Genomic DNA, 72,089 nt, shown 5'->3' on the forward strand with positions numbered 1-72,089 from the left:
TCATGGGGAGGAAAGAGGCCCCCTGGTGCATCAAAGCCCCAAAGCCCCAAAATGTATGACGACAAGCAGCATGACCACTGTAATAACTTAAATTCTTGAACACCTACCCTGAACCGAGCACATTCATCATTTCTAATCTTTACAACAGTTCTACAAAGTGGGTACAATAGAGAACCCATGCCGCAGAGTTGGTGGGGGGATGACAACTGGCCCGCTGATACCAAGGGTGCGTTAAAATGAAAATATTCTAGATGATGATCCAAATATATCTTTGAACATTTTATTTTAACTGAAAACATATAAACTTACATTTATTCATTAGTCTTTTCATAAGGAGCTAAGAATTTGCTTTGCCCATTGTTCATTGATTCCTTTTGTACAGCTCACTTATAACATGTGACCCAGTCTCCCAATTTCCAATTTGGCTTTCTTCCAAGAGAAGGGAGAATTTCCAAACACTTGTGAAATTATTAGAGCTCAGATTCCTGCTAGATTGTTACATTCCACCAACCCAGCCAATGACATAGAGTTGTCTTATTTCCACCTTACCCAGCAGGAACATTTTTCATTCCCTTTTCATACTGTCTTCCCAACACATTCAATGTCAATTTCACGGAGACAACAATTTTCTTTTGAGATTTTTTAAATCATTATTTTGTTTATTAATTTTTCTCTTTTCTAAAATTTTTTAAAAGATTTTATTTATTTATTTGAGAGAGAGAGACAGAGTGAGCAACAGAGATAATGAGAGAGACCACAAGCAGGGGGGAAAGGGAGAGGCAGACTCCCCACTGAGCAGGGAGCCCAATGTGGGACTCGATCCCATAACCCCAACAGAAGGCAGATGCTTAACCAACTGAGCCGCCCAGGCGTCTCTCTTCTCTCTCATTTTAAAAATCAGCTTTGAAGTTATAATGACAATAAAAAGAAAAGCAAGCATAAATAAGCGTGGGAGGGGCGCCTGGGTGGCTCAGTGGGTTAAGCCTCTGCCTTTGGCTCAGGTCATGATCCCAGGGTCCTGGGATTGAGCCCTGCATCAGGCTCTCTGCTCAGCAGGGAGCCTGCTTCCCCTCCTCTCTCTCTCTCTGCCTGCCTCTCTGCCTACTTGTGATCTCTCTCTCTGTCAAATAAATAAATAAAATCTTTAAAAAAAAATAAGCGTGGGAATTAAAACAACTTAATAGGTATACAAGTCAGGGGTAGCAGCAGAAGTGTTGAGTATACCCCAGAGCGATCTAAAGTCAGACTTCTCAAACTTGAACATGCACAGGAACTACCTAGAGAGGGAAATCTTATGGAAATGCAGGTTCTGATTTAGGAATTCTGCAATGGGGCTCGGGATTGTGCCTTTCTTCTTTCTTTCTTTTCCTTCCTTCCTTCCGTCCTTCCTTCCTTCTAAGATTTTATTTATTTATTTGAGGAGGGAAATCACAGAGGGAGAGGGAGAAGAAGCAGGCTCACTGCTGATCAGAGAGCCCAACTCAGGACTCCATCCTGGACCCTGAGATCATGACCTAAGCCGAAGGCAGACACTTATCCGACTGAGCCATCCATGTGCCCCTGGGACTGTGCAATTCTAATAAACTCCCAAGTGACACAGTGCCACTAGTTCACGGTCCATACTCTGAGAAGCAATGCGGTGAGGCTCTCCGTGGCATTAGCCAGGATATTTTCTGGAGGGAATGGGAGAGTCCATGTCACTGTGAAGTCGCAGTCACTGTGAAGTGCAAGTCTGCTCTAAAAGCTTCAATTTCACTAGGTTCTGAATCTCGTTCTATAAATGCGGAAGCTGAACACAGAGAAGCTGAAGGACTTACCAGTGCAGGCAAGTGGACAGTGGGTGAGCAGAGACTCAGACAGGGCTCTGTTTGGCTCCAAAGCCCGTGCTCTTACGACTGGATGTCCGGCACAAAAACCCAGGGAAGGGCTGCAGGAAATGAAGACCGCTTTTCATCACTTGCTCAGAGGAAACAGCAAAAAGGAGAAAACAGTTTCCAGGGAAAGATCAGTGACTTTCTGGATCTTATACAGATCATTAGAAGGGTCAGCTAAAGGTAAGAGACCTCACATTCTCTTCCTTAAATGTACGTATTGTCACAAACATTTGGGGCTTGCAGGGTTCTCATGAGTTCTTAATTATTTTTATCACCACCATTTTCTCCAACACCCCGGTGCTCTTCAAGTGAATTGCAACCAGAAAGTGAACATATTGGCTCTCTGTTGTCTGGAAAAATGATCAGAAACTAGGCACAAGTGAACAATTGGGCATAATACAGTGATGTTAGTGCCTACATCATTCCTTAGAAGAAAGGTTCCTCCAGAAATAGAAAGTATTTTTTTTTTCCATCAGGCTGCTCATTTGAATTCATATTCACTGCCTTATTATGCTGAAAATTGCACATGACTTCTTTGGATCTTTGGCTCAATAATCACTTTGATGTTTTATTTATTGATGCAAAAAGGGGACTTGCCTTTCAAGTTCGTTATCTCTCATTTCAATGGAATTTTTCAAAGTATTAAGAAACTAGCTGCAGAGTACTGTCTACCCAGTTTGGAATTGGCACAAGATTCTGAAGTGTTATTGGTGCCCCTGGGTGTTTCCTGCCATTTAGTTTCAAGCTAATAAGGAAATGCAGAGGTTGGCTAGAGTTTTCTATGAATATTGTAGGTAGACATTGGTGCTGGAACACACTCAAAGGAGTTCTTCAGAGAATGCATTTTATCGTACCAGGAACTTTGTTTTTTTGACTATTGAACTCATTTGAATTTAGAAATCAGAGCTATTTCTCATCTTTGACCAGCTCTTTTGTGAAGTCTGAACTTCCATGTTTATGGAATCTGTGACATCATTCAGTTATTTCCAAGGCAAAAAAAAAAAAAAGTAATTAAAAAGTTTAGAAAAAGCCAAGGAAGAAACAATATAAAATATAATATTGTTTTTGGAGGTAAGTCCTTTGCCCATTTTTGAAAATTGAGTTATTTCCTTTGTGTTTGGCTATTGAGTTGTATTTTATAAAGAATACGTACTTTATGTTTCTTAGATATTAACCCCTTATCAGATATATGATTTGTAATATTTTTTCCCATTTCATAGCTTACCTTTTCATTCTATTGATTTTGCTGTGCAGAAGTTTTTGGTTTGATATAGGCTCACTTGTTTATTTTTCCTTCTGTTTTGGAGTCAAGAAATCATTGCCAAAACCAATGTCATGAGGATCTTCTGTTTTTTCTTAGGAAATTTACAGTTTCAGGACTTTAAGCTTTTAATCCATTTTGGTTTGAATTTTGTGTATGGTAAAGGATCCAATTTCACTCTTTGGGTGTGGATATCCAATTTTCCCATCACCATTTTCTTAAGAGACTGTTCCCATGTAGTCTTAGTACCCTTTTCAAAGATCAGTTGACTGTATAAATCTGAGTTTATTTCTGGGCTCTCTATTCTGTTCTATTGGTCTGTGTCTTTACGCCCATGCCACACTGTTTTAATTACTGTAACTTTGTAATATATTTGGAAATCAAGGCGTATGATGCCTCCAGTTTTGTTCTTCTTTCTCAAGACAGCTTCAGCTCTTCAGAGTCCTTCGTGGTTCCATATAAATTTTAAGATTATTTTTTCTATTTCTACAAGAATGCCACTGAGATTTTGAAGGAATTACATTGACTCTATATATCTCTCTGGGGAGTATGGACATTTTAACAATATTAATTTGTCCAATCCATGAACAGGGATGCCTTTCCATTTTGTAAGTCTTCTTTAATTTCTTTCATCAGTGTTTTGTAGTTTTCAGTGTACAAGTCTTTCACTTTCTTAAGTTCATTCTAATGTGAAAAGCAAGTTTTGGAATTGGAGAAAATATTTGCAAACTATATATCTGACAAAGGGTTAATATTTGAAAAATTATAAGGAACTCTTATAACCCAAGAACAAAAAATAAATATCTTGATTATACAATAAATAATGAAAAGAATTATGCACAATGACTAAGTGAAAATTATTTCAGGTATGCAGTTCTGGTTCAGTATTGAAAATCAAAAATCTAATCCATCACATCAATAGGGTAAAAAAGAAAAACCACATGATGACATCAATAGATGCAGTAAAAGTATTTGACAAAATCCAGCATACATTCATGATAAATACTCTCACTAAACTAAGAATAGAGGACTTGATTAAGTCCCCAACTTGATAAAGACTATTTACAAAAACCTGCAGCTAACATTATACCTAGGGTAAGAAACTCGAAGCTTCCACACAAAAATCAAGTACAATGCAAGCATACCCCCTCTCACCATCACTTTTCAATATCATACTAGATGTTCTAGCTAATGCAAGAGGCAAGAAAAGGAAATAAAGTGTATACGGATTGGGAAGGAAGAAATAAAACTGTTCATAGTTGACATGATCATCTACATAGAAAATCTAAAAGAATCAACAACAAAAAAAACCTTTCAGGACTAATAGGTGATTAAAGCAAGGTTGCAGGACACAAGGTTAATACACAAAAGTCAATCATTTTCCTATATACTAGCAACAAATAAGTGGAATTTAAAATTAGAAACACAATACCATTTACATTAGCATCCTAAAAAAACTAATATGTAGCTATAAACCAAAGAGAATATATTGTACAAGATCTCTATGAGGAAAACTACAAACCTTTGATAAAAGACAAAAGGTAACTAAATAAATGAAGAAACATTCCCATTTTCATCGATAGGAAGATGCAGTATTTTCAAAATGTCGGTTCTTCCCAAACTGATCTTAGATTCAATGCATTCCCAATCAAAATCTCAGCAAGTTCTATTGTGGATATTGACAAATGGGTTCTACCATATATAGAGAGAGGGATAAGACCCAGAATAACCAACACAATTTTGAAGAGGAACAAAGTTGGAGGGCTGACACTACTGAATTTCAAGACTCACATTATTGTAACTCAACTGATCTTCGACAAAGAACAAAGGCAAAGCAATGGATCCAGAAATGGTACTGGAACAAGTGGACATCCACGTGCAAAAGAAATGAATTTAGGGGCACCTGGGTGGCTCAGTGGGTTAAAGCCTCTGCTTTTGGCTCAAGTCATGATCCCAGGATCCTGGGATCGAGCCCCGCATCAGGCTGTCTGCTCAGCCGGGAGTCTGCTTCCTCCTCTCTCTCTCTCTGCCTGCCTCTCTGCCTACTTGTGATATCTGTCAAATAAATAAAATCTTTTAAAAAATGAATTTAGACACAGACCTTTCACCCATTACAAAAATTAACTCAAAATAAACTGTAGACCTAAATGGAAAACATAAAACTTGTAGAAGATATAACATAGGCAAAGACCTAGATGACCTTGGGTATGGCAATGACTTTTTAGATAGGACATCAAAGGCATGATCCATGAGAAAAATAATTGATAAGCTGGACTTCATTAAAATTAAAAACTTTGGCTTTGTGAAATACAACATCAAGAGAATGAGAAGACAAGCTGCCGACTGGAAGAAAATACTTACAAAATAAATATCTGATAAAGAATGTTAGCCAAAATATACAAAGAACTTTTAAAATCCAACAATAAGAAAACAAACCACTCAGTTTTTAAAAACGGGCTTAAAGCCCTTAACAGAAACCTCACCAAAGAAGATATATGGATGGGGAAGGAAAATAAGCACATGAAAAGATGCTGCATATCATATATCATTAGGGGAATGCAGATTAAAATGAGATACCGCTACACACCTATTAGAATGGACCACACCAAATGTTGGTGAGACAGAAGAGCAGCAGGAACTCTCATTCACTGCTGATGGGAATGCAAACTGGTACAGCCACTTGCAAGAGAGTTTAGTGGTTTCTTATAAAATTAAATATACCCTTACTGTATGCTCCAGCAAGAACACTCTTTGGTATAGCCAAAGGAGTTGAAAACTCATGTCTACACAGAAACCTGCACATGGATGTTCATAATAATTTTATTCATAATTGCCCAAACTTAGAAGGAACAAAATGTCTTTCAGTGTGTGAATTGATAAACTGTGCTACATTCAGAAAATTAAATATTATTCAGTGCTAAAAATAAATGACTGATCAAGCCATGAGAAGAACACAGAGGAAGCTTACATGCCTATCACTAAGTGAAAGAAGCAAATCTGAAAACACTACATACTGTATGATTCCAACTACATGGTATTCTGGAAAATGTAAAACTATGGAGACAGTAAAATGATCAGTAGTTGCTAGGGGCTTGGGGGGGATAGAATGGGGGAGGGATGAATAGGCAGAACACAGAGGATTTTTAGGGCAATGAAAATACTCTGTGTGACACCATAATGATGTGTACATCATTATGTATGTTTGGCCAAACCCATAGAATGTACAACACCAAGAGTGAACTGTAAGGTAAACTCTGGACTTTGGGTGATAACGACATGTCAATGTAGGTTCATCAGTCCTAACAAATGTACCACTCTGGTGTCCGGATGTGGATAATGGGGGATGGGAGGGAGGGCTGTGCATGTGTGGGGGCAGGAGGTATATGGGAAATCTCTGTACCTACCCCGAAATTCTGCTGTGAACTTTAAACTGCTCCAAAAACTTCATAGTCTGAATTTTAAAAATGGGAAAAGGACTTAAATAAGCATTTCTCCAAAGAGATATACAAATGGCCAATAAGCATACTAAAATTGTCAGGGAAATGCAAACAAAACCACAATGAAATATCACATTCTACATGCTTAGATGGTCACCCATCTATGAAACCACCCCCCCTGCCCACCACCACCACCGCAAACCACTAACAAGTGTTGGAGAAGAGGTGCAGAAATTGGAACCCTTGTATACTGTGGATGAGAAGGTAAAATGGTGTGACCCCTGTGGGAAATAAAATGGTGGTTCCTCAGTTAATTAATAATAGAATTACCATCTGCTCCAGAAATTCCACTTCTGGGTATTTATTCAAAGGAAACAAAATCATTATCTTAAAAAGCTACCTGTACCATGTTCACTGTGGCATTATTTCTAATAACCAAGAAGTAGAAACAACCTAAATGTCCATCGACAGACAAATGGGTAAACAAAAGATAGTATACACACACCATGAAATATTACTTGGCATTCAAAAAGAAGGAAATCCTACAAATGTGATAGCGTGAATGAGCTAGAAGTACCTTCTGCTAAGGGCAATCAGCCACTCAGAAAGACAAATGCTATAGGATTGCATTTACAAGAGGCATCTTCCGAAAAAAACGAGGCAAACTCATATTTCTGTATTCCCTCTAAAATGATCCGATGAGCCACAGAGATAGAAAAACAGAGCTGGTCACCAGAAAGGGGAAAGGACTATTATTTATGAAGGAATGTACCAAAAATTAAGGACAAACAACAAGGGTGAGTGCGGTACTCCAAGGGTAGACCTGGTGGGGAGCCATGAAAGGTATGGGCGGAAGGGCTTCCAGAGAGAGCAGAGAGGGCAGCTCTTTGGAGAGGACCATCAGATAGGAACTGTGGCTCTGGCAGCTGACCCTACAGGGACCCAGCAGGTAGACAGCTGGAGGATAACTCCCCCACCCCTCTCCTTCTGTTTTGGCTTGGACTGCACGTCTATGCCCCTATTGACTGATTTCAGTCAGATGGCGGAGGCAAGGGGAGCCCATGGCTGCTATCTGTATGGGGACCCAGGTCCAGAAGGGTGGAGCCTGGATTTGGACCTGGAGAGCCCAGTGGACAATCCTGCCCAGCTTACCATACGTGCTTCTCCTGGATTTTCCTTGGGGCCTCTTTTGCTGAACGTGACTTTTGAGTCCTTCATCCTCAAGATGTGGACAAGCCTGTCTGTCTGAAATGACCAGCTTATGGCCTGGAGGAGACCACCACCCCACCATGGATGGGAGCCATGGCCGAATATTTGACTTGAGTACAAAGACTGAAGGAAAGTATGGGGAGCTCAAGTGAGTGATTGCCTGGGCAGTGTTTATTTAATAAACACAGGCAGACGTGGCTTGACCAGGACGGTGTGCTAAGCCAAGGCCAAGATGAAAGCTGGCCTGCTCCAAGAATTTGCTAGAACCTACTTTGGCCCCAGAGAGCACAGACACTGGTACACGTACTTCCACCCAGAGGATCCCTTATACTGCACACCAGGTTTCTTCTCAGGAGTTTCAGAGAGTGCATTAAATCTCTCTCCGGCTTGACCTGAGCTGCTCAAATACCTGTCCCTTGAGCTTGAAATATCAAGTGTGTGCTTGTGGATGCAGAAGCCCATCCCAAAGTCACCTTCACTCACTGGTCTGGAGACCTTGGACCAGGAAAGATCTGGCTGAGGAACTGAGGGTCACTGAAGCCTGATGATGTTTGGAAGTTGAAAATGCCCACTTGTTGCAAAGAGGGCATGCGTCGTTCCGTCCAGATGGTTCCCGAAGGCTTCTGGGAGGAAGGAGCCTCCCTCGGCTTCCCTAAGCCTGATCAGGAAGTAATGATCATATAAGAAGCTCGCAAAGTTAAAAGCAGAGGCTGACACTACCCTAGTTTCTACTCTCTCTCCTCTGAAATCAGGGAATGACATATGCTTCACCAGCTTTGCTGTGTCTCCTGGGTTCTGGAAGGGTGGGTGATAAAGTGCCTAAAGAAAAATTGGCTTGTTTGTGGGGAGTTAGGACAAGCATTCTGCAAACCCTAACCGGATTTCCCCGCAAGAATTCAAAAAGGTAAAGTACTAGGGTGTAGTGAAGATGAAACACGATAATGGATGTAAAGAACAGGTTACAACGCCTCAGACACTGCGCATTCGAGAAACGGTTGCTGTGCTTGAGAAGGTCAGGCTGAAATTCTGGGGCGTGAAAAGAACGGCTCCCACAACTCTTTGATTCCCTAATCCCTGACCTCAGGGATCGTCACCTTTATCATCTAGAACCAGAAATTAGTGATGCCTTTTTGATCTTCTCTAGAGTCGGCTGAGGTTTCCAAGGAATCCAATGCTCTATTCGCTAGCCTTACTTTAACAAACACTTCAACAATGGGTCAGATTTAATCTGGAACATGTAGTTAGTGGGAAAGGAGAATTGATTTGTAGATTGGCGAAACATACATACAATTAAAAAACAGAAAGATCTTCACATTGACAAAGGGTGGAAGAAGCATTGAAAATGGACACAAGTGTTCACTGGAACTGGATACCAATTGCTTCTCTTCCTATGTAAGTGGCAACAAACCCTGTAACAAATGCTATGTCTTTCTAACGGGCCATAGTACTCGTACTGCTGTGCTCTCCATCTGATACTGGGAAGACAATTCATTTCAAAAGCTTAATGGATGCAAAGGGCTTTGAAGGCAAAGCGGTCTTATATGTCACTAAGGTGTCTTTTGTTTTCAGGGATAGCAAGGCTGCCACAGTGGAAGGGAGCTCTCTTCTCGCCTATGTGAGTTTCCCCTGCCAAGCTACCGGCTTCTAATACAACGCACAATACTCACTTCTGCTTCGAGATGACACACTCTTTGCAGGAACTTTTTTCTTTTAATGCTCTACTTAGGTGCTATGAGGCTGATTCACTCATCTCTTCCATGTAAGGGATGCTGAGACTCCGATATACTATAGCTCCACTTACCAAATAAGTTGGAGGATAAAACTGCAACATGCAACATGTATTTCGATTTTTCAATCTATGGGAGATCTCAGTTTCAATGAGATAGCTCAGCGTTTCCAGCTGATTCCGGGGCAGACATGTTACCCTGGACCCAGCATGTGAGAACATGGACTGCGTTATTTAGGGAATGGGAAGACATTCTGCAAATGAGTTTCTTAACACACAGTATTCCTCCCTTGCTTATTATAACCTGATTTTCTGAAGGTCATGTCCTCTCGATTGTCCTACATATGCTTCCTCATCTGCTGCAGAAAAAGCTCAGACCTCAAAAGCTTAAAGTCTTCAGGAAGTACAATCCTGAACCTGCCGAGGATCTCTCTCAGCCTTTCCCATCACTTGAGAGGGAGAGACTTCATGAGGATTAAAGAGGCTGGAACAGTCCCCGAGCAGCGGACAAAGCTGCCAGGTGGCCCTCCAGCTCAGGAGGACAAAGATGCAGCTGGTGGTTGAAGAAGCTTGGAGGCCTGGGTTTGCAATGTGTTGCTATCTGTACTCACAAAGCCTCTGGCTTCCAGATTCTAACATAACGGCTCTACGAGATGGATTAAGTGACAGGGGCATGGAATCACTTGGGTGGTGTTCCAGAGGGCAGAGGGGTCGCAGAGGTGGTTGTACAGCGATGTCAGAAACCAAGAGACCCAATGGACACCACGGGTGGCCACCAGTCAGATACTGCAACCTGCTGTCCAGTGTGAGGTGTGGGTTTGGCCAGTGTGTTAGGTCTCCCCTGGAGCAGTATGATTGTGTCAAGTGTCTGTGTCATCAGGTCTCAGTCAATGGAGAAGTGGGAGGGCATCACCTCCCCAGTATTTTCTCGTGATAGTGTTAATTCTACCTACTGAAACCCCAGGAAATGGGGTCGTGCTAAAATAGGAGCCCCACAGACATGCGCAGATCATTTACCCTGCAAGCCAAAGGCTCTTGGGTCATCAAAGGGAATTAAAGGATTCAATTGGTGTCTTAGGACATAGGATTCTCTTACTTATAAGAGAAGAATGCTTATGCAATTCTCAAGAGTCTAGAAATCAGTGAGAAACATTTATCTAAGCTACCTTTATTTCCTCTTGCTGCAGGTGTATCCTTATGAAAGATGTTTGGATTCATGAAAGCTTTAAATGTCTCAGGCCCGAAAAAAATCTGTGTCAGATAGATAAATTCTCTGTGTCAGAGTGAGTCCATTTCCTGTGTGTTTCCACCCACATCGCTGCTCCCCTAACGCCACCTCGGAATGGTCTGCATTTTCCTTTGAGAACAGTGTCCAGAAATGCCCACTTAGATGCTATCTGTTGGTTGCTGCCCTCCATTGTCATGCACCTGGTAAGTCATAGGGACAGAAAGGGGGGGGGGCTACCGTTCTAAACGAAATATTGCAATGTGTGTGGATCGCTTTGAACATCGACTCTGTTTTCAAGATCTATTTAAGGAGGGGGTGGGTTGGAGAATCTCTTCTATTTTTTTGAGAGCTTTCCCTTCAACCCAGAACTGCAGGTCTTACAGTCCAGTTGTTTTTACAAGTGTGTGTGAAACCATGTCGAGGACGCCCTGACCCCCCAGCCTCTCGCGCAGGGAACCTCGGTGCTGGGCGCTGCTAGGAGTTACCCTAGTGGGCAGCACAGGGATGCCACGACCACTGTTCAGGATGACAGGATGGACACCACCTGGAAGTCACAGACGCTGGGCATCTATGCAGATGACCAGATTTGTCATGTCTGCACAAATTACCTTTGTTCCGTACGGGGTGACTGGAGGCTATAGGAAGCTCTTGAGCCCAGGTCCACCTGGAGTTGACCAGGGTTGCCCGAGGAACGACTTTCTGACCCTGACCATCATCAGCCTGCTACCCAGGAAGAGAGGAAGTCTAGTTCCCGGCCAGGGCGGTCAAGGACAGCCATCCTTTAGTTACTTCTTCCACCAAGCCCAGGATTTAGAGTGGAGCTACCTGCCACTAACGTACTGACCCTTATTTGTGTCAATATGACATAACCAAGATGTGATACTTGTGGGTGATACAGCGAGTGACAGGCGTACATCTAATTGTGTTGATAATCTGTGATTAAAATACATACTGTGATTAAAATTCTCTGTAATGATTTCTGGTGTATCAGAAAGTGATACGATCTCATGAATGTCATGTTGTCTCTAAGACATATATACATATGCATACATTATACACATGTAAATACCTATATATTTGGATATACGTGTGTGTGTGTGTGTGTGTGTGTGTGTGTGTGTGTGTGTGTATTGTTTAAAAGTTTGAGTAGCTAAGTCTGGGTGAGTGCCTGTGAATTAAATGGCTATAAATCTATCACTTCTATGACAAATCACTGAGGTATTCTTTAGCAGTGAACATAGTTTTTCACGTAATTTTATTATATCCTTTAAAGATAGCGTTAGCATTAGCATTAATTAAATAGATCCACAGGTAAAACGTATTCTATGGGAGTATTTTTGACATCTTTGTTTATTAAACTTGGCAGACATTAAGTTAGTATTTTCATTTGAATAAACCCCCTCAGTATGCCCCACAACTTAAAATATATTCTAAAGATAAAGCGCTTTGGGACTCCATGCTATCCTGATAACTCATCACCACACTGAATGCTACAGCATTTCATAAAGTTATTTTTTAAATACAAGTACGACTCTCGACCTTGACTGTGGTTTCCACGCTCACTTCCGGTTCCGTCCAGGCTTCCGCAGACTTGGTACTCCCCTCCGTCAGTCTCTACCGGCAATAGCACTTGGTGTTCAGAGAGCACCATCTGGAACAGTCCAAAGTAGACGTGGGCAGACATGATTCACGGCCCCTCCCAACGTCTGCGAGGAAGAAGCTCACAGACTCTCTGGAAGGTGACCCTGAGACCCTGTGCAGCCACAGACCAAAGGCAACAGCAGGACAGAAAAAGAGTCAAGATGTCACATCCGGCGATAAAAGGGCTTTACCGGAAGGCTGGGTTTCAGGCACACTGAGGGTCTAGTACAGCCCCGGTGAGGATATCCCCGCTACACTGTCTTTGAACATTAAAGTGTGGTCTCTGCATAGTCATCTTTGAAGGTAGCTGGGATGGCCATGCGAGGCTCCGTCTGCCCACCCTTGACCAGATATAGCATGAGCCGGGACGAGGGCCCCACGAAGAGGAAACTGTGGAATGAACAGGCACTTTTTTTTTTTTTAATCATCCTGTTGGCATTTAATGCACTGTCACCATCCCGTACATTGCTGGTCCTGTGGGTACTGCTTCTAGTATTTTCTCGACCACCCTCGTCAGCCGGGCAGCCATCAAGCAGCGTGCATTCCACGACCACCCAGAAACCAGCATCTCGCCGAGTCTCCTTTCCCCACAAGTTCAAACAACGGATAGTTTAAATTACGTTGAACCTTTAATTACAGATACTTTTCCCCTCCACATTGGAAAGCTGGGGTTTCCTCTTTTTTTTCTTTTTTCTTTGCATTAAGGCTGTCAGGATGGTGAGGTGAAACCGTGTGACTTTCCCTATATACATATCTACACTCAAGTCTCTTCTTTATTAATAGAAGGTGTTTTGCTGGTGGTCCTAACCCAAATCTGCACTGGATTCTGGGTCGTAACACAGTTTCGGGGGAGGACAGTGGCAGGAAAAGCTGGAGCTTGATATCCGTCTACGTGTAACTCAGAAATAGATTAATAATCATGAGGGAGAGAAGAAGAGGACTTCGCTGTCACCCTGCTCCATCTACCAAACACATGAGCTCCACGCTCTCTGCGGTCTTAAAGTGCAATTACTCTTGAGAAGGCGTCCCGGAGGCCTGGGATCCCACTGGCCAGAGTTCAAAGCAGAAACTTCAAAAAGGGTTGCTCAGGACTCAGGCTGGGAGGGAGGGGGGCCTGGCAGCAGAAAGGGAGCCACAGTTCTGGAGCACTCAAGTGCATCATGAGAAGGAGCGCCCTTTCTTTTCTTCTTCTCTCTTTTTTTTTTTTTGGTAAAGAAATTTGTCCATTGTAAGGAATCCTGGCTTGGAAAAAGACTGCTTTTTAAGAAACATCTATCTGAGGACATTCCAGTGCAGGAGAGTCAAAAGGCCAGCGAGCCCAGCGAGAAGCAGGGAACAAGTGCTCCTCTCGGGCGCCCAGCTCCCGTACTGGTGACCCCGGGGGTCCTCGGAGAAGTCGTCAGCTCTGGGTGCAGAGGACGCACACTGGACTAAGGGCATCTGGTAGGAGGTGGCTCTCTTCTCGGGCCTATCCGGACTGGACCCATCGCTGGGCCTCTGGCCATTGAACAGCAGATAGTGGCCGCGGGCATCCTGCTCCATTTTGAAGATCTCATATTCGGTGTGAGGTAGTTTGATCCCCAGTGCCACGCAGCCGTTGGTGTGTGTCACGTCCTGCTGGACGCCCACCTGCCAGGAGCCCTCGGCCCCGCACTCATTCCCGTTGAAAACGTTGAGGAGCGAGGCAGTGGCCGCGTCCATGGGGGTGACCTTCATGTGGTTCACTGCGAAGGAGAGAGGACAGGTCGGTGACACCACGCCGGGTGCGGCATGTGGTTCAGAAAGCACTCTAGCTCTAAACCCAGTCCCTCGCGGCCACCCACTGGTTGCAGCCTTGAAGAGCAGCTCCCACCCCAGTCGGGAGAGTTCCACATATGAACGTGACCGCCGCTGTTAATGTGAATTCAAACTGTCATGCAGAGTGTCTCCCAGGACTTGCCTTTGGTGTCACTGCGTCTCTGGGACTGACACAATATTCAACGCAAACTGGAATTCTGTTTTCATGAAAAGGGCTTTGAGGTTTTTAAATACTTTTGGTGTTGAATGCCTATCCTAGCTGGGAGCCTTGCAAATTCATACTGGCCCACAGATCAGGCATCTAAAATGAATGAGGCTGCAAGGAAGAAAAATACGCGTGAATGTATGAAACAGAAATCCCAGCACTCAGAGAGGGCTGTTTCTGAAGGACCCTAGGGGAATGTATCTTATGTGCACCACGGCAGCTTCGGGGTGGAACCTGGCCAAGGTGGCTGTTTTCCTGGCTGCATTTAGCAAAGGTCCACCCTTCCTGGAGAAAACCTTCCTTCCTAGGTGGGGGATTAAGAAGGCCTAAGTCTTATCAGGTTGGCAGAAATACTTCCTATTAAATAGACGGAACCATGCTACCCTAGGAGGGGTCACACGCAGTACATGGGCCACGTCTCTGTTACTTGTCTGTGATATGACTGACACCAGCTTGAAAAGATGTATAAGTGCAGAAAGAAATTCTAGAAAGAGAGGCTGCGAGACCTCCCTTGCTGATAACAGCCGATGAATTTCACCCCTTATGTTCCTCGCTTAAGTAATCATTACAAACCCCAAACCTCCCACCTCCAGGCACAGGACAACTTTCAGGTGCATGACAGACACAGCGATAAGTATGATGCTATCACAGGGGCAGCTCAAAAGCAGCCTGAGCGGTGTACAAAAAAGGAAATGGGTAGGGGCGCCTGGGCGGCTCAGTCAGTTAAGCATCTACCTTTGGCTCAGGTCCTGATCCCAGGACCTGACAGGGGGGGATCGAGCCCCGAGTTGGGCTCCCTGCTCAGCGGGAAGCCTGCTTCTCCCTCTCCCCAACCCCCAACTTGTGTTCTCTCTTAAAAAAAAAAAAAAAAAAAAAGGCAATGTGCAGACATGAGGCTTCATTCCTAGTCACGTCCTCCCTGGCCACCTCTGACACTGTGCAGAGCCGTGTGGGGCCTTCTGAACTGTGGCCCACGGGCTGAGCCGCCCCTGCCGGCCCCATTATGAAGAGGGGAACCTCGGAAGCTGATGTGAATGATGACCTTGAAGCAGAAAGGACTCCCTAATTTCTCCCCCAACATCTGTCCCAGAAAAAAAAGAAAGGCCCTTTCTCTCAAGCTCTGCCTGAACACAAAGTCCCCAAACCGCTCAGTTCCTCACCGGCTGGGCTGTGACTTTGCGAGTCGCGGCAGGAGCCCTACCTTTGAACACGAACTCCGTTCCTCCCATGACCCTGGAGGAGTGCACCCCCCGGCTGTAGCGGCCCTTGGCGTAGATGGTGAAGGTGGGGTGCTTGCAGACGGGGTCGGAGTAGTGGTAGTAATGCCCTTCCCAGGTGTTGTTGTTGTCGTGAAAGATGAAATGGCGCGTGAGGAACAGGACCTCGGGCCGCACCTCGCAGCGCTGGCTCACCCACTCGCCATGCAGGCCGACGGTCAGGTCGGCCTTGGGGGGCAGGAGGGGCGGGCGGTGTTCATCCGACCTGTGGATGATGCGGCAGGCGATGCAGGCGTGGTCGTGGTTCTGGGGATGAGAAACACACATGTGGAGAGATCTCAGTCATCGTGACTGGGCAGTGCACGCGTGCTGACTTCAAATGAGGCCCACGGTGGGACTGGAGGGGGTCCCGTCATTTGTCACCTGGGGACCCAGGAGGCACCTGGAGCTAGGCCCTCGGGCACGGAGGGGGTGGGGTGGGGTGTGTGTGTGTGTGTCTAAGTGTAGGCTCACAAGTGCACATGTGTGTTTGGCTGACATCAGCCAAACTTACCTAAATATGTCAGCTGTGAAGTGTACTCTCTTTAGAATCCTACCACATGTCCCAGATGCTTGACTTCAGCAAGGCTATAGGGTTACCACTGGGATGGGTACTAGGGACAAAATCTGAAAAGAACAGTGTGGACAAGGATGGTGGGGGGAGCTGGAACCCGCGTGCGCCCTGTTGGGAAGCTAAAATGGGACAGTGGCTGAGGGAAAGAATTCCAATACGATGCAGCAATTCCTCCTCTGGTTTATGTCCAAAGGACACCAGAGTCTTGAAGAGACAGCCATGCATCCATGTTCCTAGCAGTGCAGTCACAGGGCCAAATGATGAAAACCACCCAGTATATGTCAACAGGTGAATGGAGACATAAGATGTGGTCCACACCTACAATGAAAGATTATTCAATCTGGAAGAAGGAAAGAAATTCTGACCCAGGCCGTAACACAGATGAACCTCGATGACAGGATGCGAAGTGATATAAGCCAGATACCAAAGGACAAATACTGTACAATCCCATCCCTCTTCTATGAGCCACCCAGAGTGATCAAATTCAGAGAGAGAGAGAGAGAGAGAGTAGAATCATGGTGGCCAGGGGCTGGGGGAGGGGAGATGGGGAGCTCGTGTTTAATGGGGACACAGCTTCAGGTCAGGAAGATGAAAAAAGGTCTGTGGGTGGATGGGGGAGACAGTCGCACAACGGTGTGAATGTTCTTAATGCTGCGGGACTGGACCCGTCTAATAGCTAAGATGGAAATGTTATGCGTCTTTTACAATCAGATTTTTTTTTCCACTTTTAAAAACAATTAGGAGACACATGAAACTTAAAAAAAAAGGCCAAGATTTTTTTGCTGGGATGACAAAGGGAGATGTGTAGTAAAGCAGGGGTCCTTTTAAAGGAGGGCTGTAAGGAGGCGGCCGGCAAGTGAGCAAGAGCAGAGGCCTCCGTGAAGGCAGCCTGCACACCTCGAGACCGGCCTCGAGGCCTGATGGTTTATGGTCTCTTCACTTGCTCCCTGCTCTATAGCTTTAAGCCGTTTCACTAGATCAAGGTAACTGCACCTCTGCCTTCCAGGGGCTGCCTCCCTGAGTGTCTGCTTCAGAACACTCCCCCAGCCTCCCGACGATGGCTGTCTGTCCACAGCAGTGGCCGAGAAACCATCCCAAGCAGCAGAGGTGGCCGGAGACTGCCAGCCACGTAAACGCTGTTTGCCCAGCAGGCTTGGGGCTCCCCTTCGAATGCCACATCCCAGAGGGTAGGACAGCTGGGTTCTGGGCCCGAACTTCCATGGCCTGTTTGATTGGAGCCACGGGACACCTGTGGGCTGTGGGCTGCCTGCCCCTGGACGTGGGGGGCCACGTCTCTGGTACCCTCCCTCCCACACCAGCTGTGCTAAAGCTGACAGGGCTAACAGAAGCACAAGGCAAATCTGATCTGTGCAGTGGCAGGAGGGTCACCATTGCAGCCAACTGTTGGGGGAAACAGCTCGTGGACACTGGCCTTGGGCTCCCCCAGCCATGGGATCCATAGTATGGGGCAGCTCACTGGTGTGGTCTCAGGCCTAACAACAGGCACTGACAGGAATGCCCAGGAGGGCATACCCATGCCTCCCAGAGTCAAAAATCCAGATTTCAAAGGCCTTTTCTTGTCCAGCAGTGACTCAAGGTGTCGTTGCAGTTGTCTGGTTAGGTGCCTGGAGATCTCAAGTGGGAGAGCAGGACAGTGGGAGAGGGCTCTTGGCCGTCATGCCTCCACAGATCTCTGCGGAGATCTCAATGCTCACTAACAATGCTCTTTCGTGTCATTCCCCACAAATGGGTTTGCTATCTGTAGTTCGGGGATTGCCTGATTATTTCTTTCAAGCATTTTATTTATTTGACAGAGACAGAGATAGCAAGAAAGGGAACACAAGCAGGGGGAGTGGAAGAGGGGTGAGTGCTGAGCCGGGAGCTTGATGCGGGGCTCGATCCCAGGACCCTGGGATCGTGACCTGAGAGAAGGCAGACGCTTAATGACTGCCACACTGAGGCGCCCCAGTAGTTTAGGGATTTAAAAACATTACTTGTGACCACCTCATTTATGGCCATTCTGAGATAGGAGTCTCATTTCCTGACAGAATTTGTTTCCTCAAATACCAGTATCAGTTTGGGAACCTCCCAGAAAGCTTCTTGGATAGGGCAGAGGGGGTGGGGGAATAGGGGTCTTCTCACAAGAGCTTCTGCCCCCAGCATAACACCAGGGATCAAGCGCTCTTCCGTCAGAACCAGAACAGGCTCGGTGACAGGAGGTGGGCACAGCCCTTGGGCCCAGGCGCTCTCAGAAAGGTGCCATGGTAGCATGTGGCGTTCACGTGGTGCTCTTAAGAACAATGGCACAGAGGTCTGACCTTGGAGATGGGGACCCGGCTGAAGCACTTCTGCTCGTCAGCAGAGAAAAGCCACAGGCAAGGGAAGCTTGCCATCCATCAGCTGGGTCTATGAAAATTTAGGGATGGAGTGGTATGGAGTGGGAGGAATCTGGCCCTTAGCTACTAGTCTTGCCAAATTCCTATTTTTTTTATTATGGTAAAACATACATGACGTAAAACTTAACATTTTAACCATTTTAAGGACAATCACACATTATGCAACCATTACCACGGTCCATTTCTAGAACTTTCTCATCTTCCCAAATTGAAACTCTGTACCCAATAGACACCAATTCCCCATTCTTTCAATACCAGTCCTTGGCAACCACCATTCTACTTTGTCTGTATAGATCTGTCTACCCTAGGTACCTCACAAATGTGAAAGCACACAGAATCTGTCCTTTTTGTGACTGGCTTAGTTCACTAAGCATAATGTCCTCAAGGTTTGCCCATGTTGTAGCACATGTTAGAATCTCCTTTCGTTTTAAGGCTGAATAGGAAGAGTTCGATGTATGTATGTACCACGTTTTATTTATCCATTCATCCACTGATGAACATTCCATTTTTTGACTACTGTGAATAACGATGTGATGAGCACAGGTATACAATCTATTTAAAGACCACTTTCAGTTCTGTTGGGCATCCATTCAGAAGTGAAGTTTCTGGATCATACCATAATCCCACGTGTAACTTCTGGAAGAACCACCACCATATTGTTTTTCCAAAGCAGCTGCACCATTTTACATTCCCACCCCCAGGGCACAAGGGTTCCCATATCTCCACATCCTTGCACACAACTATTTTTTTTCTCTTTCTGATAATAGCCAATCAAATGGGTATGGTGTGGTATCACACTGTAGTTTTTATTTGCATTTCCCTAATGATTAGTGATCTTGAGCATCTTTTCATGTGCTTAACGGCCTACCTGTAGATCTTCTTTAGAGACATGTTCATTCAAGTCCTTTGCCCATTTTGTAATAGGGTTGTTTTTCTTGTTACTGTTGAACTGACTAGTAACCTGTCGTAACAACTCTTGAGTAGCCATTAAGAAACCAAGATGTCATAAACATGGGTGGGATTTTTGGCCTCTCTGTGCATACTGTCACCAAGCAGACAGTTTTAGCCATGGTTAGATAAGGGGGAAACCTCTCTGTTGTATGGACAGATTTTCTAAAAAAATCTAATTTGTGCTCTTCATTCCCACCATCCTTGGCTTGAATAAAACTTGAAAGACCTATAGGAACAATTACATGGAAGCTGAAATTAAGGCCTATATTCTGGCTCTAAATTTTCTCTTCTTCCAGATGCTTTTCTTAAAACAGCAGCTTTCTGGGGCACCTGGGTGGCTCAGTTGGTTAAGCTTCTGTCTTTGGCTCAGGTCATGAGCCCGGAGTCCTGGGATCGAGCCCCGCATTGGGCTCCCTGCTCAACAGGGAGTCTGCTTCTCCCTCTGCCTGCCGCTCCCCCTGCTTGTGTTCTCTCTCTCAAATAAAATCTTTTTTTTTTTTTTAAGGTTTTATTTATTTGACAGATCATAAGTAGGCAGAGAGGCAGGCAGAGAGAGGGGGAAGCAGGCTCCCTGCTGAGCAGAGAGCCCAATGCGGGGCTTGATCCCAGGACCCTGGGATCATGACCTGAGTCGAAGGTAGAGGCTTTAACCCACTGAGCCACACAGGTGCCCCTCTCAAATAAAAATCTTAAATAAATAAATAAATAAATAGATAGATAGATAGATAGATAGATAGTAGCTTTTCAAAAAGAATAAATGGGAAGAGTTTCCTGACATGAAGAGTGATGTGTACTTTGAAATATCATTTGCTTTATGAAATTCCACTCTTTTAAGGTCCATGCTCTGATACTGGTTCTCCTCTGAAAAGCTATACTTTTGTAGGCTCTCCCACTGGGCTTCTACCTCCTTCCCTCCTCTGGGATCTTAGAATGGGCTACTTTAAAGTTAGGGTTTCTGGACACAGAAGATCCGAAGGTTAAAGCAGCAGGACCAGAATGTGTTTCTTTGTTGCTACTCTTCACACCAACTATAAAAAGCTTTAATTTTGAAGGAGGAGGGGAGAAAAAAAAGTCCCCATGGAATTAACTTCCTAAAAGAAGATAATCAAACTTATTCAAAAAATGACAATCAACCTTCAACTTCATAAGTGTGCAATGTTCTAGCAAAGAGTAGGGTTTTGCCCACTCTGCATTCCAATTCCTGTCCAACGCCCTACCCACAGCTTGCACGTCCAGCACAATGAGTCTGAGCAAGTTCAAGTACACCATCCCCTTAGCTTTACAACCTCTCGAAGAGACCATGGGTACACTTTACAGATGAGGCCACCAAGGCACAGAGAGATAGAATAACATGGCCCAGATAAGTTTACAAGCCAAAAGTAGAGTCTGGAACTTGGGGCTTGCTGAGTGCTATCCTCTGGCCCCAGGCTGCCTCTCAGGCTGAGAACAGATGTCTATCAAGGACTCTGGTCCCTAGAAAAGGTCTTCTCTGGCCGATGACTGATAGGGATTCTCCAGGCTCTCTCCTGTTCCCTGCCAACATTTATTTCTGGAGAGATGGTTCACCAACAACATTTGCTGACAGTATCCACTTGTTTCCAGCCTCTTCCCAGAACGGAAGAAATTACTTGATATCATCTTGCAGTGAACTGATCAACTAGAGAAGCAGGATGAATAAAACATTTCTTGGGCTAAAAGTTTTGCCCAAGGAGGAGGAGAAATGGGAACAGATGATGGAAACTTCCTTTCACAGAGTTTCCTTCCACGGGATCAAAAACACATTCATGTTTCTCAGGAAGAGACCTGCCAATGACTGAAGCTAAAAGCTTTTTTTTTTTTTTTACAACAGCAGTTCTCTATGCATTTGATTGCATTTCTACTGTAGGTATTTCTACACACATAGCCTTCCTGGAGCCTCTCTATTTCACTGGAGAAGAATTTCTCCAAGCTCTTGGAGGCCAAGACCAGAGTACTCTCCCATGACGTTTGGGGGAGTGTGGCAGACTGATTGCTAGAATGTTGTCACTGACTCTTTAACGGTATGAACAGAGTAGGCAGCAGTCATCGCAAATGACGAAAGCTGATGGCCTTGTGGGAGGGGCCTCCTGGGGTGCATTTCAGATCTGGGGTCGCAGGAATTCATGAACCTGGGCTCATTTTGACCACCTCGATGGGTCACGATGATTCCACTTTCAGGAGGACGTGGAACAGCCATGGTCACGCCTGTTGTGTCTCTCCAACAGCGACTTTAGGAGCTGGAGGGGGCTGTTAGTACCACGAAGGGATGGGGGACGAAAGGAGAACGGAAGGACATAAGAAGTGTGAGCTGCCAATGTCTCAGGCTTCATATTTGTCTCCTCACCGCTCAGTGAGACAAAAGTTAACCCAACACTGTCCTGGAGTTAAGGGGTACTTGGGGGCAGGGGAGGGGGCTCGCTGGGAGCAACCCTTCATTTTCTAAAAAGAGGTTTTCTAAGAAGTTTAGAAGCTAAGAAGTTAGCTCACAAAGGCCTTTCCAGTTTACAGAACATTAGGAAATCATCCAAAGATAAGTTTGCTTCCACCTTGCCTATATACACCCATCATGTACAGACTCAACAGCCAGAAAGGGCCATGAGCAGCCAATTCTTTAAAACAAAGTTCCTCAAGAACTGTTTCGGAAAAAAATTTCTGATTGATGTTTTTACTTGATTGTGTCTTCCACTCCTGTCAATTTAAATTCATCTCAATAGTTAAAGTAGGCTCATTGTAATAATGACATTAAATCTACTGTAAATCCAGATACCCCCTTACCCCCCCCCCCCCGAGGTCAGGCCCTCTTCCCCTCCTCCAAGCTCTCCCCAGTGCCGAGCCGGCCCCCCTGCACGCTAGAGGCCTACTCCAGACTGAACAGCTGACTTCCGGCACGCCCAGGGCTCACTCTCCGTCATCTGGGCTCTCTTGCCTTTTAAGGGATGAACTGTTTACCACTTATCCTGTCCCTGACAACAAGTATTTCCTGGTTGGCCAACTCCTTAAATAAAGCAACCTCGCATGTCTGTTTATCTGCTGAAATGCTCTGGAGTCAAGAAATGTAACGAACTGTTTCTGCGAGGAAAGTAGACGCCAGCAGCTATGGGGAACAGAGATCGAAGGCACGATACTTCACACTTTGGCCCAAATCAAAGGTCCACACAGGCAAGCCTTTCCAAGTCAAGACCCCATCACCCAACCCCCATCGTCAGCTCTGACTTCCCCAACCACGTGCAACATTGGCTGCTCTGTAGTATACACCTAGCCCTGGGGAGCAGGGCCACACTTTTCTTTAGGATTCCTCTTTGATGTGAGACGGGCTTTTGATTAGGTCATGACTCCTTGAATTCACTGGTCCTCTACCACCTCTTCTGTTCCCTGTCATCTTCACGAACCCCTTTCCTCTCCCTCCAGAGGCAGAAACAGAAGGCAGGCAAATTCTTCCACAACCACCTTCCCCGGCTCCTCCTGCCATTAGTCCTGTGATGCCCACTCACCCAGTCCCCCGCCCCAGGAGCCCACCAAGCACTCACCTGAGGAGCCCCTCCCCCACCCCGTCCTGTGGCAGAGCCAGCTCCTGGGCATGGGCAGAAAAGTGCACTGCCCGTGGCCACCTGATCCACGGTGCCTCAGATGTCCCTGATACAGAAAGTCTCGCGGTCCATCTGTATTTCTCACAGACTCTGAAAAGGCTCGGAAAGGCCAGCTCCCTCAAAAACGAACGCTCGTTCTCAGTCTAGAGGTTTCTACAGAATTCAAGAGCGAAAGCACGGGAGTATCACCTTCTTCCATTTTTAGTGCTCAGCAACTCTTGAAAATACTTCAGTGCCTGTCTTCCCCAGAGGGGCTGTGGACGCGCTGGGGCAGAATGTTGGAGATGCATGGCTTGGGGAAGGCTGTCTGGTTTCAGACAACCTCTCTGATGTATGATGCTGTGGCTAAATCAGTGCAGGGTTTTGGAGAGAGACCAACTCCATTTGCTTACAAGTCTGATCCCGAGGCTCTTGGCATCCTCAACAACCCCGGTGATCGTTTGCTTTTAATTACTATTTGATTCTACCATTGAAAGAATTCGGCTCGCTCACCCTTCAACGGCACGAAAAGCAGAGGGCGATGGCTGCCCTGATGGGAAACTCAGTTGAGGGAAACCATCTTCTTGGAGGGTTATTTTATGTGGTCTTGATTTTCCTAGTGAAGAGCGGCCAATTTCATCCTGGAAGAATCCTCCCAGCACACCTGATTCTCTTCAAACATGATGCATTTGCCAAAGGACTCTGAACCTCACAGCAAAGCTGTATAAAGCTTAGAAAAACAAGTTGATTTAAAGTTTCTATTTTTACATGGTGTCCCGTTTCCAGAGGGGCTGAGATGAGTGGTTTCAAACTCAATTTAGCATTTAAACTAATTTTCAGCCAGGTCTCTATGGACCAGCAATTAGAGGAGGCAAAAAGTTCAAAGAGGCGGGTGGCAGGGGGGAGTGTGGTCTCTCCGGATGCATTCCTAGCCCTCCTCCTTCCTGTTCCCAGTTCCCAGCGGGCGAGGCGACCTGCCACTGGCCAGTGGGTGGGGAGCACCTGGGGCTCTGCCTGCGCTGAGTCCGGAAACGCACCAATGGCGAAGTCCGCTTCTTCCTTCTCAGAGCTGTCCTGTGGAGGGATCTAAAAACTTCCTGAGGACTCTGCGGCATGCTGTGGGCCAAGATGTTCAATGCCAGGGACAACAAGAGAAGAAGGGGCCCTTTCAGCTCCCAGAGCCATGCAGACCTCACTGGCCTTCGAAGGACGCCCGTGGCCATGCAGGCTGGCTACGGAAGCAGACAGCAGCATACACTGGCCCTGGACGGCCGCCTGGGTCCTCCTCCCAGCCCTGCCACAAGCTCTGGCGGTGGCCAGAGCTCCCCTCTGAGCCTCAGAGTCCTAGCTTCCAAAATCTATTTCCTTCTTGCAGGATGACTCTGTTTGGACAATACAAGATCATGGCACAAAATGCAAAAGGTACAAAAAAGGCATACAGTGATGAGTTGCAGCCCAACTGTCCCCCAACTGTTCCCTTCCTCAGAGGCAACTGTCATGTTTCTCATGTGTCCTTCCAAAAATACTGCCTCCTTTGTAAGTTTACCTTCTTCTTCTTCCTTATTAGTTTCACATGATGGTATCATACTGTTCATGCTATTCTAGATGATCTTCTTCTTCTTTTGTTTTGTATTTAACAGTATGCCCAAGGTTCTTTCTATCCTTAAAATTTCTTAAATCAGGGCCTCGGGCCTAGAGTTTAGAGGGTCTCCCTCTTAAGTATCCGGGTCAATGTCTTCACAGTTGCCTTAGTAGGGAGGGGAGGAGAAAATGGGAGGAGACGCTTCATGGTGAAGCATCGCCAAACACCTGGGGAGCCCTGGTCAATGTCATTGTCACCCCTCCAGGAGACACCCGCCCAGAAGAGCTACCTACTCCAGGAATGGGCAAGACAGGAACTTCGGTGAAGGGTCTTTTCCAGATGGCAGATAGCATTCAGCACGCTAATCCAGTTGATTCTTCTATTCTTACCATTTTATGGAAAAAAAAAAATCAAGGCTCCCAAAGGTCAGACGACGCCACCAGCACCTCGCAGCTGATGGCCACAGAAGAAGTGGACTCCAGGACTGGCTACCATCTCCAAAGTCCGCATTCTTGCCCGTTTATCCAGACAGTGTTTAAAAAAAAAAAAAAAAAAAAGCATGTCTCCCACTTTTGTGTTTATAAAAATTCTAAGGCCAGCCTTACAACTATCATCCTTAGTCCTTATGCCAATGGTAATAACTCATGGTCAAGACATTTTCCCTCCAGGAACCACAAGTGTGTGCCTTTGCTCTCCCAACAGACAGGCTCTGTTCAGGGAGTCGACTGACAGCAGGAGAAATGCCTTCTATGGGTCTGGGGAGGGAGTGGGAGAGAATCTTCCAGAGCTGCAAGTCTTAGGAATACTGATTTTACTTATCGAGCCTGCTGACCGGGCAGCCACCAGAAGATCAGAGTGAGGGAATGGACGTAAGAAAAGAAAGGTATTACGGTTCGTCCTTTTTTCTTTTCAGTCCTAAAAAAAGAGCCTCCATGGGTGTCTACAGTTGAGGAAAAGGAATGTGAATCTGAGTGTGTGCAAAGGACTAATCCAAGGTCAGGTGTGGACGGGAGAGCAGCCAGACTCCAGCCCAGACAGCTCTGGGATGGTACCTGCCTCCTCCCTCAGACTGCCTCCTCCTTACTCAGTTCCCTGCCTCACTGCTCCTGCCTCTTGGCCCTTCGCTGCCTGTTAGTGTCTCTGCTGGAGGGCGAGCAGGCGCAGAAAGGACCGGGCTGGCGTTCCTGGCTGACAGAAAGTTTCTGGATTATCTGTGGGCCATTTTTATTCATGACAATCTTACCTCCCATTACCAGAGATAATTTAAAAGTTGGCTAGACCGGACTCAGAGGAAGCCAAATGTTCAGACGAAGAGCTCCTTTACCCTGCTGCTCTCTTGCACCAGAGATTTCGATCAAGAGAAGTGTTGTTCAGCTGCAGTGTTCAGCACGGACTCTGGACCATGTTTCCATGTGGAAGCATCTCAGGATGGACGGGGAGCCCATGAGTCCTGTCTGCCCCTCCCCCAACAGACCATGCCCTTGCCTAGGGGCCACCTATGGCCACTGTCCTCTTGATGCCTTTGTGTGACCCATGGAATGGGTGCAGCTTCAGCTACTCTGCTCCCTACCCCTCCTGAGGAGGCCTGAGGCATCCCAGAGTGATACTGGGATGCAGACAGACAACAAAGGCCATGCTCTCACTGCCCTGTTCCCCTCTTCCTCCTCAGTGCATCTGGAATCTCGAGGCAGAATGCAGGAGCCCTGACTCCCGTTTGGCGCCCAGAGTCATGCTGTGAACCCAGGGAGGGCTGGGTCTGGGGCCCAGAGCCCCCGGTCTGGCTTCACCTCACACACGGGGACCGTCCCTGGTGAGGCGCATCCAGAGGAAGGCGTCTTGGCCAAGTGGGCTTCCTCAGCAGATTTCCCACAATTAGAATAAAGGCGACTTTCATTACAGGAGCTCACAATAACACAGATAAACAGAAGATAACACCAAGTGGTCTCTGGCAGGAGAAGTACTCTGGGATATCTCTACCAGTCATAAATAAGCTCAAAGGACTAAGAAAAAAATAAAGATTAAAATAATGAATAAACCATCAAACAAAAGTCAAACGGGGCCCCTCATTTAGAGAGTCCTTGTTGGAGAGAGGATTCCACAGAATCCAATCCGATGGTGGCGGGGGTGGGGGCGGCCACAGGAGAAATCTCCCTTGACCCCCTCCCTGCACGCCCCTCCCTGCCTGGATCTTCTGTGGTGGAAGATGGTGCTACAGGCTGACACGGATCCTGAGCCCATGGAAAGGAAATGTTTTGTGAATTCCAAATATAATTACTGGACTATCATTCACAAAAAGAACATTATAAGGTTTTAATTGTTTCCTGCCCCACTCCGTCCTCCCCCGGGGATCACAGTGACTTTACATTTCACTTAGCTGAATGGAAAGAACATGGGGTCTGGAGAAGGAGGTCTGGGATCAAGTTCCAGTGCAGAACCTCACCGCCTGGGTGACACTGGGCAAAAGAGACAACCCCCTGAATCTCCACTACCTCTCCCTTCTGCCTAAGGGGGCAGCCATATCTGCTTCAGGGGTTGGCTGGGAAGACCAGAAGCAGTAGTGGGGGTAGGAGACCATCAGCTCTGCAGCCTACAAGAGCACTGTCCCTACTCCCCTCAGCTGCCTTGCCCTCTCCCCCAGGGCCGGGATCACTCCTGCCGTGGCATCTCTCCCAAACGAGGTTCTAACATCTCCATGTTGCCTTTGTGCTTTCCTTTCAGAACCAAAGATGTTTGTGGAGTGTTAGAGCTGAGGAGAGCCTTCAGAATATGCTAGAACCACAACACCAGGCCCCTAGCACACCCACAAGCCCACTGCCATTACCCACATCATGCAGAAAAGCACAGCACCCCCACGGCAGAGCAAGCGGGTGGCCCAGCCGGGTGTCCTGACTCTGCTGCGGGTCCCTCCCTGGATGGCCCTCCGCCATCTCCCCCATGACGCTGGTCACCTCGCAGAGGTCCCTACGGACCCCACCGCCATGCCTCCCTGTGGCTCGCTCATCTTGCTTCATAAAGACCTGCCCGCGGGTCCCAAGTGCGGTCAGCTGTGGGGTACCTTGGCGTTCTGCAGGGGGGGCTGGTAGCTGGACGGCCGGTAGAACGTCCTCTGCGAGGCGTCCGTGTGGATGTCCCCAAGGAAGAGCTCCTCCACCAGGCGGTCCAGGTTGTGCTGCAGATACTGCTTCTCCACCCGGATCAGCTGCAGCTCGTGCATGGCAAAGTTCACAGCCTTGGTGCACTCGCAGCCATTCTCTTCCCGCCACAGGTCGTAGGGCACATCCCGCACCCAGGGGCTCCCGGCGGGCACGAAACCCGGGCATGTGCGGTTCACCAGCTGGCTGAGCCTCTCGGCGACAGCCTCCGTGTGGCAGACGACCTGCACGTTGTGCAGCTGGTAGTCAGCCTCGGTGCCCCCTCGGATGATCCAGGAGGCCTGGCGCAGGCGGACCTTGCCCCGGATGACCAGGGTGTAGGTGGGGCTGGTGCACCGGTTGCCGCCATAGTAGAACTGGTAGGCCTTGAAGGTGTTATTGTGGTAGAACCTGTAGGACCTCGTGATGAACTCTGGGCCCGACCTCACTTCACAGCTGCAGGAGGAAAAGGGAGGGAAGACGTTTTCAAGCCCAAAAGTGCTGAGGGGCAGATTCGCTACGGTGTCAAGAAACTAGGGTCACAGGCACTGTTCTGTGCCTTCACAGACACCCATGTATTGACTCCCCACAACGACCTAGGGCTAAAGGAGGTATCGTTTCCATTGCACAGTGCAGAAACCAAGGCCTGAGAGATTAGGGAAGGTGCCCCCAGGCCATGTAACCAGGAGAAAAGCCAGACCGTGAATCCAGGCAGTCTGGCTCCAAGCAGTGTTCCTAATCTCTCTACACCACAGTCTTTATTCGTTGTAAGAACAAGCCACCAGAGCCCAAACCTGCCACTCTCACTCCTCCCTGGGGGCTTGACTTCAGAGAAGGGTCTTTCCGGTGGAAAGAGGGAAGAGAGTGGTGCTGGCCTATGAAGGAAGGCTCCTTATGCTAGCTCAAAAAGAGCTGATCCCCTGAACACTTCCATTTTATGGTCCTTGTCTAGAGCAGGCGGGTGCCGAATGTCTGTCATTCTGCCATGGAATCTAGTCTGGGGAGAAGTCTCTTAGGGGCAAGTGGAAATTCACCCTCTCATCTCGTGAAAATGAATTTTCCCTCTATTGGGGAAAAGGGTCCATTAGTGAAAGCAAAGGTAAAGGAACAGAACTAAGGGTTCCTTTTGATTGTGCTCATTGACAAAATGGCAATGACAAAGTGGTTTTCTGCTGTGGCCTTAGATCAATACTAGGTTCACTGGCCAGAAATACTTGGACTGGGTCTACAGCACACATATGGCCAGCAGGAACTGATCACTGACCTACCTGGGGCCCGTTCCTATCGCTGCAGCGCAGCCCATACCAGGGAAACGCTGGCGGGCTTCTTCAACATACCCACCACAGAATCCAACCTCTGGAACTCTCCAGTAGATCAGAATCTCAGTTACATCATGACTTACGTCCATCAGGTTTGGCCTTATAACTCTGCTCGAGTCTGTGAGATAGATATATATATATATATATACATATATATATATATACACACACACACATACATATATATATATATGTATGTATATATTTACATATATATGTTTACATATATATTATATATATAAAATATAGTGATATAATATCAGAACTCAGTAATATAGTATATTACATATATATATTTACTATGCATTATTTATAGAAATTATGGTTTGAGCAGACTCAGCATGGTTTGAGCTGAAATCCTAAAGACCTGTTATTCTCAAAACTGCTAAACACTTCCATTTTTCAGTTAACACACTGCTGAAAGGTAAACATCACTCCAAGCGGACACCCGCTTCTGGGAAAGGCTGTCGGTGGAAGTCCGGGGAGGGCGCATGCTCAGAAGGCACTCGGTGGAACCCTGAGCCCAGCGTTCTGCAGAGAAGGCACAAGAGGGGCTGCAAAGGTCCTCCCCACTGTGAAGGAGGCCCTGTCCAGCGAGAGCCGTAATCACAGTCTGTTCATAAGGGCCCTGAAGGTGTGCTGCCTGACCTCAGGGCTCAACGTATCTCAAGTCCTCAGGCACTGCACCGGCCCACCACCCCCTCACCTACGCGTTGTCACCTCTAGATGCACCTGTTACAACCATCTTTTAATTGGTCATCCTCCTCTCACTTTTTCTACTACCCATTTGCCGCACTGCAGCCACAGTGCCTCATGTGAAAGCGGGATCGTGTCTTAAGCATGGCCCATGCTGCGAACTCCTCAATGACCGTCCAGTTCTAACCCCAATCTGGCCAGATCTGCTCTGGAGTTGTCCCCGCCCTCCCTGGCAGCCTCATCTGGAGCTGCCCTGCCTCACCGCCCCAGTCCCTCCACCAGGGTTTACTACTCCCCTGCTACAAGGACTCCTGGTCAGTTGCTTCTCCAACCCAGTCTTTGCTAGTTCTTCCAGATGGAAAGCTCTTCCCTGGATCTTTGCACAGCTAAGGACATCCCAGCTCAAGTGTCCTTTCCTCTGGTAGCCTTTCCTGACCCCACCCCCGTCCTAAAATAAGGCCCCTGGTATCCTCCTTTAGCACCTGTTGTTTTTTTCCCTCTTCAAAGTACTTCTTTGTATGTTTATTTGTAAAATTCCTGAAGACAGGGATCGTGTCTTGTTTTGTTCACTGCTAGATACACAAAATCTAGAATGGTGCTGGGCACACTGTAAATATTTGTACACTCAATAAATAGGTGTTTGAATAAGATGATAAATTCTTTAAAAGTACATCATACTAAGATTGTGCAAATATTTATCATGCGGTTATTTTAAGAAACCCCCTCTTTAGGGGGAAAAAAAAACCCACCTCTGGGTCTTCATCATCTTATAAAAATTCCTTTTTTTCTCTTCTCTGTGCGCATTTGATCCCTCCCCGGGGTACCCAGAGGCTCAAGGGAGAAGTGATCAGATCCCAGAGCAAGCCTTGTTAATTCTCAACAATTTAATGGGTAGGGGAAAAACTGCAGGTCTGCCTCTAGGCTATTTTTAAAAGCTCTAATGGAAGATAAGCCAGAGCTCAAACTGGGATAAATCTCAGCTCTGTAGCCTGGGAGAGACCAAGAACTACGCCCTGGCTAGGTAGCCTGAGTACCTCTCCACGTACGCTTAGAACCCTGAAGCCATATATTAAATTACCAGAATATGGCTAGAATATTTAGACCCTCAGAAGCTTGCAAGTCATGTTTCAGGGTTGGTGAAACACAGACTCCTAATTTCACTTGCTAATGGTTTCTTTTCATACAGGAGAGTTCAGTAAACAAGGACCCATTCACTCACAGCCTGTGGTTAACAGTGGTAAGCATCATCTCTGCTTTGGCTAACATTTCTAAAGTCCTGAGCTCCGTGCTTTACCCACTGGAGTCTCAAAGTGTTGCTTGGTTTTTAGTTAGAACTTAGATAACACATGCACCATTGCAGATAGGATACAGTCTCTGGGCATCTGAGAAGCCCCGAGGAAGGCCTTCCACAGATGTGTGCTCTCTGGTCCACCCCCACCCTCCACCTTCCCCGCCTTGGTCCAACCCCGACCCTCTTACCCAGTGGACACCCAGTGGCCCTCGATCGCTGGCGGCATCTGCACGGTGATCCTGGCACCATTGTGGAGATGTTTGAGCATGTGATGGCACTGTGATTCCTTGAAAGCCCTCCAGGCACTTTTCTCTAAGGACCTGGGATGGGATCTGCTGTCTGGATGAAGGAGGGCAGAGCCCTCTCCCAGCCCTGAAAAAAAAGTGGAAGCTTGCTGAAGGGAGATCTCGCAGCACACTGGAGTCAGGCTGAGGAATGGCCTCCTTGACAAGACATCGCCGCAAATGGCCGGGGTGCCTGGGTGGCTCTGTTGGCTAAGTGTCTGCCTTTTGCTCAGGTCCTGATCTCAGCCTACTCGCTCAGCGGTGAGTCTGCTTCTCTCCCTTTGCCTCTCCCCTCTGCTCCTGCTCTTTCTCTGTATCTCTCTTTCAAATAAATAAATAAAATCTTTTTAAAAATGATTAAAAAAGAAATCACTGCAAGTAGGAATTGTACTCCTACCCCACCAGGTTTATCACTGCCTCTGCTCTCCTGGAGTTCACATCTCAAAGGGGGATGTATTTCCCAGGTGGGAAAGCCAGGAAAACCAAACCCCAGGAAGACAACGCAGACTCCTGGGAGATCTCTTGGCTAGTTCCTGGCAAAGCCTGAGCTCAAACTGGTGCCTCTCTGCAATGGCACATAAAACGGTGCATCTAAGGGAGCAGCTTACAGTGCAGACAAATGAATGTAACAGGGGATGAAGAGAGAAATTAATATGTTCCAAAGCCACCCAATGGAGGCGTAAGAAAGGGGTTGGCGGGAAGGGTGGTCTTGTGCGGTGACACATTAAGATGAGGAAGGGCAAGAGCGTGGAGACCAGCCTCAGTGGAAGGGGAATTCTGATGGAGCGGAAAAAGGACCAGGAATAACTCAGAGGGCTCCTAACTGACATTTGTTCCCTGGCTCGGCTCCCAGCGGCTCCCCCCAAGCCGGGCATCTTCTGGTTCTCTCTGTCTCTGGATGGACACCTTCTACAGGGCTGCCCATCAGTGGGGCATAAGTCATATACCCCCCTTCAGTGGGGGACGTGGGGGACATTTTTCCCCAATTACCTTCCCACTCCAGCCTCTCACACCCATAAAGGCAGTGCTAATACAGGGTTCTAAATTAAGAATAACTCCAAGAAGACTACATATTTTTATTTTCCACAGGTAAAGGAATATTCTGACTCAGTTCATCTTCAGTATAAACAGTTTAGGTTGGCAGACACTTAAAGGAATGCAAAAATAACCACCAGCCCCTGTTCAGAGGAAAGCATAGCCAGCTGAGTTATAATCTGAAAGCCTACTCTCCCTTTCCTTTACCTTTCCTTTCCTTCTCAAAGGAAATTGACTGACTTCTGCTGTCAATTACTCCTGAAGTAACTAACACATTAATAGGTCTTTATTGTAGACCTACTAAGTATTCAGCACCTTGTTAACCAAAAAAGAAAAAAAGACCCAAAACAAAAAGCCCCTGACAAATAGACAAAAGCAAAATAAAAATGTACACAAAATAAATAAAATGCACCCCTCAGAATTGTACTAGGAAGAGGCAATTATATACTTTGTAATCAACACCTAAATAACTTCATAGAGAAACCAGGGCTTGAGGGGGGATCGTTTACAAATGAAAAGTTAGACCCAGAACATGGTGACTCAGAGCAACAGGGTGAAAATCTATAGGAGAAACACGGACGACATGCTGATAACATTCAGATATTTAGAAAATATTCAGATATTGGTCATAATTGAGAGGGCTGAACTAATCTTCTGTTAGAAGTCTTTGGTACTGAGAAGACATATGGGAACTCTGGGCTCTTCCTCTGAGCAAAATGCTAGCCTTGGACTAGAGCAGTGACTTTGAATTGTTCCCATGGATCTTAAGTGAAGCAAAAGGCAACGAATGAGGGAGAGACACCCATGAGTATGATTCAACTAATTCAAAAGGAGTGAAAAGAGATTCGAAATGAGAGGACAGTGCTGCGTTCCTATGAAATGCAACCTCATCACCAACCCTGCTTAGTCCAACCCAGTGATTCGGACCCCAGCAAGAATACGTGAGAAACATTAAAACCCTGAAATCCACATCTGGCGGTGTCGGTGCTCATGGGTTCCTGGAGGTTCAACGAGGCCCTTCCTACCGCTGGCCTCTGCTTGCACGGAGGATGGCAGAATGACATTTCTGGGAGTTCTCTCCCCAACCCTCTGAAGCTGTGTGCATGACGGGAACAGGTATGCGTAACTACACCATTCATCTTTTTCCTCTTTTCAAAATACAGTTCATCCTTGAACACCATGTTCTATGTGTTATATACTGTATTCTTACAGTAAAGTAAGCTAGAGAAAAGGAAATGTTATCAAGAACAGAAAATATACATACAGTACTATACTGTCTTTATCGGAAAAAAAGCCACATGTAAATGAACCCACGCAGGTCAAAGCTGTGTTGTTCAAGGACCAACTGCACATGCATTTTATTAGTGCCTGCCCTGCCCATGTAGTAGGCACCCGGACCCTTTGGCTGTCTGGCTGTGGCACGAGGTAGAAAGGCCAAGAAATTCAGGGGTGAACTGTTAGCAATCCCACCATGGACTTCTGTCGATACTGCGATTTCTTTCATTTTTTCAAAGATTTTATTTATTTGACAGACAGAGATCACAAGTAGGCAGAGAGGCAGGCAGAGAGAGAGAGGGGGAAGCAGGCTCCTCGCTGAGTAGGGAGCCTGATGCAGGAGCTCGATCCCAGGACCCAGAGATCATGACCTGAGCCGAAGGCAGAGGCTTAACCCACTGAGCCACCCAGGCGCCCCGATACTGTGATTTCTGACTGAGTATTATCACAGTTCTCATGTATTCACCCCCATCTGTCTGAGACCTCTGCTGATCTCTCTGTCGGCTTTGAACTAGAGGAGGAAGAGGGGGTTACTAGGGACCTCTATGGATCCCAAGAGTTGTAATTACCTCGAAGATGGAAGCAGTTCCTGAATTCCCCTTTAGGCAATCAAGAAATAAAGGACAGGACAGCTCGCTGTCTGGTGGCTCAACCGTCTATGTGATCAATTACGACGTGGCTAACTTAAAACAGATTTGAATTCAAGTTATGAAGCACTGGGAGCTGGGGAAGATGCTGCTTTAAATGGGACACCGAGCGTGCGGCAAAGAACCATCATCATCTCCCTATCGACCATGCTATGTTCTAAAAATTGACTTGTAAACCCCTTTACACCCTGCAACTGCTTTCCCGTAAAGATGATAAAAGCCGGAAGGAGAGTGGATGTGGGCGAAAATTCTAGAGCTAGGCTGCCTGAGTCTGAAACTAGATCTGCCACTTAAAGAATTTCCCCGAATCCAAGACTTCAAGGATTATTAAGATGCATTATTATTTTACAACCAGTGACAAAAAAACTTGCCGCTCAATGATTTCTGCACGAGGGTCCCGAAATCCCCCTGAATAGTGCACAGCAGCACCCCACTTCTCTGACATTGCTCTGGTCAGAGAGATCTGACAACATTTCTTGCCTTCCATTACAACACTTCATGTGTGACAGGTAATGGGTTTGCTTTGCACATATCTCAACAGCAAAACAGGAACAGGGCCTCATCTTTTGGTGGGTATCTTCCTTTCTAAGTAATTGACAGTTACAATGTAAGTATCTGCCTCACTGAGGTCAAACTTGCCCCCCACTGCTCTGCTCCAAGCCACGCTGGTTTTGAAGGGTGAAATTTATTAAGTGACTTATGGAGAAAATAGCCAAGCATGCGTGATTCAGACATCGACTCTATTTTCAAAACTGACCTATTTGCAACTAGTCCATAGACGGGGAGTAACTAGGGGCCACGCAAAAGAAGTGATGTGATGACAGTGTGAGCTGCTGTGTTCAGACTCACGCAGGCCAAGCCTGCAGCATCTTGCCCATGACTGCTGCCTGCAAGCTAACGTGGACTGGGACCCCCATCAACCCTCAGATGCACTTCCACTGCAGAGATCTTAAAATAGGGGGAAAAAAAAAAAAGGTGGGTCTTCCAATCAATGAAACACACCATTAGCATGGTTACCTGAAACAAATAACTTAACCTCCAAGCTTCTGTCTACTCATCTATGAAGAGGGGATAACATTACCCGTCTCTCAGGGCTGGTTTCAGGATTTGCTGAGACTGTCTTCCCGAACTCAGACATAGTTCTCATGAAATGTGTTATTATTTTCCATGATGATTAGGCTTTTAGACCACCCTCAAAAAGTCCTTCCTAACTAACAGCAGAGTTAAAATAACGGTAAAAGTCAGGCTCCCTCTGAGCGCTGAGAAGGCCAGAGAGCTCGGAGTAAAAAAAGACACAGGGCTCCGTGACCAAGTTAACTGGTGACCCCCGTGCAGAAGAGGCGGGACCCAAAGCGCTGGGCTCTGTGGCTCAGTTTAACAAATACCTATTCATTCTTTGTATATTTTAGGAGCCGGAAGCATGAAGAAGAATGAAGATAAGTTTTTTCCGACCTTGAGGCTCTCAAGGGCTCATTGGCCTGAATGTCAAAGAACTAGGGTGGGGATGATGAAGGGGGTTTCTGGGAAGGAAGCTGGGAGTTCAAAGACAGAGGAAGAGGGAGTGGTGGTCAGAATATGCATGGGTCGTTCATAAGGCCAGTCACAAAGGAAGGGAACTACAGGGATGCTTTTTAACCAGGGGTGGAAGAAATAAAATCCCAGAACCACCAATACGCCGATCATTTGAAAGCAGGCACAAGATCATATGTCACTCGGGTTTCTAGGGACAACTCTGCACTTGGCCATTGCTCTTATGGTCACAGACCAAAGGTCACAGACACAGCAAGACTGTCAGGGCAGAAAAGCAGCAGCATAAACAGCCAGGTAGAATTCTACAGTTAGCATAGCTCTTCAGCATACAGTGAGTTAGGGTTCATACTTGAGGCTGATACTGTATTTTTTTTTTTTAAGATTTTATCTGACAGAGATCACAAGTAAGCAGAGAGGCAGGCAGAGAGAGAGAGAGGAAGGGAAGCAGGCTCTCCGCTGAGCAGAGAGCCCGATGTGGGGCTCGATCCCAGGACCCTGAGATCATGACCCGAGCCGAAGGCACAGGCTTTAACCCACTGAGCCACCTAGGCGCCCCCTGATACTGTATTTTTAAGGTAGAAAAAAATGGGATTGGTTCCTTTCTATCTTTGCCCTTCCAGGACCCATCACCTTGGTGGGAACAAAATTAAATGGGTCATGTGAAAGCCGGGGCTGCTGTACAGTCAGAGAAACTTGTCTCTTAGGTCTACAGTCAACTGCCAGGAGTGGTCTCTAGTATTTATTTAGTTTTTCTGGCATGGAAACTCTGGTTGGCCTTCTCATGAGTGCTACTTCTATGAAATGCCTTTTAGAATTAAAAGGCCATTTGAAGCGCCAAGTCTAGCTGTAGGAGAGGTCAAGGTTAACAGCTTTCCTTATCCCCCAGACTTCCATCTTAGGATCGCCCATGGAGTGCCCTCCAAGGACTTCTGGTCAACCCAGGGACCCCGGTGTTCACTGTGTCGCTCAGAATAGGTCAATTCCAGTTTGGGACTGAAACTAGCAACTCATTCATTCTAACCATCAGAAAGGTTCTGAAGGGCCAGGCTCTGTTCTAGACATGGAAGCTGTAAACATTATGGCCTGAGGGAGTCTCAGTTGGACCAGAAACCAGACCCCAAGTAGGCTTGTAGAGGGACTCGTAGGACAGAGAGAACAGGCTCTGAATTCATCCTTGGAAGGTTCGCAGAGGGACAACCGTGCCTTGAATGCTGAGTGGAAGTGGTCTGGGCAGAGTACACGGCATACCCAAATATAAGGACGTGGACAGGAGGGGTTCATGTAGGAGGAACTGGGGCTGGGCTCGGGGAGCAGGCACCACGGGGTGGCCCACAACAGAGGAGCAGAAGTAGAGAGGCAGGTCCATGATCAAGAGTGCCACATAGCAGACAGAGCGTGCCCTTCACTGGAAAGGTGAAGAGAAACCATGAAAGATGTTACCAGTGTACGAGCACAACAGGAATTCCGTTTTGGGAAGATCGCTTTTCCCAATTTCGGAGGTATGGGAAACAGATGGGAAACAGGAAGATCCATTCTGAAGCTTCTATGACGATAGCTCAGCATATCATTTTTGCCTGAATAAATAAGAAAGATAAGAGATGGGAAGCACTCTGGACAAACAGCAGTAAATCTCTTTCATAGTCTCTTGAGTTTTTTTTGTCCTGACCATCTTTTACATGTTGTGGAGAAGGTACATAAGAAGTTATAGTCAAAGAAAGGAAAGAGGAGGGAAGGGAGGGAGAGAGAAAAGTAGGAATGAATACTAATTTAGCACTGCATCTAAAAAGACTTGTGCAAAATATTTTTATGTCCTACGTGTCCTAATTTATATGTCCTATATGTACTAATCTTAAATTATGTAAATCTGTCATCCTGGTACTTAGCAATGCAGTACTCAGGGGTGGCAACTATTAGAATAGCTGCTGTCTATTATTTATAATAAATCTGCTTGTTATATATAATAACTTTTTAAAACCCCCATTTAATTGGACTACCTATGTAACTGAAAGTGTGGCTAATCACAAGAGCTGGTTGTTGAAAATTCTGCCGTTTTATGTTGAATACAGTTGACATTTATGGTCGTTCTTTGATGATTCAGGTTCTCAAAGTGACTCAAGGTCATTATGAGGAACATCGGTGCCGGATACAGAAATGCTAGACCGAACAGGTAACAACCCTGTTTAAGCCATGAAGTGTTTTTTTTCTTTTTTCTTTCTTTTATTTCTTATAAGACCAGAGTGATGAAGTCTGTGTGGGGGAGTGCAGGCACAAATCATGTCAACATATGGGTCAACTGAGGATTCTAGATATTTTGGTTAACTGAGAAGATAAGTTAATTGGGTTCTTTTATTAAGATTTTGCTTAATAAGGGAAAAAAATACCTCAAAGGATTAAAAAACAACCACCATCCAGTAAGAAAGTGACTGTGAATTTGGTCTTCAAGGTGGCTTTGGGCAGATCATCCCATATGTGCCTACTACTTGGATAAAAGTAAAAATTATAACAACAATAATAATAAGTAAAGTTTGTGTGACAATGAACAATTTACTTTATGCACAGGCTATCTCATTCTCAAATGCCAGTTACTACCTAGGTATAGAAAGTTAGAAGCAGAGAACCACTTTTAAATGTGCAGTATTCTATAAATTGCCAGTCCATGACACCGACTAAGCGGGAAGCTCTCCATAGCCCTGTTCCCTGTCCAGCAGAGCTCTCAATCAGGAAAAGGACTTCTCCATAAAATGGTCTCCAAGACTGGGGGTCTTAGGGCCTGGGCTCAGATAAAATTATGACGACAAGTGAGTATTTCTTTCAAGTAAGTGTGGGAGAATAGTAGACTCAGGAAGAAAATTATTCACCTACTGAAAAAAAAAAAATTCCTGAAGGCTTTAGGGTATTATTTTACAGGTTACCACTTCTAGAGAACTAAACAAGATCCCGGAGCTCTGGAAGGCTGACTCACATGCCTGCATGTGTGTGCGTGTGTGTGCACGAGTGATTTACTCCCAGAGAGTAAAATCACTCTGTAACAGTAATCCAAAATGACTGCAGAAAGACCTCAAGCACTACCATAATTGTCATGGTCTACTGTTCAGAGACTGAAAACTCTCGGGGACATCGATAAAAAGCCCCAGATTTCCGGAAATGAAAGGAAGCATAGGGTTGACCATTTAGGCAGAGACTGACACCCCAAATACAAAGCCCGTGTGACCAGGTGACCATTGATACCACTGAAGTCACCAGTTTGCATTCAGAAAGCAGTCCTTAGCATAGCTCTCAAAGGGAATGAATATATTAGTTTTGCTGTGGTCATCCCCAGCAAAGCTTGTTCCTAAATCCAGGGTGTTTTCAGAAAGTAGCCAGTCCAGGGACAAGGAGGGACTAAACAGAAGAGTGAAAGATGGGGGAACAGGGAACTGGTGAGCAATGACTACTTGAATGTTTGAAAGTCAACATTCATTCGTTTACCAAATAGCTGCATACCTGTGAGGTTCTCCCTCACGTGTGGGCCATTGTTTTTAAATGAAAGGAAATGTGAAATAGAAGGAAAATATACCCCATGTCCAAATCCCCAATTTTTCAATAACATTTTAAAAAATTTGAATTATTTAGATACATTCCAGAGTTTCTCACCTGCCACTTGAGACGGAGAAGCAAAAGCTCCACACTATTTTATGTGTAATAAAATGTAAAATTAGTGGGGAAGGAAATGATTTTCAAGCATACTTGGGACTTAAACTAATCTTTGATCAGGACAGTCTCTATAACATGTAGTGCAATCCTTTAAAGAAACTTTTTAAAGGCTAAATAAGCATATGGAAAAATATTAACAATGGTTGTCTCCGAGGAGGGGGTTCTGAGTGATGCTTTTCTCGTTCACTTTGCATGCCTCTGTTTTAAATAATGTGACATGTATCACTTGGATAATCAGAGTGAGAACGTATTCTCAAGTTAGAACTGGTGGGATATGTAAAAACCCAAAGCAGATAAAATGTGACTGATTAGATTAAATGCAGGTAATTACTTAGCCATGAAATTGCCCTGCCCAATTAAATAAGCAGTCATTACTGTAAATGTATGCTTTACCATGGATTCTGCTAGATAAACTCCAGCACAGCTTTTCATGCTGTTGGAATAAAAGCCTGTATGTGTTGCAGACAAACTGGATTTTACTACCATGTGGGTAGCTATGCCTACCAAGCTCTTATTTTTATTTCCAAATTGTTTCTTGAGATAAAAGCTGAAAGAGCAGCTCTTGCCAATCTTTAAACCTTTTTATCTAAAACTATTTTTCCCTTTATGAGAAATATAATAAAGTCAAGATTTCAAATTCCTGGCTCCATTCAACCGTAGCTGCAAATGAGGTAATTGTCTATGTCATTTTCTTCTAATGCCACAGTCTCCAGGTTAGACACTGGGGTTGACATCCTGTGTCACTTGCACAGTTTGCACGTTGCATCTGTAGCTGACTGTTGCTGCCGCACAGTGCTCTTCAGCACAGTCGTGCGCATGTGCAGGTGTGCGTGGTGTGTGTGTGTGTGTGTGTCTGTGCATGTGTGCATGCGCGCATGTGCAAGCACGCGTGCATGGTGTGCGTGGGGTATATGTAGGTTTGGGACAGTTTGGTGGGATTCTCAGCAAGGAAAGTACTACAGAGCATGCCATCCTCCCAGCTCTGGAGCCTTGCAACAAGCTTTCCTTCCTCACCCCTCAATATTCTTTGGGGCTCTGCAGGAAAGGGAGTATGGGCCTCCTCACAGCTCCTGTCCCTGGCACACAGTGGTACCTGGCACACAGTAGGGCCTCATAAATGTACTTGCTGAATGAATGAAACTGGAAAACCCTTACAGAACACCCTTAATAATTTTAGGGTGTTCCCCTATCATTTCTCTGACCTCGATACCCATCCCATAACATACCAGAATAATTCTGTTCCCAAATCAGAGCTACACAAGGACCCAAACACATACAATCTTGACACAGTAAGAAGGCGTGCGTGGACAACGATGGCAGGGTCTTCATTTCAAAGCTACACGCGGGGGTCTATCGAAGACACGTCCTGCTGTGTGAGCTTTCAGCAGATGTATACAATCACTAACCTAGCTTTTCTTGTTTCGAGTCTTAAATGTTTTATGCTTCACTTTAATTGATTATATCAAGTTGTCATCAGTCTGCCCCTAAACACTATGTAATTACACAGTCATATCATCCACTTAAGGCTTAGTTCTCTTCTTGTTTGGGGAGAAAAAGAATGAACATTGTTATTATAGATTTGCCTAGCTGCGTATTTGAAGCAAGTCAATTGATTTCGCAAGAGAATATTTAACATCTAAGACCCTTGCCCCTTGTTATGTACCACTGAGTCAGATTTCTTCTCAAGATTTCATTTTATGACCAAGGGGGAGAGGGTGCAGGAAACACAGTGTTTTCTTGGTTACAAAAACTGTCTTCTTTAGTAAAACGGTATTTCAAAGATTCTTATTTTACCCTATTTAAGTGTTTTGGCCAATTTTGTTGGGTAAGCTCGCATTTGGAAATTTAGTTTTTCTTTCTTTCTTTTTTTCTTTTTTTTCCATTTTGCTAGAATTCCTTGGATGAAAGGGAATAGCTCAAAAGTGCCTTCACCTTTCAGTAAAGTCAACGAATGCTACACAAGTAAACGGAATGGGGGGTAGAACATCTCCCCCGACATCAGTTCCAAAACTTAAAATCAAATATTTCCATTAGCAAGGGGAGTCTGCACTTTGCTGTGCATTAAAGCACCACTTATTCTGGAATACCTCATGCTAATCTGTGTTTCTGGAGCCGGATGATTTTTGTGGCTTTTCATCTAAGCAAAGAAAACAGTGATAACGGACGTCTTCCAGCTGCATACCTCCGTGACATTCAATAGGTTTTATTTGGATTAAGAAATTCAATTGTTTTCAGAAGTGGAAGGAGAGGAAAGTAAAACTGACGTGTATACTTTTATGCCATTAGATTTTGAACTTGAGTCCTGCTCTACATTTACAGTTTAAAAAACAGCAAAAACAAACAACAGGCTCCAAGTCTGGCCAGAGCCTAATTTACTCACCAGTAGGACATAGGGGTGATTTATGACTTGCAATGAGTTGAAATAAAAGTAACCAACAAACTGAACAAAGACTGGAGGCCAAACATCATAGTTTTTCTATGTCATCCTTACACAGAATCTTCCTGAAGGCCTCGTGTACTTTTTAATCTTATTAATGTGACTTGCTAGTGTAACTATCTATAAATGATGTCTGAAACTATACTCAAAGTTTGTCACAAATACACTCCTGACCCCAGAAAATCTGTTGTTACCTAACAATTGCTACCATAAACAGACAAATAATGTCCTAGGGTTAGTAAAATAAGATGCCTAGGTATCAGGAAAAAAACCATTAAGCCATTCTAAGAAGATTTTAGGTAATTTCCTTCAACTCATAACTACTAAAATATACGATTAAGCTCATCTGTCACTACAGAATTTTTAAATGCTTGTAAAACCTCCTATAGAGTAGGACACATTCATCAAGCCATTCACTAGGGTTAAGACGATCAATACCCATTTTCAGTTAAAATTAACATGAATCGGGAAAAATCAGGAGGAAAAGGAGAATACTCAATCATTTCCTGGTGCTTTACGTTATCCTAACGAATTATGACAAGCCTTTCTTAAATCCCAAGGATTTATACGTTGAACCACCATTCCATCTGTTTATTTTTTGTGCTAGAGTCCAACACTCCCTGCCAGATCCAAGGGGATCTGTGAGCAACTACAGCATGAATAATTTTGCCATTGCAGATTCACTTTGAAATTGGGTCATTTTTTTCAGGGTATCCATGTCATCCAGTTAGAATTTGCAAACTGCCTTTTTTCTCTTATATCCTCTTCATCACCATGCACAGGGTCTGAGGCGCCCCCCCCCCCCACTCGGGTTAAAGTGCAGACTGACCCCTTCCTTCCTCATCACAAGGTTCTCCTTCTAGCACAACTGGGTCAATCTCTAATCCCGAGAAGTTCAGGCCAACACAGACTCAAATTGGGAGATTTGGGGCTACACTCACAAGGGTATACTGGGGCTTCTATTACTAACTATTAGTTACCATTCCAGCTTAGACTAGCGGGCAGGGTAGGAAGTATAATTACAACACCCGTCTCTGAAAGGAGGGAGAAAGCGTTCAGAACTAGCCGGTCCACGATGCCTATGAGGACCGCTTCTGTAGTTCAAAATGCAAAAAAAAAAAAAAAAAAAAAAATTCTGTTTATGCCCAATTTTCAAGTAATCTCTCATGTTAAAGTCATTTGACCATCCTGCCATTTTTGTTTGCAGATATTACAACAGATTTTTTTTTAGGGGGACAATTTTCTCTGTTTCATCTCTCTCACTCTTTCTTCTGGTGTGTGTGGCAGCTGCTGTTTGATCTGTTCATTGGCTCTGATTTGTTTCATGTTTCAGCCAAAGATTAAAACTGCTCTGTAATTCTAAGCAGATGGGCCTAGGAGTGCAACCCTATAATTATACCTTCTCTCTTTGGCCCTGGAACTGCAAGCCTTCCATCCTGACTTTTAAAATCTGGGATCACTGGGGCTTGCAGACACACCTTGGCAATCAGGCAGGTCTGGCCCCACTGGACACCTTAGCAGGGCCTGGAGCTGTCTGCCCTGAAGCAGGACTACAAAGCAAAGAGCCACTTCCATAGCTCCAGGATTCACTGGCTCCTGCCTTTCTAGATCATGCAGGGTGGGGGGCTGCAGTGGGGTGGGATGGGGGTCACAGTCTGGTCTGGGTGCTAGCTACATACAAGTGCATCCATGCATTCTGAAGCTCCACGGAGAGAAACTGACTGTCTTTGAGGATGCTCATCTGACCTGCAGAGGTTGGGGAGGCTTGGTGGTGTGGAGGAAGGAGAGCCACGCTCTGCGTGGAGACGCTCCCTTAAATGTCAGGTGGCCACCATTAGGGAAAGTTCGCTCAGGACTTCTCAATCAGCACAACGTGTTCTGCCACCGCCTGCAGCGAGGATCAACACCAATCTCCCACAAAATCGGCCTTATTTTTCTCAGTGCAATTCCTGGAACTCTTTGAAAGAGCTGATGTTCTCCGGCTAAGGTTTACTGGAGCCCCCGAGGAAATGGGGCCCATGAGGCGCAGAAACAAAACCATCAAGCAAGAGTCTGAAGGCAAACAAGGTGTCCGGGGCCGGAGAACCTTCGGAGACCGGTTTTCATAATTACACCTTGACTGTTCAGAGTCCCCTGCTCCTTGAGACTGCACCCAGTCCACTTGGGGGAGAGCCCCACCACCACACCTTCAGCAAACACTAGTCCTCTCCGAGGGCACAGAGAAACGCGCGCGGGTTGTTTTCCCCCTTAAATGACCACGGTTTCGCTTTCCAGCCCCACAAAAGCTTGCACCACATCAAGATCCCCTCTGGCAGGCACTCTTGACACTTTGGAGACCGGATGGCCAAGCCCACGATTTCATGACAGTCCACACTCTGAAACCCCAAGAGCGCGTAAAAGTTTTCCCTGGAACTTGATGCAATCCATTCAGGAGCTAAAAGGGGTCTGTGTGTGAGCTCCGCACCCTTCCAGAAAGCAAGCTCCAGCCGCAAACCAGCTCCGGCCGCCGCCGGGGGACCCGCGAGCACCCTCTCCCGGGAGGCGGGCAGGGGGAGCGGCGGTCGCCCAAGCAGGAACTCACCGTGAAGCAGGAGGGCCGGGAACAGGTACGCGAGCAGGAGGCGGCACAGACCGGACATCTCCAGTCCTCCTCCGGGACCGCCCGAGCCGCCCGCCGTCCAGGGACGCCGCTCCCCGGGAACGGCCGCGGCGCCGCGCGCGCTCTGTCCCCCCGCCTCCAGCCCGGAGGACTCGACGAGGCGGCGGCGCGGGGACACGGGCGGCCGGCCCAGGCCCCGCGCGTCAGGCGGCAGCGGCGCGCCCCATGCCCGGAGGGCGCGGCGCGGGGGCTGCGGGGCGCGCGCTCTCTGGGCGCCGTCGGGGCCCCGCGCGCCCGGCCCGGTCCCGTCCCCGCTCCCGGCCTCCCGGCACCCGGGCCCTCTGAGTCCCTCCCCGGCCGCCGCCGCAACCACCGCAGCGCGCGCCGCTCCGAGCTGCACTGACCGCCACCACCGCCGCAGCTGCAGCGTCTCTTCATATTTCCCGAGCGCCTCCGGCGGGGCGGCCGGGCCGCGGGCCGGGGGAGGGGCCGGGGGAGGAGTTGGGGGAGGAGGCGGGGCGGCACCGCCGGGCCACCGCCTCCCAGACCGCAGACTGGGGGCCGGGGGCAGGGGGCCCGGGGCGCGGAGACTTGAAAGGGCGCATGGGGCACCGCCTCTCCCGCCTCCTTCTCCAGCCTCCTCTCCCACCCTCCTCCTCTCCAGCCCCTTCGCCTCCTCCCGCCTCCTCCTCTCTCTCCCTCCCCGCCTCCGCTCCCCTGCACCTTCCCTTCCCCTCTCAGTCCTTAACCTCCTCCCTCCCGCCAGCATCTCCCCCCTCTCCCAGCCCCGGGCTCCGCGCCCCTCTCCCTCCTCTCCGTGCCGGCCTGGAAAGAGGTGCCCTACGCCATCCTGGCCTCCACCCCCGGCACTCTGGACCCTTTCCCTCCCCTCCGCAGGGGTGGGGGCACCGCTTGTGAAAGGTGTTCCGAAGTGGGGTGGGGCGCCCTGCAGGGCTGGAGGACTCGTGGAGGGCGCCTGAGAAAAGTCCGCTTGCAAGGATAGGGGTGCGTGTATGTGTGTGTTCGCACGCGCGCGTGTCCGCGCGCAGGAGGGAAAAAGAGACTAGGAGAGACAGGAGATTAGTGCAAAGAGGAGTTGAGTTCTGGAAAATTGCTCAGGGTGGGGACGCTGCAGTGTCTGCTGCCTCAGGGGTGCCCTGTGCGGCTTCGCCGACAATCTTACCCTCGGGAGCAAGGAGCCCTGTCGCAGGCCCCAACCTGTGAAGGGAATGGTGGAGGCAACAGGAGCTCTTGCTCCCCTTCCCCTTCCAGGAGGCAAAGGACTTGTTGAAACACGGGAGAAATCTCCGAGAAACACTCGCTGTCAGTCCCCAGGAAAGTGCACCGAGGGCCCTTCTCTGATTCCTCCTCTCGCCCGCCCAAAATTTGATTTTATCTATGTTCTGTGGGCCTTAGGGGGGTATGGTCAATCTTACAGTGGCTTTTAAGACCCAAAGGCGGGAATGGCTTCCACTCCCTTGATTCCCCCAGGGCACGGGGACAAGCTGTTTCCGTTCATGGCAGCTACCCCGCTGGGCTGATGTGCCAGGGCTCTCTGAATTCTCTGGAGTCCTAGCCTCTGCAGAGCTCCTCCATGGGCCGTTCACCAGCTCCCTGGAGGTTTCTGCAGGCTCTTAGGCTAAATGTCACCCCCTCCTCACACTGGGATAAGGAGCAGCCACGGGACCAGATGGAATCAAGAGAACATTTCTTGACTCTGCCAGTGTTTTTCATAAATAAAACACTTAAAAAGAATGCCTAATTTCCCAAGAGAGTTCTCTGCCCCTTTGAACAATGTAACAATTCAACTCGTTATGCTCTAGACTTTCAAAACTAGTGGGACCTTAGCATGGGTGTAAAACTTCGTAAAATAAGGAAGAATATATTTGACTACTTTTCCCTTTCTTCCTTCCTTCCTTCCTTCCTTCCTCCCTCTCTCTTCTTTCTTTCTTTCTTTCTTTTTTTCTTTCTCCTTCCTTCCTTCCTTCCTTCCTCCCTTCGTCCCTTCCTTCTTTCTCTTTCTTCCTGAGAAAGCCATGGGACTTTTCATGGGATGGTGCTGATACTGTTTGATGTGCTTCAGTTTTTATCACCATCATTTTCATCTTTTCCATCTTTAATACGAGGGGATCATAACATGTACCACCTGCCTGGCTCACAAGGTTGTTGTGAGGATTCCAAGCCAATGTTTGCAAATCTCAGAGATGAAAGACTCTCTCACTGTGGGAGAGAAGGCAAGGTTGAGCCGGAGCATTCTTTTGTGCTGGGTTTGTTTTGCAGCATCTTTTGGGGCCCATTTTGTTCCCCGCCTCTGGCTTGTCCCCATTAAGAGGTTTGGGTAGCAGATTATGACTTGCTGGATTTGAATGTTGCCCAAAGGTCAGTCCAGTTTAAAGCAGGAACTTGGTTTCCTCACGAGTGCTGGGCAGTTGGAAATGATGTAAACAGACGACTTGGCTGCTTCCAGCAGAACATTCGCCTTGTCACCAAGAACCCATACTAGGCAGTGTTTAACTTTTCTATGCCTTCTAGTCATTTGATGCTTTTTAAGTCTATCAGCGAATATTTGAAAGAAGCAAACAAGAGGGGAGAACATTAGGGATGAATAAGAGACTGAGTTGATAGTGATTGAAAAAGGTTAAGGTCAGGGCGCCTGGGTGGCTCGGTGGGTTGAGCCTCTGCCTTCTGCTCAGGTCATGGTCTCAGCGTCCTGGGATTGAGTCCTGCATCGGGCTCTCTGCTCAGCGGAGAGCCTGCTTCCCCCCTCTCTCTCTCTGCCTGCCTCTCTGCCTATTTGTGATCTATCTCAAGTAAATAAAATCTTTAAAAAAAAAAAAAAAAAAGAAAAAGTTTAAGGTCATTCATAACATGTTAGCAGAAAAATTAGGTCATGTATTTAGTTAAATAATTATTTGGTTCTGTTATTTAAGAAAAAGAAGAAGAAAACCAGCAGGCCAGCCAAGAATTGGGTGTCATCTTGAGAGTCAAGTTCATTCAATTTTTGTTTTTCCAACTGGTTTTACTGGTGTGGTATAAACATAGCCAGAATGGTGTCATTGGTTTAAAATGTGTTTTGCCAGTTTATTTTCTACATGTAGTGTCATAGACTTAAAGGCTTGACCCTCAACGCTCCACATAATATCCAGCCCAAAACGCTGCTCCCAGAAATTCCCCATCGCCTTCTGCCTTGTCCTAGCTGTAGGGTTCACTCTCTGTATTCATTTTTGCTTTTGCCCTGAGTGTGCTCGCTTCTGGAAGGGACTAATGAAAACAACAGTAGGAATTTGTATTAGAGTAATTGTATAGTATGTGGCTAGAGTCATAGAATTGGGAGGGCCTTTTCTGGGAGGTAACAGAGTGGCAGTGAGTTCCAGCTCAGAAGTTGGCCACCTGCAAGGAATTTTCCCGGGGCCACATGCAAGGACCAAGTCCACATTCAACAACTCCTTGAGCAGGAGTGTGTGTAGCCAGGTCCTGGTGATAATGAGAGAGTCCCTAGCCCGGACAGCTGGACAAGATACCCTCACCAGTATCAACCAGTAAGTTGCAATAGTTAGAGCTACTCAACTAACTTTGGGCGTGTCGATGGGGAAGAGGAAAGTCAAAGGGGCTAAGTTCTCAGGCACGTGGCAAGTCAGGGGTGCACTTGGAGCTCCGTGATTATTCAATCACCAGCCCACGGGGCCTCTCACATGTCCAGGGAGTAGTCTTTTCCTACCATTACTGCTGATCCTAACTCTGAGCCTCTACATTCGACTCCGTCTCTGAGTCAGAACCACCCTCTTGCTCTTCCCAGTCACTCTGAACCATGAGCACATTTTCTGGAATGGACTGTACTGGCCACATAGCTTGAGAGGATCACCCTGGCTTGGTTTTCTTAGGAGGTTGTCTCAAGTATGACCGAGCAGAGTAGCGGAAAGCTCAACTGCGTTGATATCTCAGAAGGCACAAGGACCAATGTCCTTTAAAACCTGTGCCAAAATTTGGTTTCCCAATCAGTCCTTGGGAAAACTGACTGAAGGCATACCATCAGGCATGTCATTTGTAATGTTGAAGATTCCATGTCTTTCTTGGAGAAAATGATAGTGTCAAGAAGGGTTGGAGGAATGAAAACGTGAATTCTGTAGTTGAATTCAGTTGAAAGTCGAAAGTATTTTACTGCACCTATGAATAAAGTTGAAAGCATTTTACTGCACCTGCATCCTCAGAAGATGGGAAGGTTCACTGGGAATAGACTTTTCTCGAAACCTGCTGGAGATCAGTGACCAGCCTACAACACCGTGGAAATGCCTTTGAGTGTGGGAGACTGGAGGACAGGAATGGTGTCTAGTCATGACTCAGCCCCCCTTTGAGCACCTGTGTCAGTGTTCTCAGTCTTTTGCTCCCAGCAGGACTTCCGTAGTTGATAAAGACATTACATTTAGAAAATCTTGTACAGCTGATAACATTATCCTGAGAAGTCCTTAGAAAGGGACATATGTCTGACTTACATTTTAAAAATACATTTGCTGGAACAAACTCTATTTTGAAAATAAAGTGTGGTTTCTGAGCTGTGTTTCTGAGCGACATGGTCTTCTGAGCTTCAGAAATTAAAGGTTACGCTCCATTGCATCCTCTTGGCAGTTATCAGAGGAAACCACTAAAATGTCTGTGACCTTAGCATTCATTCATTCATCCAGTCAATCATCCAACACGTGACCACTGCTGAATATAGGTATATATGTACAATCATCCCAAAATAGGGAGAGAGGTATACGAGGATGGCCCAGCTTACCCATCCATTTATCCCGTGTCACAAGCCTTCGCAGGGCCAATGACAAGACTTGGGACCCTTAATACCGAAGGAAAATATGAGATCAATGGGGACAGGAGGCAATAACGGACCTCAGTAACATTTTTTGTTTATACTTTCATGTGCCCCTTAGAACATCTTTTCTTGTCCGCCTGGTTGCCCTGTAGGTCTAACTGCTTTATCTGCTTAACGAAATTACTTAGCTCTTGGAGGGCGGGAAGAAAATTGGGTATTATGTTTTTCTCTCCCCCCATCCCCTCCCTTCACAAGTCTTTCCATAATGGGCATTTGTTAGGCTGGTAGATGAGGAAGGATAAGATCAGACCATCAAGAAAGGGTCTTTATGAGGCCGACACCTCCCTAAGCCACTGCAGCACACAACTACAGAAACAGGAAGACACAAAAACCCTGGGTTTCAATCCGAGCACGCCCTGTGTTGTTATGGCACACATAGCAACGCTCAAACATGTTTGTCAAATGGCAGCAGTGTGGCACGCTTGGTAAGGAGCCAGATCTATCAGGCTCAGGTCTCATAGCTCCAGGACCTTGGGCAAGTTACTTAACGTGGCTGTGAAGTGGGAATAAGAGTAGCAGATACCTGCACAGGGTCAAGAGCAATGCCAGCGCACCCTGAAATAAATCACTCATTGACAATGATGATGTCAGACGAGCCCATACATTCTCAGTGACGGTGAAATCTCCCCCAAGAGGGTGAAAATTGAGTTTGGGTGGGAAGAGGGTGTGGAAAACAAAAACAAAAACAAAAACAAAAACAAAGCTCTTCTGATGGTTTTTGGCTTTCCAAAGGGACACAGGGCTTAAACAGGTGTACTGTATATCCACATTACTTACGATTTAATGGGGGCAGGAAGCAGTTAGGAATAAATGTCTAAAAGGCTCCTTGGGGACAGGGCGCCTGGGTGGCTCAGTCGTTAAGCCTCTGCCTTCAGCTCAGGTCATGATCCTGGGGTCCTGGGATGGAGCCCCGCATCGAGCTCCCTGCTCCAGAGGAAGCCTGCTTCCCCCTCTCCCTCTCCCCCTGCTTGTGTTCCCTCTCTCACTGTGTCTCTCTATGTCAAATAAATAGATAAAATCTTAAAAAAATAAATAAATAAAAGGCTCCTTGGGGGGCCAATAATGAGAAGAGTCTGAGTAACAGTACTAGGGGAATGAAATTTAAGTGAGTCCTATTGTAATTAATCATACAGCAACTGTTTATAATAACTTCAATTCTTTAATTCACTTGATACATTTTGATTATATGAAACCAAATGTTTTACTTCAACTGACCATCTGGTATGGCATTCTACCATCTGATTACATCATCATGATATCACATTCAAATGTTGTTTATCTTTGATTTAGATACTTCAACAATTACTAGCTCTCTTCACAGATGGGAACGCTAAGGTCAAGGCCAAAGAGATTAAGTGGTTTGCATAAAAGTCTTACAGCTTTCCAGGGGCAGAGTTGGTAGGGTTCCTAACTTCCAAAGGAGGTGTTACCTTCAGCTCTAAGGCCATACTACCAAGAATAAATGCCTTTTACCTCTCAGAAGTAAAAACAAACAACCTTGAGTTGGGTTTTGAGACATACAAACTAAAAAAGACAATGCCATTGAGGCTCTTTGGACATTTCTTGCAATGGTCATCTGGATGGTTGGTGCTGCAGCTCCACATGTAAAATATCCGAAGAGTCTAATTTCTAATAGATTCTTGAGGTCTGTAAGATAGGGTGGTTGAGCAGGAGGTCATAAAGGGCTGTGCGCTGCCTCGACTCTTTAACTTTTCCTCAGGAGGGTGGGCCCAGCCCCATCAGAAGGTCCACGTCTGTGTCACCGAGCTTTCATGCTTTCGTAAGCTTATATGCACTTTCTGCGGCCTATATTCAGGGTGATGAGCTGCGCAGGCATAACTAGATGCACTCGTATCTCGTCTTCCTGAAGTGCAGGCCTCTAACGCATTTAAACAAAACAGTCCTCTGGGCCACCAATGGCAACCTCACGGAGTCTGTAGCAACGTCTAACCTCCAGGACGGTGTCACACTTTGTAATTCTCAAAAGATGTCCAAGGACATGTTCTCTTTTGACCTTCGTGCAATCTGGTGAAGGCCGGAGGACCGCCAGGGCTGTGCTGATGTCGGGATGCCAACTCGAGTTTCAGAGAGGATTACGATGTTCATGCTAAGATCTCATGACACAGAACACTAGACCATTTTGCATCTCCACACACTGACAATATTACTCCAGCTCTGTTGGGGCACAGGAGGCCCTAGCTTAGGCCCTAACTGTTTTGTTTCTTTTATTTTTTATGTTTTAAAATTTTAAAAAAATTATTTGTTTATTTGACAGAGAGAGACACAGAGAGAGGGGGAACACAAGCAGGGGGAGTGGGAGAAGGAGAAGCAGGCTTCCTGCGGAGCACTTAATGTCCGAGCCACCCAGGTCCCCATAACTGTTTTGTTTTTTATACAGAACTTGGTGTCCTTGCTGCCTCTACCCTTATGCAGGCAGCAGAGGGAATCTTTTTTGAATAGAGCATTCAAAAAACACCAGAGTTCAGTTAAAAATAAATTAATCAGGGGCACCTGGGTGGCTCGGTTGGTGAAGCGTCTGCCTTTGGCTCAAGTCATGATCCTAGGGTCCTGGGATTGAGCCCCACACTGGGCTCCCTGCTCGGCAGAGAGCCTGCTTCTCCCTCTGCCTCTCCCCCTGCTTGTGCTCTCTCTCTGTCAAATAAATAAATAAGATCTTAAAAAAATAAATTAATCATATTAATCTAGGTAAGCTATAAGGGTATATAGTTTATTTTTTGCACATTTTATCTCTAGGTTTTTCATATGCTTTAGCCTGGTGCCAAATTAGTAGTTATTCACAGACCCTCAGTTGATGAGATGGGACCTAACCTAACGTTGTACCGCAATGGCTCCATTGAGCGAAATGAAAAGCAGCAAATATGTTGGCAAATTGTGCTAGAAAAACAGGAGGGAACAGTCTGAGTCATGCACACCTTAAGGTTAACCAGAGGGTTCACAGCCACAAGGAGATGGAGGCCTCTTGATGTCAAACTTTCCCGAGGTTACACAAACCAGGGTCTGGGTCCAGAGCCGGGGCCAGACTCCAGGTGTCCCATCTCATTCCAGAGCATCTCTCCCTTCCACCTGTTGCTTCAGATCTGTATTTTCTTTCTCATAATGATCAAAAACCTGGAAAAATCCTGGAAAGCAGGACCTCATGAGGCATTAGGTTTGTTGAATTACTTACACTTTGGATTTCCTCATCACTGTATATTCTGCATCATTAATTCTTTCCTTCACTGCATCTCTTGTGCCTTTGCTGCTTCTGGAGGTACATGAGGTCCTTCTGTCCTGGATCAAAATATTTTCTACTTTACAAAAAGCTCCTACTTTATAATCTCGTAAGTTTTTAACGTGGTAAACTAAGTAATTCAACTTTATCTGTGGTACTTACAATTTTTTTTTCTTTAGGTCTCCATCACAGTAGCTGTTGACTTTGTGCCCTTCTGTGCAGAAGGGCCACTGTGATTCTGTGAGATGACCTGCTGGGAAAAACTACTCTTGAAAATTCATTCATGTTGTGGAGCAGGCCTGGAGAGAGACGGACAAGGAAAGAAATTGAAGGTTATGTGTTGATACAGACTCTGTCATACCTTCCTAGACCCTCCAATTCATCTTTCTAATATTTTAATGCAGAATGAAATGCAGAGACATCTTCCTTGCCATTGCATAACTGACAAGTATGCCAAGACTTGGTGGCTCTCCAGGAACGTGGTAGGTAGGGAGAGGGGCAATGGTTGATTCCATGCTTCTCAGAGGAGAGGCTGAGGCATGCCTGACCCACACTGAATTTAACACAGTGCCCTGTTGCCATCAGTTCCATGGAAGCCACGGTGACAGATAGACCTCCTGAGACTTGCCACTTTTTAGAGATGGGACAGCTTTCTGTAAGGCCATTTGAAGATGGCTGACCCCACATATGATACTTGAATTCAGTGACTCAGATTTAACATCTTAATCCAATCTCCTGGATACAATTTTTCACAGAAGACCCTCCATTCCCCCCTCCCACACACACCTCTATGGCTCTGCCCTAGAGATGTGACCTTCCTGTGGAGCCCAAGCATTTGCACAGAGCTGAGTCTGGCTGCAGGAGGTGGGCGCTGGAGCAGAAGAGCCACAAAGCACTGGACAGTCAGCAGTGGTTATTACAATGCCTGCCAGGGGACAAGGCCACATGGGCAGTTGTCTGTCTCCAACACTTTTAAAGTCTTCACCTTCAAGTGTCCATCAATATACCCTTACATATAAAGTGTCCAACATACCCTTACATATAAAATATATTCCATTATATATAATATATTCCATTATATATAATATATTCTATAATAGATATATATTCTATACATATACATATACATATACATACATATATATACATATACATATACATATACATATACATATATATACATATACATATACGTAGAATATGTATAGAATATATATCTATAATAGATATGGTACATATGTCCATTATATATGGAACATATTATGGAATATACACTATATATATACTGGAATATTACACAGTCATCAAAAAGAATGAAATCTTGCCATTTGCAACCACATGGATGGAGCCAGACAGTATAGTGCTAAGTGAAATCAGTCATAGAATGACAAGTACCATATGATTGCCCTCGTATATGGAACTTAAGTAACAAAGTAAATGAACAGAGGGGGGAAAAAAAAGACAGACCAAAAAAACAGACTCTTAACTTAGAGAACACACTGAAAGTCACTGGAGGGGAGGTGAGTGGGGGATGGGTGAAGTAGGTGATGGGATTAAGGAGGGCACTTGTGATGATGAGCATTGGGTGATGTATGGAAGTGTTGAATCACTTTATTGCACGCCTGAAACTAATATCACACTGTATTTTGACTATATGGGAATTAAAATAAAAAACTTAATTAAAAACAAAACAAAACCAAACTCCCATCTTGGATAAGGAAGTTCCATGGCTGACCAGGTCAGCTCAAAGAGATAAGTCGGTGGTTAAGCATGTCTCTAATCAGAGACTTCTGCACAAGCCATCACGGAAATCCTATAACAAAATAATTTGAAAACAAATAGCAGCTCTCTCCAATGAGCCAAAGAACAGGAACAAGCTAAGAATAAAGAAGAATAAGGAAAAAAAACATAACTGAACAATCTTAGAATAAAGCTGATGTATACAGAGAGCCAAATGCAAAGAAAGGAAAATATTCAATACATTTTTTTGCTTTGTTTAACAAATATTCATTGAGTCTTATTTCTCCTCTTACACATCCCGCAGGTCAGAATTCAGATGCCGCTTCCTCCTGGAAGACTTCCTGGGCCTCAGGCCATCCCACACACCAGCCTGGACCTCGAGGAGTGATGCCAGTCCACTTGACTTGATGACTGTGGGAAGGCAGGGCCTCAGGCCAGCCTCAAAGACAGGCACAGCACAACTGTGCATTAACTACGTTTTTGCTGAATGGTTAAGAGAATGAATACCATGTTCTAGACATCTAGCTAGGTGCTAGAAATATAAATGAGAATCCAGTAGAATTCTGCCCCTGGGATCTCACAGTCAGTGTGAAGAGTATGTTGAGAATCATATCTTCTGGACACATTCTGTTGATAATCTGAGTCAGGGCAACATGAGACCACGGGGAATCTGGGAGACCATGAGGAGGAGGGTGGGGACATTTATTTTCAGCTCTGCTCCTGACAGCTAAAGGTCTCAGTTTCCCCATTTGCAATATCAGGGTTTTCTTAGGCCCCTCCCAGTGCTAAGTCCTGTCTTGAAGGAGGAGTGGAAGAATTTTTATATCAACTGGACTTTGCTGGAAGGAGAAAATGCAGCCGGGGGAAACTCTAAATTATCTTTTTGTTGATTTCCTGGCACGATGCTATGTACTTTTCAGAACCCACTGAAAGTGTAGCTTGTGAACTTGATCTTAAGAAATATGTTCTCCAAAGGATATTACTCTTGCCATGAGGTCCTCCTGCGTTCTGGGCCTCCTTTGTAACATTGCTCGAACAGCCCAAGAGCCTTCTGCATCTACCTTAAATCATACATTCATTCAATAAACATTTACTTAGCATCCACTGTATTTCAGACTCTGTTTACATAAGTGCACCACTATTTTTACCAGAAAAACACAGAAGAGCATCAGGATTAGAGAAATAAGTCTCCAAAAGATCCCCTTCTCCCTGGTGCTGCCCTGGGTCATGTTCAGCACTCATCTGACTTGACCTTCTTCCTTCCTTTGCCCATCCTCCCCAAAGATACCAGAATGCTCTTATGTCCTCTGCCCTTATTCCCTAACAAAACAAGAGTTGATCTCATAAAACCAGTCATACTAAAATGCAAAGAATTAATCAGTCTGAAGTGTCAGCATTTAAACAGCAGATGAAACCCTGACCCAGGATGAAACTGGAGAGGTGGAGTTTTAGGGATCAGTTGGAAGCAGAGGGCTCTCCAAGCACTGTCTTGAGTAACAACCCCAACCCCAGAGCATCTCAGTTGGAAGTAGAAGGATATCCAAGCACCATTTTGAGTAACCGCCAGATCCCAGAGCATCTCACCTTCTCGCAGCACTCACTTTGCCCATGAACCTCTGTGCTCATATGTAAGAGGCTGCTCACTCCCCTGTGGGGGTGTGAGTGAGGGAGTGGTGGAGACTTGGCTTTGCTGTGTTTGTTTTGAACTCCGGAGAAGCCAGATTTCTCTTTCGTTTACATTATGGCTCTGGTTGTTTTATGTTTTCTTTCTAGCTGGGGGTGGAGAATTTGGTGACACCACTGGAGTGTTGTCTGCTCGTTCTGTTCTAACTTGTAAATGTTATCTCGTTCTATTCTGTTTTCCACTTTATGTAATATAACTTCAGTATCTAGATTACCTGAACCATTAATTGGGTTGCAAAACCCTTCCTTTTCCCATGTGAAAGCCGAGAGGAATATGAGACATGGCTACAGATAGTTGTGTACGTATTTAGTTAGATTTGTTGTTGTTGTTGTTTAGATTTTATTTATTTATTTGAGAGAGAGAACGAGAGAGGGAGAGAGAGTACACAAGCAGGGGGAATGGGAGAGGGAGAATCAGGCTCCCCGTGGAGTAGGGAGCCTGATGAGGGGCTCGATCCCAGGACGCTGGGATCCTGACATGAGCTGAAGGCAGACACTTAACTGAGTTGTCCAGGTGCCCCCATATTTAGTTAGATTTGTAGCATCATTTGCTTCTCACATGTAGAGAGGTTCTCTCATCTCCTCTCCTTTTACTATCGCTTGGCTAGTCAGTATCTTCTCTAAAGTATCACTGGGGAAAGACTTAACGTACACGGCGTAAGCGGAAGCCCTACCTGGTTTTCATTCCCTGCTGTGCTCAGATTGCTGTATCTTAGCTTTCCTGGTGGTGAATTCTCCATCATCAGTCAGCAGGGATCGAGATTCCTGGCTCCTGTTCTCTATTGGCCAGTGGCATCCCGATGAGGTCTAGTAATAGATGAGTTCTCTGTAATAGATGGGAAGTTGGTGCATTTCAAGAGGTGGTCAATGGTCCCATCATTGAACATGCTGATGGTCTCCCCTGCTGTCTAAGAGCACCTTATGAAATGGGAAAATGTGGATGGCCGCTGGAAGAAGCGTGTCAGGATGGACTTTGCAGGCTCTAGATGAATCTAAAGATGGGTCAAAGACCCTGAAAATGGTCATGGTGGCCTAGAGTTGAGGTTTGCCTGGCCCGAGAGCTGAGAAAGTCACTCTGCTATTTCAGTATTAACTAAGGGAAAATTTAAGTCTATTTTTACATGTGGGACTTGGTGTGATAAATTTCAGCTATAACAAACTTACTTTTTAACTCATTATGAAAATTAGTGTAGCTGGCTTAAATAAATAAATAAACAGGACACGCTCTTGCAAACAACTTACTATCACTTCTTTCATTTGGAAAGAGGTTTCCCCTTATGAGGATGAAAGCAGAGACATTTTCGTATCAGAGTTCCAAAATAACTTTTTACAATTTCTATTTCTTTTGGATGCAAAGTTCTTTGAAGCTAAAATAAATAGAAATAAGAAGTCAGAAAACAAACAGTAAAACGAAAAACATTTCTCTGGATTGCTGTAAGCCTTGTGATCCTTTATGAGATACGAAATGCAAAGAAAAGTGATGTGTATTTTTTTGTTGTTGTTGTCCCACTGAGAGGTGGGCTGTCCATGTTTATTTAAAATTTCCCTTTAGCTTATTTTCTTCTTTCAAAGTAGAAAAACTTCTAGTAATTCAAAGATGTAGCATCTTCAACATATTCAGGTAATTTCCAGTGGAAACGGAAGTTATTACAAAGGAAAAATGGAATAGTTTAGTTTTAACTCATTTGCTTTTGGGAGCTCAGTTTTACTTATAATCCATAAAATATACAGCATGGCTAAAAGCTAGCTTGAAATCACACACACAAAGAAAAATAGTAATCATATTAAACAACATTGTATCTTACTACACAATGAAGCCATCTTCAGGCAGCTGTTAAACAATCAGGCTTTGTGTGGGTGTGAGGGTGGGGGGTGCCTGCTTCATATTCACGGAACACACATGGTAATATGAATAAACCAGAGAAAAACACAACAGGACTGGACGAAGTTCACATGTCAGCCAGTTAACAATCTCCTGTGAGCATTTGAGCACTAACATTCCTACAAAGAGGGAAAATATTAAAACCATAGCGAAGAGAACCAATTCCTTTTATGAAGTGTATGAAGTGTAGATGGTGTCACTAGATTAGACAACACAGCTTTGTAAAAGTAAACTAAACCATCTGCTGGGCAAAGACCGGTGCGCAGGGAAGGCGTGACCGGGGCTAGGATCTGCAATGAATGAGAGCATTCAGTGCGCTGATTTTCTATTGTCCCAGCATCAGCGTTGACATTGCTCAGCCTCAAGACAGATGACAAAAGAGATGTTCAATTAGGTAGCACCTATGTGGTGGGCACTGGCTTAGATATAAGCAGGAAGGCTGCTGATGAGATGTTTAGGGGAAATTCTGATAATGTCTCCTGGTAAGCGTTCAGTCAGATAAGGTCACTCAACCACTTGATTCAAGGGAGTAATCTGTCCCAGCAGAGAGACCCACATAGTGCTGCATGGTGGGAGACAGGTTTCTCTTCTGCTACTTAAGGCTATGGCATCAATCATGGTTTTCAGCGATTTCTTTTTCAGTGACCCTGAAAGTGATGGCCATGGCTACAGTGATGTGAACTGGCCAAGTTGACAGCTGTCTCTCAAACCTACATTTTGGCAGCAAAGTTCTGACGTCTAGATTGCAGACTGCTCCCGGTTTTAAAATTAGTTCATGCCGGATCAAATTGTGAGGTCCGGTCAGGATCAGGAACGTGTTGTTGGTCTGCACGGTGGTAGATAACTATGCATCTGGGGGAAAGAGAAGACAGGACTGGAGGTCAGTACGTGGACTTGGGTGTATGATGGGGCCAGTTTTGAATCTTTACTATAGCGATGGGGCTTTGGTGCATTAGTCAATCTCTCAAAACCCCCCCTTTTTTTTTTTTTTTGTAAAATGGTAATGACAGCTGTGCGGATCTCATGGCATCGTGTGAGGATTAGCTGAGATGACACCGAAAGCTCTGTGCACCGTGCCTGGCGCCTAGCAGATGCCAATAAAAGAGTGTTTAGTGGGAAGAGCTGAGCTGCCTTTGAGATAAGCTGGGCAGATGAGTTCTTAATGGTGCTAGATGGTGCCAGCAGCCAGTATGAGAGCCCGTGGCAACTCTTCACGTTCTCCCTGAAATCTGTTTGAATCACTAATTGTACAAGCTAGGATTCTTGCCTATAAAGCAACAGAGACCAACTTCAGTTGGTTTAAACTGAAAGCACATAGCTGGTCTGGTAAAGACACAGCCATGGCTGTCCCTGAAGATTGCCCAGTGGGCCCCACTGACACTGAACCCTGGGAATGACCACTAGAACTACTGTCCATTCCCCTCAAAGGTGATGACTGACTTCACCTGCTGGTTACACCCACACCAGCATGGATTCCTAGGGGACCCTTTTTGTCACCATGAACTCCAGCTACAAACCTGGGGTGGGTGAATTGGATTGGCACTCTTGGAATCTCTTGAAGTTACTCTTTGGGGAAGGAGGGGTGCCCTCATTCCGGCTGACTGCACTACTGCCCCCTAGGGGTTGCCTGATTCCGGAGTGGGGATCAAGTTCGTTTCAGCACCTGCCAGCTGTGGCTCAAGAAGGGATATTTGAGAACTGGTTGGTGGCTGGGCTCTGGGTGTTTCGGCCCACCCATCTGTAACGGTCTCTGTCTTCCCTGAAGCTTAGAAAGTGGGAACTGGTGGGTCTCCATGCAGAAGACATCCAGGGGGTTAAATGACAGAACACACAGTGGGAATAGAAAGCAATATATGGAAATATGAGTTTGAAAGAGGACATCACTGGGTTTTGAGAAGGGGAAGTCAGCCAAAGGCATAGGCTCAAAATCCCCAGCGTATCACTGGCTCTCCTCCCGAGCTCCAGGAGAGCCCCTGGGTTGCCGGGAAGTCAGCTCAGAGTAGCTTATGCCTTGTCGCCTGGCTCCAGCATGGATTGTCCCAACCCTCTGTACTGATGAGGGTTGAAGAAGCTCCTGGAGCCCCTACTGGGAGCTCATGGAACTTCTACTCCTACTTAAGGCAGGAAAATCCTTGAAAGCTCACCAATGCTTTCCCTATTCCCGGGTCCATGACATGGAGAGGAAAGAGTTGCCAGCATCAGCTTTCTCTGAATATAACTGTCAGGCACTGATTTAACATCATACCATGTGGTTATACTTTTGCCTTATCCCAGACCTTAGATTGGAGACAGGAGGGTGGATACACAGACATGTTTGGGAAAGCCACAAGACAGTGACTTCTAAAGTGGTCTTGTGCACTTCCTGGCTCAAGAGAGGATGGAAGAAGATAGCAGCACTTTTATTCTTGTGTCAAAGATAAGAAAAAAGAATGAAGGTTTCTTAACTTTTCACACAGAGACTGACCTGTCACCCTCATTTGGTCTGTGCATGTCGGGAGAGGGTGGGGCGGGAGGTGGCCTCAGGGATCAAATGCCTGGCCCTGGCAGGACCCTCACAGGTGCTGGTTAAGGCCTGTGAAGGCACGGCTGTGCACATCCTAGGAGTCTTGAGCCTGATGCGGGACTCAATCCAAGGACCCTGGGATCATGACCTGAACCAAAGGCAGATGCTTAACTGCCTGAACCACCCAGGAACCCAAGGAACCCTGACCTTTTCTTTAACCGTAAGTCCATGTCATTGGAAAGCTACCTAGTAGGGTGTTTTGGGGGGACAGGTGGGGAAGGGGCAGATGAGGGAAGTAATCTTTTGAAAAAGCAAGGCTCAAAAATAAGTAATCAGGTGTTACTTATTACCCTCCAAGCAAAGGTGACTTTAAAAATAATAAATGAGGAAGAAACTGGTTTTCAAAGGAGACTATTCTACCCTCAAATATTGCAAATATATCCTTGCAGTTGTAATCACTGTACAGTATAAACACATAATATACATAGTATAAACACCCTCATATTTCTTCCCCTAAAACACTTGGAAAGAAAACTTTCAAAACTGTCCAATGAAATGCCCAGATACTAAAGTGTCAAAGTTTCTGACTAGTTTGCAATGAAACAGAACAGTTCGAAGTTTTGATTGACATAAGAAAATGGAATTTTTTTTAGCCAATTTCAATGGAAACCTTGATCAAATCGTAGATAGGATTGAAAAATGAATGTCATGATTTAGGGCACCCAACCAATACAAAGTTTCTTCCATCTGGAGGGATGTAAGTGAGTATTGCCTGCTTCAGCTGCCAGAGATCTTACAGGCAAGAATGAAGATAACCATTTAACTCTCCTTATCACAAAGTATTAAAGCAAGATTTTCAAAGATTTTTTTTAAACAGCACAGTCCAAAAAAAAAGAAAAAAGCATAAGGCAAAAAGATATTGTTTAACACCATTAATAATTTTTAAGATACCATTTAGTTTAACTTTATTTCATCCTTTTAAAAATCGTCTTTATGTATGTTTTATCAAGGATGTCGTAAAGTACTGCTTTTTTTTTTTTTTAACTGATAGGGCTATAAAACCAAAAATGTTAAGAGATCTCAGCTTTAGATGTTTTATAAAACTGGACAAAATTGGACCCCATCCTATAGGAAAGGCAAATGGAAGATGGTCTTCTCATCCGTTAGAGGCGTGTACCATGTAAAGCTAAATTTAAAACCTCAAGGGGTTTATTGAACTTTGCCAATTTTGTGTCTCAAAAAGTTAAGGACAAAGTTTAAAATACTAACTTGAGAAAATGTGTATGATTTTGCTGAGCTATTTATAAATATGATGATTATTAAATTTTTTTAAACATTGCCTGAATAAGTGAAGGTCAAAAACAGTTGGTTGTGGTAGATTAAAAATCATAATAGGACAGACAAAATTGACCAGTTGAATATAGTCAGAAGAATTTTAGGCTGTTTAATTTCTATTTATCTTAAAATACTTATTTTCAGCTTCTAATTTTGAGACATTTTAGATAATGGTTTAATAAATATCAGAACTTTTTTTTTAAAGGATTTTTAGAACATAAATAATATACTTATAAGCAGAGGTTTGGGGAATGTTTATACCACATTAACTTCATCCAAAAGATTTATATGTTCTACAGGTTCAGCGAAGTCTAGTTATGTTAACTTAGCTCTTCATAATTAGTGTTTCACTTGATTTTAATTACAGAATCCTATGGAGCTAGTGACAGCAGCGTTTGGGTTTTGGGTCTATTTACCTGGTTACTTTTGATCCACCCAAACATGGTCACTTCCAACTCGTTTCTCCTTCATCACCACCCACGTCTATGTATCTATACACTCTTTTCATGTCATGTCTCCAAATATAGCTAAACTGAATAACCCTGAAATATCTAGTCTGTTCAGCTCCTACACACAAAGTTAAGTTAAAAAGACAATCTAGTGCAAGACAATGTCTGTTAGGAATTTACCATAGTGATTGAACAATTACTAAAACATCCAACCTATCAAGCATCTATAATGAACCAATCATTGTTTCAGCAGTGAGCAAATAAGCACCTAAGGCGAAATGCTCTTTTGACCAGAAACTCATACTTTACTATACGGTAACTAACTTGAATTCAAATAAAATCTTGAAAGAAAAATAAGTAATAAATAAATAAAACTAACTGGAGTGGAGGTGGGGGACAACAAAAAACCCAAAATGCCCATTTGAGCTATCATAAATATAGAACATTTTCTGTATGAACTGTATTGTATGTGATTACATGATGGCCTATGAGTTTATTTTGTGTCTATTCAGCAAAATGAGGCAGACAAGCCCTTTCAACAAATATCAATGGACATGGGTCAAACTGAACAAATTTCAAACAAAATCTCAAGCATTGTTATTAATGGCTTCAAGAAAATGTTTAAATGAATTTTTTGCATTATTGCCTTAAAAACTTTCCACTTAATTTTGACCCTAAATTTTCCTAGTCCTTCAGAAATCCAGGACCCTGGCATAGGATTTGCTTCCAAGTGAGTATTGGGGAAGTCTTTTCCCAATTGCTTCCAGATGGCTCTCCCTAAAACCACACAAGCAACTCTGGAACATATGCACTTGTTTGGGGGAGGGAATGATCCTTTTGAATCAGAATCTGTTTTTCCAATGTTCAGTGTCTGAAACTGGACCATTAAGACTTGGACATTTGATGTGGTCCAAATTGCATCTCTTCTTCTTATGTATTTGATGAATGTTAATAAGTTGTTTAAGGTTTTGTCTAATGATTTACTTTTTTAAAAATTTCCCCTAATGTATACTCTTTCAAGACAATACCATATAAAACATACATCTGAAACGGCACATGTGGTTTACTGAAAACAATTATGTTTTTTCATTGAAAGGTTTTCTTCTTTCTTCTTTTCTTTCTTTTTTCTCTTCATAGTTTCACTGACTCTTAAATGTCAAGTAAAAATGCTAGGGAAAAAATATCAGTTAAATTACATTCGCATAAACCAATAACAAGTTGCCTCAGAAGGCGGACAATTTGTTTGGCCACAACATACAAATATCGATATCAATGTAAACGCGCACACGCATATGCTTATGTGTGTGCTCAGATCTGTATCTTCAGACACCAAATGGCAATCATAAACTTTGAAGATTTAAGTCTATTTTAAAAGAACAACACCCCCCCCGACAAAAAAAAAAACAACAACAAAAACTATAGAGGGGAAGAAAGCTTTGAAACATGTCTGTAAACCATGTGAATTGCATTTAGGTTTTTCAAAGAGAATTGAAGGCTTTTAATTTCAACAGAAGTAAATTACTGTCATTATTAATAGCAGACATGTGGCAATGTTTTTAATTGAGACCAAAGTGTGGGTTCTTCATAGCACAAAGATGGTGCAAACTCAGAGGCTGTGAAATTTTCAAAATCAATTTTTAGTCCCTCGGGTTTTTTTTTGTTGTTGTTGTTTTTAATGCTTAAAAATGTAGTGTGGAGACTTAGAGCTCAAGGAATAAGATATTTTGAAAAGTAGTGATAATCCTCTGAGCAGGAAAAGAATGTCTATCATTACGATTAAATAAGGGTAGCCAAGAATCGTGGCTTTTAATGAGAATTAGGGCAAAATCTACCAATTCTTCCAGGCAGCCCGCGAACACCTGCTTCTTCGTCGTTCTCTGACATTCTTTCTCCTAGGATTACACACTTCTGGACAACATGGTTTGACTTAGGGAACTAAATATAATTTAGTAAGTCTGTTCCCTTCATAAAAGAGTTAATAAAATTTCCCCAAATTTATAAACAGACTGATATTACCTGGAAAGCAGTAGAAAGTGGCAAGGCTACCTTCAAAGAACTTTGTAGTCAGACTGGGGAGAATGCTATGTCCTCAAATAATTGCAGTCTGGTGTCTAAGTACAACGATACAAATTTGAACCAGCCTCCTGGTAGCAGAGAGTGGGCAGTTGGCAAGGCTGCTGCGGGGCGGAGGGACACTTACTCAGGGAAGATTTCTGGAGTCGTGGTTCTCCTACTTCAGGGAGCATCAGATTCCCCTGAAGAGCTTGTTATAACACAGATTAGCAGGCTCCGACCCAGAGTTCCTGATTCAGTGGGGCTGGGGTAGGGCCCAAGGCTATGCACTCCTGACATGTTCACAGGGGAATGCTGAACCTGCTACTGGGGACCCCCTGCTTGGGATCCGCTGTCCCAGATGATGAGGTGCTCGGCTGAGTTTTGTCAAAGGAGAAAGACAGGATCATTCTAGGTTTAGGAAGTCTACGGAGTGTGAGGGCCTAGATAGGGAACCTCTGGGAAGCTATAAATAGCCCTTAGGACTGTAGAGAAGGGCCCCAGTGGGGATACCAGTCCTTCTGGTTGTTCAATGACTGGGAGGTTCCCAGGATACAAGACCAAAACCAGGACAAACCTGGATGATTGTTCACTTGGGAACAACAGGGGATGAAGCCAGACAGGTGGGCATGAGTCACACCCCAACCTTCCCTGGAGCCAAGTCACAGGGCTTTACCTCCAACAGGGAAGCCATGTTAGCCATGAAAGGACCCTCAGTAGAGAATCTTAGTAAGGTTTATGTTTTAGGAAAATCACTTCAAAAGTCTGGTGGATGGTCTCAATTAAAAGAGGGAGCCATGGAAGGCGAGCAGGGAAGAAGACGCTGGGGTGAATGAACTCAAGGACCCAGCGAGAGCACGTGTGACCTGATACAAGGCATTTGAGTTGTGACAGGTAAGGGGGGAAAGATAGGAAATATTCTAGCCAACCGATTGCTGGACCTGCTGCCCTGGGTTCCAGGCATCGAGGATTGGAGGGTAGATGAGTGGAGGGTGCTGATAAACAGAGCATCCTTTCAGAGGCGGAGATAGGAGACTGTGAATGTTTGACACAGTGGCCCAGGCCAACATGTCCACTGGGGGAGGAGCGAGAACCGAGTACTTCCCAACAGCAAGCATTTGCTATCGCACTGCCCTGCCTCTTTTTTCACTACAAGTGTTTACACTGTGACTTTGACATCCTCCCAGCTGTATGGTGGCTATAGCCTTCATTCTTCATGGAGCCCGAACACGGGGGAGGAAGTGAGAAGCTCTTTCAGCACCTGTGCCCAGAACATTCTCTACTCTGCCACCTCCTGTAAAGGAGGCATCTTGCCCCTTTGGGAACACCGTTTACTTTATAGTTCATTTGTGGCTTTTTTTTTCACTCCCACTCTGACCCTGTGCGTGCTGGTTTGTTCTAATCTTTGTTCCAAGTTTCACATCAGTGAGGAAGCATGCCCACTCTGGCTTTGTCAGCTTTTGGGTGTACACTAAAGTGACTAATATTGGTTTTTAAATGAATTTCTATTGCTCCGAATTAATCCCTCCTCCATTTTGGCCCACTGGATGATAATGCTTCCAAACACAAGCTTTGTGAACCATGTTGACACAGCGGGAGTGTTTCAAGACTGTCTGAGGAGCACCTTCTACTTAACATCACTGCTAATTGGAAATAAATCCCGAGTTTCAGTGTGAGTCAGCTAGCTTAATAGGAGCTCAGGGCCATTCTCTACCACTGCTGTGCAAACAGAGGCCAAGCAGGCTTTTTGCCTTTGGCTAGGGTGAACCAGTTTACAATCCAGAAAGAGGTGAGGGTCTTGGGAATGGCTGTGTGTACAGTGACCAGCTCAGATCTATCCCCTCCCCCGATCAAAAGGAGACCAGAACTTGCTACCTAAACAGGCTTTTTCTAGTAGCTCTTAGGCATCTATGCCTTGGTTTATTTCAAGGGGTGTGTCCTATGGTTTCAACAGGGGCAAGGCTAGCTGAAGAAAGGGGAATGTCTGGAGACTGTGAGATTGATCTTTGGGGCTTGATAACAAATCACCCTTCTCTACAAAATAATAGCAAGGCAACTGCCCCCAGCAGCCTTGCCAACTCCCTGCTCCCCTCTCAGTGGAGACTCCAGGATCTCCTGCCACTCCCACGCTACCGTGGGACCCTGCCCACATCAGCCCAATTCAGACCATGCCTAATATTTGAACCTTCTGACTATACTCCTGGGGGCCCCTCATCGGCAACTTGAGCCTGGAATGTGAGCCAGGGGCCTCTCAAAGAAGGTTCTGGCAAACAACTCTTGCCCAAAGGAAATTACTCATAGTGTCCCCATCTCAAATATATTCCTGCATCCCATCTGTCCCTTAGTTCCTCATTTGACTTTGGTTCTCAAACTGACCTCCTTTGCGGATACACCCAGTTTTCAGAGTCTCTGTTTTATAGACACCTGTTCCTTGGCGGGTTTGCTTTCTGCCCACCAGCTCTGCTTTCTTCCATCCTCATTCCCCCAGGCACCTGCTGCTGCCCTTGGGTATTGCTTTTACTAGCTCTGTCCAGGATTCCAGCATACATCTATCATCCCTTTGGGTCTTTGTCTTTCACCTCTCAGCAGGTCAGTAGGAGATTTGATAAATGAATTCATGTGATTGTAACCATAGTTGATAATTCAAAGGGTTGATAATTTTCGATGGGCTGGTGTCTTTCTGTGTCCTTCAAATCATACAACATAGGCAATGTCTTCTCTGCTTCTCTTTAAGGTTAGTTCTGTGCTGGTGGGAGCTCCTTTTAAACTGATTATTGATGTACGTAACCCTCTCCCTCCAGATCCACTAATTCTTCACCCCCTGAGGCCAATTTATTTTCTCTAAGATTGACAGCTGTATACCTCTTTAAAAATGGTTCATAATTAATATAAAAATCTAAGCAATGCAGAAAAAATATAAAGAAAGGAAAAAAAATATCCTAAACCTCATCACCAGGAATTAAGTATTATTAACATTATGGAACAAATTTCCAGCGATCTTTCCAGGAACATATACAAATAAAAACATAGACTCACAACACCATTTTATGAACATGACATCACGCTGTCCATTCTATTTTTTAAAAAAGAGTTAAAAATCATCTTTCTTAAATTAAGCAGATACATGTAAAATCAAGGAATTTCAGGAATTCAGATCATTTTTTCCCCCTCTGTGAAAGAGTCTTTCTTGAAGAGATTCTTCTATGATTGATGAAAAAGTTCCAGGAAACATTAAAGGACAGGAGGCATCAGTTGTTTTAAAGTCCATTTCAGGGGTGTCTGGGTGGCTCAGTGGGTTAAAGCCTCTGCCTTCGGCTCAGGTCATGATCTCAGTGTCCTGCGGTTGAGTCCCACATCGGGCTCTCTGCTCAGCAGGGAGCTGGCTTCCCTTCCTCTCTCTCTGCCTGCTTCTCTGCCTATAAATAAAATCTTAAAAAAAAAAAAAAGTCCATTTCACTTTTAGACAGGGTAGATTCACTCTTGTGAAAAGTGGGATATTTGTGTACTTTTATTCTTCTTCCTGCCTCCTCTCTTAGGTCCTATGTGAGTTTAAGTTTTGTAACATTGATAGTTCATTTTGTAACCATAGTTTTCTTTGTAAATGGTTCCTTGCTCACCATCAGTTCTTTTAATGCTGGGTATTCTATTCCTTGTTTCTTCATTTTGATTTCTCACTTAATTGGCTGGATTTCATTCTTAAATGCTTGAAAGGAAAACTTGGCTAGATATCATATTCCTGGATCACTTTCCTTTAGCATCTTATAAACATTGCTTCACTATTTTCTGGCATTAAATATTAGTCCTTGGTTTGTCCATTTAGCCCTTGGTTACATCAATACATAGTTCTTCAAAAAAGGACTCTAGGGTGCTATATTTCTTGAGTTCTTTCATGGTTGGGACTTTGTGTACTTGAATGACATCTTGGTTGGTTGTAACATTCCTGGATTATACTTTCTTTCCCTTATAACATTGCTCCAATGTATTTTGGCTATGAATGTTGTTGTGGACAAGTCTGACGCCTCAGATCGTCTCTAGAAGCTTCTCTATTTGGATGACTGAAAATTTTTGATTTTTATTTGGAAGGTTAGTAACAACCAGGATAAGTTTCAATGGTCATAATTTTTGTATCAGTTTTCCAGAAAACATGTGCCCATGGTTAGGAGGTTCCCTTGTCCCTACATTCCAGGAAAATGCATTTCTTGACGTATCTTTGAATACTTTTAGTTTTCATTTGCTGACTTTTTTCCTTTAAGGGTACTAACTTCTATCTATTGCATTCTTTTTATTGTGAATGGTCTTTTTTGTCTCCATTTACCTTGATTATTTGAATCTGTTATTTTATGTTAGTAATTGACTTCTGACTTTAACTATTTTGTATCTTGCTATTTCAAATCTAGTTCTTGGTTTTTCCATGCTCAATTTATTTCTTCAGTTCTGCAATTCTATGAACCTCAATCTGCATTTTTTCCAAATTCTACTTTGCCTATTCTCCGGAGTTCTTTTTAATGGTAAATCAGTGACTTTATGTACAGAAAAGATTATTTATGAGTTATTTGGCTTAAAATGAATATTTGACTGATGAAAATTGCAATATTAAAATACAATTTCGGCTTCAAGCTGAATCCACAAATCTAACTATTCTATTTAGAAATACAAACTTCGCACAAAAATTTAAGCTTGAATTACTTTCTCTCTATACTTATTTCCCAAAGCCCCGTGATTGATACATTTCCACATTCAACAAAAAGGAAGAGTTTTACCTCCACAGGTGGAGTGGTATTTCCAGAACCAAAAACTCTAGGCATCGGTGCTGTTGCTTAGCAACCAGGAATCCCAGTGAGGATGCAGGAGCTGACACAACACTTGCAGGATGAGTTTATCCAAGTAAAGAAGTCAGGCACGGTTGTGCCTGTGGTGCCCTGAACCAGGGTACCTTCAATGGGGCATTCTAGGAGTTGAAATCCAGCCTGCACTCTGCAAGGCCATGGTCCCAGCATTGTTCTGCTCAGGGGGCTGGCCTTTTTTGTTGCTGTTTTTGTTTGTTAGTTTTAATTTTAAGCAATCTCTATCTTCAACATGGGGCTTGAACACACAAATCCCAAGATCAAGAGTCATGTACTCTACCCACTCACCAGCCAGGAGCCTCTTGCCTTCTTCTGCCTGGTCTAGCCGGAAGGGCCCTCTTTTACTCAACAACTTGGTCTCCTACTGCTCATGCCTTCTTCTAATTTGTACAAAGGCACCTCACGTGGTCAAGGGTGAGGGGTGGCCTCAGAACACAGATGGATATGTTCTGTCTGACGGCTTTTAGGTCAGCAGGGAACCCCAAACCCTCACTTTTAGGTGGGATCTTGGTTTTACAACCAGCCCCTCCTGGGCTCACTGTTCAAGCGAGCCATTCTGCTCTTCTGTTCAGTGTTCATCCCTGACTTGGATAAGTGGAATTCTGCGCCGTGCTCACGTCCCTGCCAATTTATTTTGTGGCATGGTAGATTCGGTGAGCCTCTTTACTGCCCTGCTGGATTCAGCATTATTTATTTATTTATTTATTGAGGCTAGATCATTGCCATTCTACAGTCATTTGTCAACATGTGTTTTCCAAATTCCTGTGGTGTAAAGCACTTGAGGCATTTCTTTTTTTCCTTTAAGTTGTGTTTAAATTTCTTCCATTTCTTTTTTTCTTTTTTTTTATAAAGATTTTATTTATTTACTTGTCAGAGAGAGAGAGAGAGAGCGAGAGAGAGAAAGTGCGCACGCGCAGGCAGACAGAGTGTCAGGCAGAGGCAGAGGGAGAAGGTGCCTCCCTGCTGAGCAAGGAGCCTCGATGTGGGACTCGATCCCTGAACGCTGGGATCATGACCCGAGCCGAAGGCAGCCGCTTAACTGACTGAGCCACCCAGGCATCCCAAATTTCTTCCATTTCTTAAGTGATGTGTTGTTCCTAATTGGGTCCTTTGTCATACAATGCTTCTTTCCTTCCCTCCCTCACCACACCTCTTTCTCTCTCTGTCTCTTTTCTCTCTTCTCTTATTATTCTGTTGCAACAGACTTGTATGCTAAGAGGAGCTTTTTTCCCTTAATTAAAACACTTTTTAAAAAATAATTTTTATGTTTACAGAAAATTAAGGGAAATTAATCCCACATACCCCTTCCCTCTGTGCCCCAATCTCCCATTATTAGCATCTTGCACTGGTGTGGGGTGCATTTGTTATAATTGATCCCTTATCAGTAACTAAAGTCCCTGGTTTAAATTAGGGTTCTGTCTTTGTGTTGTATATTCTGTGGGTTTTGACAGATGTATCCAGCATTACAGTATCATACAGAATAGTTTCACTGCCCTAAAATTCCCTGGTGCTCCCCCTATTCACCAGAGGAGGCTTTCATCACCTGAGCTCGTTTTGGTGGCCCCATTGATTAAATCTGATATTCACCAACATTCTATCTGTACTGCAAATAGGGAAGAAGTTCGGATTCCTGAGGATGAATAGTAATCTCCAAAATATCACCCATTCTGCTCTATGCTGTAGATAAGAAGGCAGCCAATTGGTCCAGATGAGGGGATTGCCTTGGGACAGAAATTGCGGGTTCCATGACCATGGTCCTGACTTAAATGTGAATGTCCCACTTAAGTCCTGGTAAAACCAAGTTGACAGAAATGAAGTTGGTTTACAACACATTTCCTGAATAAAATTTTCAGTAAAATATGTTTTAAAATACATAACTGAAAAGAACCAGTTTGCTCATGAGTGCAATTTACCCGCCCTTATTTATTGGCATGATGGGAAGTTCATTAAAATCTACTAGAAACGTCTTCAATGTCTGACAGGGAAGGACATCCATCTTTGGAGCTTGTTTTCCCTCATGATTCTAGTAACACTCTTCATAAAATAAATAGAAGCATTGAAGATAAGATTTTGACATCATACTGGTAACATTACTGACAATATCCTACAAAACATATGAGAAGTGCCAGAACTTTAGAGATGTGAAAACAGCCCCAACTTTCAAAAGAAGGGAGAAAGGTTGATGGCAAAACCCAACAGCAAGTTATTCAAGAGTTATGCATGAGTATTTCTTAAACAAAGGAAGTAAGAGTTCCACAGGATACCATCCAGGTAGAATGGCAGACAGTTCTGAGTAGCCCATTCTGGCAAGTTTCTTGGCATTTTGAAGCATCTTTGGGAAAGAAATATATATCCTTCCTCTCCAAGCCTTCAAAGGAGCGGCTTCTTGACCTCAAGAGGAAGTTGGCACTTTGTTATATGACATAAGAAGCCACAGAGAAAGGACTAGTGTATGTTACCTGTTTAGCTCTGATATCAGCCAGACCTGTTTTTGAATCCTGACTGTGCCAGTTATCAGTGATGTGACCAAGGGCAAATTAATGAGCATGTCTAATCCCCAGTTTCCTTATCTACAAAATAGGGACACTGGCAGTTCCTATCTAATCAGGTTGTTGTGAAGATTGAGAATATGCAAGTGAGATGTTTAGCCTGGTGTGTGATACCTTGTGTGCCGCTCTCAAGGAGTGAAAGCTACTAGTCTTAAAAAAAAAAAAAAAAAGATTTTTAATTTATTCATTTGAAAGAGACAGAGGGAGACCCTGAGCAAGGGAGAGGGTTAGGGGGAGGAGGAGAAGCAGACTGCCCACTGAATAGGGAGCAGGATGTGGGGCTTGGTCCCAGGAC

The 72,089-nt window shown here is 45.1% G+C and overlaps 1 protein-coding gene across 1 annotated transcript; it reads right to left on the reverse strand.

Annotated features, from left to right (window-relative positions):
• Positions 1 to 13,585: 13,585 nt before the first annotated feature.
• Positions 13,586 to 44,708, reverse strand: LOC111142570 (APC down-regulated 1). The gene is made up of 5 exons (XM_022495846.1): positions 44,641 to 44,708; positions 31,347 to 31,530; positions 27,777 to 28,308; positions 15,580 to 15,901; positions 13,586 to 14,100 (listed from the first exon to the last, which is right to left on the reverse strand). The coding sequence occupies exons 1-5, from the start codon at positions 44,696 to 44,698 to the stop codon at positions 13,649 to 13,651; spliced, it is 1,548 nt and encodes a 515-aa protein (XP_022351554.1). The 5' UTR covers positions 44,699 to 44,708; the 3' UTR covers positions 13,586 to 13,648.
• Between the last annotated feature and the right edge of the window lie 27,381 nt (positions 44,709 to 72,089).

This window comes from Enhydra lutris, unplaced genomic scaffold (assembly GCF_002288905.1).
Source record: "Enhydra lutris kenyoni isolate GAN:26980312 unplaced genomic scaffold, ASM228890v2 scaffoldscaffold8, whole genome shotgun sequence".
NCBI lineage: Eukaryota > Metazoa > Chordata > Mammalia > Carnivora > Mustelidae > Enhydra > Enhydra lutris.

Coding starts and splice junctions, on each gene's coding strand:
- LOC111142570 (XM_022495846.1), bottom strand. CDS start 44,698: ATGTCCGGTCTGTGCCGCCTCCTGCTCGCGTACCTGTTCCCGGCCCTC. Junction 31,531..44,640: donor CCCGGCCCTCCTGCTTCACG/GTGAGTTCCTGC, acceptor CTTTTTTTTCAG/GGCTGGGAGAGGGCTCTGCC. Junction 28,309..31,346: donor GGCCACTGGGTGTCCACTGG/GTAAGAGGGTCG, acceptor TTCCTCCTGCAG/CTGTGAAGTGAGGTCGGGCC.